General features: G+C 33.8%; 1 long non-coding RNA gene across 1 annotated transcript; it reads right to left on the bottom strand.

Annotated features, from left to right (window-relative positions):
- Window positions 1-7388: 7388 nt before the first annotated feature.
- On the bottom strand, window positions 7389-35637 carry LOC133325050 (uncharacterized). Its single transcript, XR_009754150.1, has 3 exons — window positions 35573-35637; window positions 17644-17754; window positions 7389-7564 (listed from the first exon to the last, which is right to left on the bottom strand). It is a non-coding gene; the product is annotated as an uncharacterized LOC133325050 (long non-coding RNA).
- Between the last annotated feature and the right edge of the window lie 26123 nt (window positions 35638-61760).

Here is a 61760-nt window from a genome sequence, read left to right as displayed (position 1 = left end):
ATTTTTGATAGTTCGCTCTTTTACTAGCTTTACTATCAAAAAGTACGGGAACGAACCTATTATTTTTTTGTACTGAATTCAGGTAATTATTGTTTATTTTATTGCACTAATTATACCCTTCACCACACTGTGGTACAGGGTATTATGTCTTTGTGCATATGTTTGTAACAGGCAAAAATAATCGAGATAGACCCATGGTTCCTTTTGAGAATATGCATAGAATCACTTTCTGAGTCGATTTATGCATGTCCGTCTGTCTGTCCGTCCGTCCGTCGTATTTATGATTTTTGTTAACCAGATTTATGATCCGATTTGATGAAATTTGGCACAGGTCACTTAATTGGCCCAAGGACGAACCCTATTGAAATTGGAGAAAATCGGTCCACGTTTAGGCATAGCTCCCATATAAGGGTACCCCAAAATTTTCGGTATTTTGAGGTTCTTGAGCGCGTTTTTTAACTGAATTCGCTGAAATTTGGTACTTTGAGTTCTTATTGGGTAGCAAATCTCTCTATCAAAAATTATAAATAAAGGTCCATTTTTTCGGATAGCCCCCATATAAGATTACCCCCAATTTTCGGTATTTTGGGGGTTTTGATCGCATTTTTCGACCGAATTCGCTGAAATTTGGTACTTTGTGTTCTTATTGGGTAGCAAATCTCCCTACCAAAAATTATAAATAACGGTCCATTTTTTCGCATAGCCCCCATATAAGGGTACCCCCAAATTTTCGGTATTTTGAGGTCCTTGAGTGCGTTTTTTAACTGAATTCGCTGAAATTTTGTACATTGAGTTCTTATTGGGTAGCAAATCTCCCTACCAAAAATTATAAATAAAGGTCCATTTTTTCGGATAGCCCCCATATAAGATTACCCCCAATTTTCGGTATTTTGGGGGTTTTGATCGCATTTTTCGACCGAATTCACTGAAATTTGGTACTTTGTGTTCTTATTGGGTAGCAAATCTCCCTACCAAACATTACAAATAAAGGTCCATTTTTTCGGAAAGCCCCCATATAAGGGCACCCCCAATTTTCGGTATTTTCGGCTTTTTGGGCTCGTTTTTTTATAACTGAATTTGCTGAAATTTTGTACATTGGGTTCTTATTGGGTACCAAATTACTCCACTAAAAATTATAAATATAGGTCCAGTTTTTCTGGTAGTACCCATATAACGGTACCCCAAAATTTTTGGTATTTTTAAGGGTTCTGATCGGATTTTTCGACCAAATTGACTGTAATTTAGTACGTTGAGTTCTTATTAGGTAGCACATCTCTCCACTATAAATTATAAATATTGGTCAATTTTTTCTGGTAGCCCCCAGGTTGTGAGGTTCTTGAACCAAATTCTTTTTTCTGGTACAGGGTATTATGTTTTTGTGCATATGTTTGTAACATGCAAAAATAATCGAGATAGACCCATGGCTCCTTTTGAGAATATGCATAGAATCACTTTTTGAGTCGATTTAAGCTCGAAATTTGGCACAGCGTAGCAAATTAGGTCTAGAATGATGTGTGTAAAGTTGCCTGAAAATCGGTTCAGATTTATATATAACTCCCACATATACTTTCGTCAGATTTAATATAAATGGTGCACCAAAGTCCCTATATATCTTTCGATTTGCACGAAATTTGGCACAGCGTAGCAAATTAGGTCTAGAATGATGTGTGTTAAGTTTCCTGAAATCGGTTCAGATTTAGATATAGCTTCTATATCTGACCAAATGAACAATTTAGTATCGGTTGCAGAATGACGTGTTTATGGTTCCAATTTCATTTTACTGGTCCTTTAAAAATGCGACTTCTGTTAGGATTCATCTGTTGAATATACTCAAAGTGGTGAAGGGTATCATATAGTCGGCCCCATCCGACTTTACTACTTTCCTTACTGGTTTTAAGTTAAGATTAACATGTACTCATGGTATTTTCATTATAAAGAAAAACCAAGACCATCTGTGGAGAGGTACCAGAAGAGGTTGACCAATAGACCCCATCTTCGGATTTAAAGTAGGTATTGGAAAATGTTACGATGTGCACACACTGAATTAATTCGGTTATTTAAATCTAGAGGCTTGTAAAGTGTTGACACTGGGGGAGGTATGGAATGGGCCGATGGGTCCAATCTTCAAACTTGATGTGGTAAAAATTACGACTATGGGTATAGTTTGGGTCAAATCGGACATTCAAATCGCTTAATATTGGATTTATAAAACTGCGGGGATATATTAGAAGGAATGCGCTTATAAGTTTCATCTTCCTAAAATTCCGAATATAGGATTACTTTTAGAAATCATATGTGATTAGTAATTTTCATAATATTTATCTCACGATCGGCTTATTTTGCATTATCTGAGGTAAATGTATATATGGGAAATTACAAAATTCTTTTAAAATTCCATTAAAAAAAATTGAAAATTTTTCTTGCGAGCACATTCATGTTTTTTGGTAGATACGTTAAGAAAAATATGCAGATTCGAAATCTGTTCGCGTACACAAATTCGGATGCTGCGCACAAAAGTTATAGTGGTTTTAAATGTTGTATTTCAAATGTAAATTAAATGAATTCCTATTTGTTGTAATTCGCGAATTTCTTCACGAATGAATAAACAGATTTGTTTTCTTTGAATACTTGTCAAATCACATTGAAATACGGTTTAATAGTCGCGAAATACGAATAAAAGCATGAAAATATTTGAAAATAAAATAAATTAATTTTTGGCTTTATTTAAATTTTTGATCATTTAGATGATTGTTAAATATCGGTAGATTCATCTGATAAGAGTTTCGACGCGAATTTCTTCATGACTCAATATTTTGCACTTACAATATGGTCAATAAAATGGTCAATATTGAAAAGCATGCAATTCGCGTATTCGTGGAAATCAGTTGTTGCGCATGTGGTTTTCATATAAATCGAATCAATCTCTTCCAATAATTATGAATTTTTCGATGTTTCATTTAGCGGCCAAAGTGTGCCGCTCGATTCACTTTACTATTCAAAAACCCTAAAAATGACGCAACGTGCATAAGATTTTTATGCGCATCAGATTTCAGTAATCTCCAATGAAAATACACAAAAGTACATCAATCTTAAAAGAATTGGTTAAGAACCGCGGATGTGCCACCTCAATCAATTTTGAGGTGTACATCGCGTATCGATGTATTTTTGACATATTTTCACACAGATTCGCGAATATGATAATACCAGCATTAATGCAGGTAAAATCAACTTGAAGAAAAGCGATTATATACGCGAATTAGTCAAAATAAGTTTTTGCAGTTTTTCCTACATTCAAGGTACCTATATCCGCCATTTTATTAGGCGGAATTGAACATGGCTGGTCTCATTAGATTCGGCACGTAAAAAAAACTAAAATTACGCGTGGTTCCACGGCATTTGAGTGTGCCTTTTTAAATGTAGACTCAAAAAATAGGTTTTTTTTATAAAAATTTACGCACCAAATTTTCGCCTTTGGAATCCAAATGGAAATAAGATACATTCATGAGATATACACTAAACGAAGCAAAATCACGAGTTCTACAATTCTATAATCAGTTTAGATAGTGAGCTATTATTTGATTGCGCGTCCTGATTACAAGAAAAATTCAAAAAAGACCGAAAATCCGGCTTCAAAATGTCAGATTATATCGAAAAATAATACATTAGAACCATATTGTCCATGGGGTATTCTGCAACTTATTCACTGGTCACATGTGCGTGCGTTGTTTAGTTTAGCCATAAATCAGGAACACAAAAAAACTCGTTGGCTTCAACACAGCTTCCATCAAACCTATTATTTATTACCAATTTTCTAAGATTTTGACAAGAACACTTCATGTTATAGAAATGAAGTTATATTATATGCAATATGTTCATATTTCGCGATTTATAAGGTAGCAATCTCAGTTTCAAGGAATTTAAAAGACTTTGGAATTTCCCATATTCACATTTTGTACGCAACCATCTGATGCAGGAAATAACCAGTGTGCATTATTTTCGTAAACAATTAAGCAAAAATTAATAAAAGTATGCAGGGATTAAATTAATAAAAGTAAATTTATCACTTATTGGTTGGGCCACTGCACATTCCATTGAAGGTGAGAACGTGCGTAATACGGTATAGGCCAAATGACACATTTTATACGAAACTGAATTTAAATTGAATGCATTGTGGTTTGGGAATAGTCCAAACGCATACCATCAGATACCCATGGTCGCATGCAGGTATGCATGCATCTACTACGTGGATGTGTATGTCGTGAAAATCACTTGCATCGGTTTTCAAACCAAATTGTCGAAATCATTAACTATTCCACTTTTCCCTCGGAATTTCGGGTTTACAAATTTGTCGTGTGCCCACATACCGCACGACTTGTCTCGAATGCCATTGACGTCTTATGCAAATCGCTTTCAACAAAAACAAATCGTAAATATGTCATGTTTGATATCGTCTCAAATAAATATCGATCATCCAAGAATGTTTATTGTCGCACACGCTTGCCGTGATTCACTACTGGCCATAACTGGAGATGGCCATTAACGAAAAAATATATATCTTAAAGCCATTATTAAGTAATAACCAATCAAATCTCTTGCCAGCTAGCCTGCCTGCCAGTCAAAGAATACTTAACAGCCATCTATTTCGTGTTTTGGTTTATTGACCAAGTTGTTGCTGCTGTTGAAATTGAAAATGAAATTAATATGGAAACAGGTTTTATTTTTAGCCAAGTTAAAACTCTTTATTTAGCTGACATGTGAAGGAAAATAGCCAATGCTTCTTAGTTAAGTTCAGTGTGTGTGCGGCAGCTACTACAAGGAAAAAACCCAGCTAAGCCAATAAATTTGGAAAACAACAAACACAGATGCCATATTTTATCTTTGATTTCTTCGAGCTGTCAAGTCAAGTTTAGTGGGTCAAGGAAGTTTGGACAATGTATTAGCGTCGTATCTCTAAAATTGCACAGTGTTTAGATGCAATTAGTTTGCGAAGGCAATAAAATCATGACCTACCGTAATATTTATAAGTTACTGTAATTGTACCGATCAATAGTCCCGTCAGTTGTCACTATCCATATAAAACACATACACATCAAATTTACAATATAATTTCATTGTTTTTCCGAGGTGAATATTTACGACAAAAAATTAAGATTTGGTTACTTTAGGTTTTGGTTGATTAGACCCTCGGAATATTGACCGATCATCATCCATCACATCCATCATCACATCACATCCATCACAATCGTTTTGGTCAGATTCCTTTCACCGTGTAAAACATGTGATGTTTTGCATATAATAATGACATCTAGAGCGACTAGAAAATCTGACAAAAATAAAGTTTTCCTAAATATAATCTCAACATAACCGAAAATTATAAGCGTCGCCCTTGACCATAAGCGGAACTTCATGTAAAATTTCAAAGTGATCAGCGTAACATTTTCGCCCTTAACTAAACAATGTAGTTATACTATAGTATAACAATAGTTATACTAAACATAACACATAGACAGTTTAACTTATTTACGTATACCTCACACATCCGAGGATATGCAACAATATAAAAATGCATCAACCACTCTTCTTGGATATTCTATCAATTTCTCGAGTCTTTGTCCTTTAGGAGTAAATATAGAAGTCTGGGTGCATTTGACCAGTTAAATATTGACCGATCTTCATCAAAACACTCATGCTTATCCTTTACCCAGTTTACCTTCTTGGTGTACAATTTCATGATGCTCGGGTCATAATTGTGGCCTCTAGAGCGAATAGACAAAAAGTGTTTGGTTTATTCCATCCCCTAAATATTAACCAATCCTTACCAAAAATAATAGGGATATTCTTTGACTATAACCCATCATACATGCAAAATTTTTAGAAATTTTAATGGACAGACGGACGGACACAAATGTCTAGATTGACTCAGCTAGTCGAGATATGGCGATCGGTATACATAATGCTGGGTCTAGGATCAAGAATTTGCGGCTATACAAACTCTTGGGGCTGCACAAAGCTATAATACCCTGAAAACATAGTTATGTAGGGTATAATTAAAATTGACTTTTACTAACACAGCATGCTAATGATAAAATAGGAAATTATTACTGGCTGTTATTTGGTATATTGTTTAATCATTATCTGGCAAATCTTCCTACCAAAAATGATAAATTTTGGTTCACTATTTAAGGTAGCCCCCATATAACGGTACTCCACAAATTGAAATTTCAGTACCAATTGTCCATTCAAATGAGTTGATATTTCGCAAGGAAGAACCCTATTGGAGTTTGTGGAAATCGGTTTAAATGTAGATATATTTCAAATATATAATTTTATTCGATTCTATGGTGCACCACAGAACCATCATTTGTCCAATTCGCAAAAAGTCCAAAAAAGTGGCAAATGGGAGTAGCTTTTAAAGTTTGTAATAGCTTCTAAAGTATGTCTAAACATTTTGATTTTGAATTAAGACTAATATTAAGGAAATATTGTGAACAAGGTAATTGAATTAATCGATTTAATAGTACGTTTACATTTAACGGGATTTCGTTAACCCAGTAGGTTTCAATTGTCAATTCCTTTGCATATATGTCAAATAAATCCTCATAAAGTAGGTTAACCCGGTAAAAAGTTCTAATGTATATGCCGTTTAAGGTAACTGAAATATCAGACCCTGATTAATGTGGTGTTTATCATGTGCTAATATTTTCATGAATTTATTACGAATAATTACAATGACTGGTATATATTCACACAAATGATATTATTTGTTTTTTGATATCGAATGTGACTCTTTAATCTCCATTTGTTTCCAATTCATACACTCTCAAACCACTGTGCCTCTCACACCTAATACTGCCATAAGTGAAGAACACCATCTAAGTATGCAAATTGTTTTAAAACATCTAATGTTTTTATTGAGCCGATATATGGCCAAGTCGATCAACGATCGATCGACGAAGGTATAACGAAATTCCCAAAAAAAACTGAACAAATGCCGGAATAACACGTTTTTTGTCTATGCTCACCCGGTCATTTATCACTTCGACTTAATGTCTTCTTCATGGGGGCGACAACGATAATAACGCTCGTTCGACCAGAAGAAGTGGAGAAAGAAGCGTGTTGAAGCGGTTTTCGATGGTAACCAGCCACTGGTACTTTGTTGCCATTTGGCCTCCAATCCATAGATGTGGGAGCTAATGATTTACTTGTCTCCATCAAAGAATTGAATTTATTGTTTTCTGGTTTCAGCGAGAAATATTTCGTTAATAATAGTCTGGTGTCTATTTTTAGATACAATTTAAATCAGACACGTAACGGAGATTACATAACTATTTAAAGAATGTGTAATGGAGCGTGTTTGTTAGTGTTGCTGTCGATGTCGATGTGGTTGTTGGTTGACTTACGTTGGATAGTTGTCGATGTGTTCACAGTAGGTTTTTCCTGGCCGGGCACATGATGGCGTCTGGCCGGGTGGTGCCGGCAGAAACTGGCATGGAGGCGCACCATATAAGCCACAGGGCGGTGTTGAATGCGCTGAGCAAATTGTAAATGTTGTACTGACTAATATCTGGAAATAGAACAGAAAATAAAGAATATTTTATTCGAGTAATGTCACAGTTGAGTTTATTATTTTTTTGTTATTTGCACAAGCAACTTTTTTTTTTAATTTAAAACCAAATTTAAAAAAATTTAAAAAAAGCGTTATTTACGGCCGGGCCGAACATTGGATACACTATTGACAGTTACCATAGGTATACTGAAAGTTCCAATCAGAAATGGGTGGGATCTTTAGAAAACATAAATGAGCATATGTAAACAATGATTTCCAGTGATATCACAGACACTACTGGAGACCAGAAACACTAAATTACAGCAATTTTTAATGGCAAATTTCCGAAATTTTACATAAAATTGTATTGGCATTTATTTGCAATGAAGTTTCCTACCGCGCATGGAACTGTATTATACTGTCAGGTCTATATAGTGTAAATCACTATGTGGTAGGAAACACCAAAAATCGGGAGGTATCATTATGTCAGGGTTGATAACTGCAATTTATGCTGTGTTTACATAATGGTTTACAACATTCATTTCTTTGCATCAGAAATCGCGACAGTATAACACAGTACCTCGTGGATTGATGAACATCAATAGAAATAGATGTCAATATCTTACAGTGCTGATTTTGGCAAAAGTTGCTATTAAAAATTATTGCAATTTAGTATTTCTAGTTGTTTTCATGATATTGTTTGCATAGTTTACCTTATGTTTGATATCCCCTATATAAAGATCCCGCCCGTTTTTGTTACATCGGAGGTGTTAAACACACTTCTAAACCTCATTCGCTGTAGTAGAGTTTCACGTGGTTTTGAAACCTTTATTGCACCTACATGTCAGTATCCTATTAAGGAACTTAACGCCAATAGGGTGTAAAGTTTGCAATTAAAGACCGTTTAATCCAAATCTATTAAATTTGTCTGCCCATATTTTGTTTATACCAAAGTTTTGTAATTTGGGCTATATACATTGTTCATATGACCTTTGGTCCTGTTTTATTTGTTCTGTACTTAAATGACCTCCCATCAGCTATTACAACGTCAAGAGTGCTAATGTTTGCTGATGATGTTAAACTTTTTTCAAATCTTAATTCTTCAAATCAATATATTTATTTACAAAATGATCTGCATTCCCTTGCAAATTGGTGTAGTTTCAACGGCATGTCTCTCAATCTCAAGAAATGCAAAAAACTATCTTTCTTTAGAACACGACATGTTCTTGTAATTACTCAATAGGATCGTACACATTAGAAAATGTAGACTCCTTTGTTGATCTTGGTGTTATTCTAGATAATAGACTTCGTTTCCACTTACATATTGAGGCTTGTGTTAATAAAGCGAAGTCGTTGTTAGGCTTTATAAAACGTTGGTCTAAAGAGTTTGATGATCCCTACGTGACCAAACGTCTCTTTGTAACTCTTGTTCGACCTACCTTGGAATACTGTTGCGTACTTTGGAGTCCTCTCTACAAATGTTATTCTGACAAAATAGAATCCGTTCAAAAACAATTTCTTCTTTTTGCTCTTAGAGGTTTACCATGGAATACTGATTTAGCTCTCCCGCCTTATGAAAATAGATTGAAACTTATAGATCTCCCAACTCTTGAGAGAAGACGTTTAATGCTCCGCGTAATTTTTATTACTAAACTTTTAAGAGGCAATATAGCTTCGAGTTTTTTAATTGGAGAAATAAAATTAAATGTACCTCCACGTAACACGCGTAACTACATTCCACTTAAACTTTCTTTAGCTAAATCTAATTATGAATTAAATGATCCCTTTCGTGCTATATGTGAGGTTTATAATAAGCTTTATAATTGTATACCATTTTACGACTCTGTAGATGCCATAAAAAATGCAATCCTTCGTATGTAGTTCTTTTGTCCTTGTTCGTAGTAAATACATATATGACCGGCTGAAATTGTTTGTAGCCGGTAGTTTTCATACCATCATATCCCTCCATAGTCCGGACTATGGGGTGTACGTGCTCCTCTCGTTATGAGGAGGTGGCCCCCTCGGTCGGCAGGGGCGGGAAAGAGTGGCGTGGGAACGATCGAAAAAAAAAAAAAAATACAAATCTATTGAATTTGTCTGCCCATATTTTGTTTATACCAAAGTTTTGTAATTTGGGCTATATACATTGTTCATATGACCTTTGGTAGTCTGGGTTCTCATTGGGTAGGAAATCTTAATAATGACAAGTAAAAACGATTTTATGTTCGGCCCGGCCGAACTTTTTATTCCCTCCATCCTGAGGATGACAATCAAAATATCTAAAATAATATTGGGACTATCGTTATATGGGGCTATAATAAAATGGATATCAATATTGATTTTTTTTTTTTTTTTTTTTTTGTAGTGAGATTTGGCAGCCAATGAGAACACAAAATACCAAATTACAACAAAATTCGGTTGGAATTCCGATACGGATATGTGACAATCAATGAGAACCAAAAATACTACTAACAATTACAGTCAGTTCCGTTGGAAAACGTCTCCAAAATCCCCAAAATACCGAATATTGGGTGGTACCGTTGTATTGTAGCCCCATATAACGATGTCCGGTAAGTAAATCGTCTAATCGACTTTTTATATTGAAAAGTCTAAAAGTCGAAGTTGTCTTTTGATCATTGAGGAAATCGTAAAGTCGAGTTTTAAGCTCGACTTTCGATCTTCTTCATAAATACTTGATTAATTATCCAAATTATAATAATATAATTATACAAATTACACATTCTAGAACTCTATTTTATCTGTTGACAACAATTAATTAAAATAATCAATTTTTCGGCAAAAGTCGACTTTTAGTCAGAGGATAAAATCGAAAGTCTAAAAATCTAATTTTTTGTCAGCGGCAATATGACGGTGTTTCAATTAAATTGGTGTAATTTTGGATGATCATAGAGTAGAATATTGGTCAAGGTTTCGGTAGCCCCTTATTCGGTCTATTGGAAGTTTTTGCACGTTTTTGACTGGATTGTTTTTAATTTGATTTTTCAGGTTCTCATTTCATTTTAATGTCATTACGCGATATTGGGGATAAAATAAATGTTTGCGAAAAATTTTATATTAAGGTATAAAGATTTGAAATAGCACCTACATACAGATCCAGCCCAGTTTCGGTTTTAATGAGTCTTTGACCCAAATTTCTCATCGAAGAGAATATTATTTGGCATAACCGACTCCTGATAAATAAAAAACTTATGTACTTTATGTTTTCGTTATAACTTTTGCATTTTATTTTATAATTGTCAGTATGCTAAATTTCTTACCCCAATTTTCTAACCTGAGTGTCGGTAAATTTAAGGGACCCCATCCATTCTCTATTTTATTGCTTTTATTCGAACCTAAACTAATTCAAGAATGTCTATTTATTGGTGGGGAATGTGTGGTATTGTTTGCTCTTTAAGATACAGCCGATTTATTGTGTCAGCATCAAGCGATGTCTGAAGTGCTTCTCAAACTTCAAAGGCGTTTTTTTTTCTCGAAACAGGGCTTTTACGAATGGCGGGCGTTAGTATATAGCTATCGTAAGAACGAGGATAAATCTAATCAGTCAGGATCTTTCTTATTTTCCAATTCCATCTTCCTATTTTTCTGTCATTTTCTTAATTTTTGAGCGAAGTCAATAATCCTAGTTCATACGTGAGCCAGACATATACTCGTTGTAACATCATGAGACTCTATGTTATAATAAATATTTTTGACTGAAGTTTTGGTACATATTTTATCAATGGAGAGAAAATCTTCCTAAAAAAGTCGTAAATTGTGGTGCACTTTTTATGGCAGCCACCAAGTAACGGGTACCTCCAAATTTCGATATTTTAGGAGTTCTTTGCGAATTTTTGATCCAAATTGCCTGTAATTTAGTACTTAGGCTTTAAAATATTTAGGTAGGAAAAGTTCGTACAAAAACTATTAATATTGACGTAAATTTCGGCACAAATAATCTGACCACTCATTATTCGGAATGTTGGAGAATTTTGACACGTATTTCAATGACTTGGCTATATTTTAAATATAATTTTGATATCATATGGTGTTATGTCTTAAATACTGCTAAAAATTATATATTCAATTTTTTTATTATGTTTGATCCGCCATTTTGCATTCATTTTATTTGATTTTCAAAATAGTTAAGAAACAACTACATGTGATCCAATAAAAATATCTCGATACAAAAATTGTGAAAATGCAAATATGCTACTTAATAGAAAAAAATAAATCCATTATATTTATATGAACTATAGGACTTTATTCAACATGTTTCGGAATTTCCGAAACAAATATGAACCGATTTGTTGTATGATTTGTTGCCATTTAAAATGTAACTTCATAATGCCTCTCACAGAAGTCCTCCCTCTATTTGCAAAAAAAAAAAAAAAAAAAAAAAACTCTAGTAGTCGATTTTCACAATCCTGCCTAGATACCAATTTTTTGTAATTTAAAAAATTTTGGAATGCAAGAAAACGATGATAATCGCTTGGTGCCAAGTCCGGACTGTATGGCGGTTACATTTAAACTTCCCAGCCAATCTGCCGAAGTTTCTGGAGAGTCACTGTAGATGTGTGAGATGTGTAGCCTAGCATTATCCTGGTGGAACACGACACCTCTCATGTTGGCTGTTCTGGCCGTTTTTGGTCAATTCTAAATGGTTTACAACTGTTTTATGGTCGATTTTTAGCTCCTGGGCAATGTTAGAACTGCTAACATGCCGCTCAACTTCGATCATGTCTCTGCTTTTATTGGCATTTTCGACGACCGTCCTACATGTGCAGGCCCATTTTTAACATCAAAAATTCCTGAACGGAATATACGAAACCAAAATTGCATATAATTGGCTGTTACAGTATCGGAACCATAAACACCATTTACAATTGTAGTTGCGTTTGCCTTCATTGATTATTTTTATGTTTTAACTCTTGAAAACAAATTCAAAAGAAGAGCTTATTTAAAGTATTTGAAAGCCGTTTGTATATGAAATTGTGGTAAGCAGGATTATCTTACCTATCGGTGCTTCTTCTTGGCTTATTGTATTTCGTTTTATGATTTTAACTAAAATTCTGGAATGAATACGAATTAGTTAACATCACCAAGTCTTCATGAAGGAAAAATTTGTTAAAATTCCATAACATAATGTTTAATCAGTTTGATTAGAAGTCCAATGATTTTGGATTGTTGAAGTTTTTTTTTTATCTAATTGTTAACCTGCAGAATATAATCCACACTCAGAACAGAAGATTCGCCCTTCACTGCGTTGACTGCATAGCAGAAAGAGAGATTTTACAGAATAAAACCTTATGCGCTTACCACATCACAATTTTTTTGCGGCCACATGTTTGTCTTATTCACAAAGCGACGTTAGTTCAACCCATACTTTGCACAGGCAACATCAAGTGAAATAAAACTCCAAATAAAAAAATAATGTGTCAGATCGCAGAATAATCGAAATGGAAAGTGGTACATATATTCTTTATACCAAAACCAGAATTGGCCCGTAATGAAACTAATTATGCCGAAACATCCAAGGCAGAAATCTACTGGAGTTTTTTTATAATCATGGTACGATCAAATGTGTATAGAAGTCGTATCACAGTTTATAAGTGTAGAAAAATTTAGATTTTTTTAAATATTCTAAATTAATTGGCAATATTTGCATCTCACAAGTGATTATATATAACTTAAGTCTTAAATGATATTTGTCCGTCTTAAATGATTATTAAAAAGGAATAGAGTTCCATTAATTTATACTTTAAGTGATACCGTTGCGTTTTATCAAAGATCATCATTTACATTGGCTGTTACACATGTTTTTTTGTGCATTAATGATCATTACCAAGACTTTGGCTATTCTTCTTCATTACATGGTGTATGTAATGTAAGAGATAGTCTTTGATGAAACAGAAAAACGCTAGGAATGGATATGTGAGAACAATCCAGAGGCCGCTCTCAATAACAGAATCAAAGCTATATTTTACATTGCTTGATGTTAAGATAATATACCTCTCTCGCTAGCATAACTTCATGGTGTAACATTACAATATTGTGGTCAACCAGCATACTCTGAATTCGCCGAAATTACTTTCTGCGTGGGAGCCGCTAAATGATCAGTGTAAGTTTTTATTATCTTATTTTGTTTTGATCTAATGCTATGATGAATTTTTGGTACCGTGGAGGTATGTTCGAATGAACGCAAAACAACGGAACAATACGATACTATTAGTTATTTGGATTGAAACCATATTGTATTATTCTTTATTTGTTTACTATTTTTTTGATCTGAAATTGAGAATGGTACCATACATGCAAATTTTGTTCATGAATCCGCATTGTAAGACATTAATACAAATATAATAATAGCTTATGAATTTCTTAAATACAATTGCGGTTATAATGTTATTTATATAACTGCTACCTATTTTTACCTTTAGTAATATTATCGCTAATTTTCTTTTAAATGATTTTTGCATGTATTATCGATAGTTTTGTTATTTCAACTTGATTCGAATGCAATTTAAATTTTTTATTGCGAATATGTGTATTCCTTGATCATATTTACCATTAAAGTTTTCCTTATGAGTCAAACCCCATTTAGAATTCTATTACCTTCTTTAAAATGTTATGATGAATCAATTGATCTGAAAATAATCATCATTATGAACTCAGAATAGATCAGTAAATAAATTTTTGATTTCCCCTTGTAACTGCGTTTGCTACCTATGAATCTGGGGATACTAAGAAACTATTATTTTATTCTTTTGGATTCTTTATAAATGTAACCATGGTCGGGAGGGCTTAAGAGCACATAAACAGCTGTAGCTCCAAATCATTTGATATGTTCCCTTTTCGCAAAATCTCCATTATTTTCATCTTTCTCTAATATTTGTTTTTTTAGATCTGAATCTATATTTCTGTAGACTATCATCATAATTTATCGTTTAATTCATCCATATATCGATTCACTCGAAATAAATTGTTAGTGCACGCAAATTCTTATTGAAATATGAATTGTGTACCGTGGAAATACAAACTTGGCAGCTGATGAACCCAACCCCACCGACGAGCCACCTATGGTTTGCTTAACATCATCCACTTTCTTCGAACAGTTGTATGCTACACAATTTTAGCTGCTTGACTTGCATTTTCACCTTTGTCAAAGAAAAACTGTAAAGTGTTGCAAAAGCCACGAAAATAAAAACCAAACCCCATTAGTTTTGACGACCCCCACAAAAGTATAAAGGACCACGAACTGCGAATCTGCACTTGGAATGTGCGAACGTTTTCGCTTTGGTGGATGTACTTAAGGAGTACATTTCCATACAGGAAATGTGATGGAAAGGGAAACGTATGTTAATCAGATGATTATTATAGATGCCAAGAAACGAGCCATGAATTTGGCTGCCGGATTTATGGTTAACTGGAGAGTATCTTAAAGAGTTTAATGTGAGTACCTGCCTATTGGCCTACCTCGCAGTGGCTGAGCCACAGGCGGATATGCGCCCACCAGCACCGAAGTGCTGTACCAATCGGAGAGCAGAAGGCACACTCTCCCCCTTGGTGAGGGGCGAAAGTTAACTCGTCTCCAGATTCACACCAGTAGATAAGAGAATTGCTATTTCGTTGAACGTCCCCACGCCTCACTTTCCCAACCCTGCCGACCGAGGGGGCGACCTCCCCTTTCGTAGGGATCGCGTACAAACCATAATCCGCATCATAATGGAATATGAGAAGGGAATAGAAAACCAGCTATAGAATCTACTTCAACTGCCAATTTATTATGAAGCTTCATTTAAAAATACAATTAAATTAGATTTTATAAGTTCTTCATTCTTGCAAAAATTAAAATCAGTACACATTTTACTGAGTGGATCTCCCATAGAATAATTTGTACGATGAAAATCTACATATAATAGTTGATAATATCTACTAGATCGAAAAGGAACATTTATTCTAATAGATGAAATGAGGAAATCTGAGGGTACATTACTATTTAATATTTTTAGTAAAAACGAAGTTCTTCTACATCAGTCTTATTTGCGTCCATGCTCCGACGGAAGACAAAGCTGAACAAACCAAAAACATTTTTACGAACGCCTAGAAGCAATTAGATCTAGCAACGGGAAATGTAATTGACCATGTTGTGATAGACGGAAGGCATTCGTAAAGAGTTTTAGACGTTCGATCGATACGAGGAGCGAATATCGATTCGGAGCATTACCTTAATGTTTCTGCAAAGGTGCGATCTAATGGTACACGGAAACTTGACGTCGAAAAGCTGAAAACAAAACAGGTAGCAGACGCCTACTCCGCTTAACTTATCCACTTGCACTCCTTGCCTCGATAATAATATAAAGGAACAATGGCAAAGAATTGTCCACTCCCTACAAACTGCAGCAAAAGCAACAATTGGGTACCAAGAAACCCATGGTATGAGTGTGTCGTAATGCTACTGAGTTGAAAAACGCGTATTGGGCAACACTGTAGACAGTAGCAACACGACGCGGTAGAAAAGGAGATACGTATTTTCAGAAAAAATAAGCAGAAATTAAGATGGAAACCTGGTGATAGATATATACAGTATGTTGATGATCTGTAGGCCTATTCTGTAACATTTTAACAACATTCGACATTGTTTATTTTACAAGAATTGCATTTGTTTGTTATGTTGTTTTCACAATAACAAAAAAAACTAAACAATATCGAATGTTGTTAAAAGTTACAGAATAGGCCTACTGCAAGGAGCATTTTGCAAAGCTTCTGTTATCAAATAATAACTGTGAAGAACGTTATAGATTGTGTGCCACCTAGTCATCCTGGAAATACATCGACACATTCCACCTTTTCGTCGATTACAAATCCACATTCGACAGTCCAATATTCTCAGAGGCTTTAAAAACCATGTATGATTTTGGCATTCCTACAAAATTAATACGACTTTAACTGGCACAATGTCTTTCAATAACGAACAACGATTCAGACAAGGTGATGGTTTGTCGTGTGAAGTTTTTAATATCCTGCTGGAAAAGGTCATACGAGATGCAAATGTGAACAGAAAAGGTATTCTGGTCACCAAACAGCCTATGTTACTCGCCTTCGCCGACGACAGCGACATAATGGGTCGAACAGTGCGAGAGGTAACAGCTACATTTGAGAAGGAGTCGTCAGTAAATAGCGAGAATACCAAGGTGATGGTATCAACGCGTAGGACGTCCAGTAGACTCGGACCAACTGTTGAACTTGAAAACTACAGTTTCGAGGTAGTCAAAGTTTTTATATATCTCCATATAGTAATATATATAAAATTAATGACATCAGCTTTGAGAGTTTCAGAGAAAAATTCGCCGAAAGATCTGTGGGCCGATCTGCGTCCACGATGAATATCGCCATTGAATGAACCATAGCAGTAGACGAGCTGTATCGACTAAGTTGTCTAGGTCATGCTGTGAGAATGGATGATGTGGCATATAAAAGCGAGCCAACTGATAGTTCACGCAGAAGGGAAAGGTCACGAATTCGATGGAAAATTAAGTGGAAGACAACATTTCGGAAAATGGCCATTTTTGTTTATTTCAACCAGAAATATAATTAGAATGAGAGAGCTATAATATTGTGCATGTGTACAACAACGTTTTAAATCCACAAAAAAAAAAAACGTGTCCACATTGAATAAATTAAAACGTCAAAAAAATAACATTCGATCTCGTAGATCACAAATTTTAAATCGTCCGGGTTTATGTTACGGGTCCACCAGATGTCAGTCTTATAGACATGCCATACAATCAAAATAATTTAATAGTAAGATTTGTTAATTTTAGACTCATAGGATCACGTCACATTTGCTGTTCTATACAGAATTTATATAAAATGTAAAACTAACTCACGTCATTCTAGAGTTAATACGATAACTGTGGAAAGAATAAGGTAGGCCATTATGCTTGTTACAGTATGTTTGAAATTATTGGAAGAAATTTGACATTTAAATTGACATTGCGAACGGAAGTTGTTAAACTGAGTTAATTAAGACACATTCGCCTTTATTATACATAACTTTTTAATTATACAAGTTTTAAGAACAGCGAATTCATACTTACCACATAAATTAATGTTATTCCATTATAACTAAAAAGATGACGAATAATACTCTTCATTGTTCATACATGTGTCTGTGTATCTGCATTGGTATTTGTTTCGCGCCTAATCACCTGAAAACAAAAGAAAACCAAAAACGAAACATAAAAATTAGGAGGAAAAAAATAAAACAATTAAATAAATGACAATAATTAATTTTACAATACAATGCGAGCGTTTATTGTTATGCAAATACACACTGCGCATAAAATGGGCAACCATCGATCGGATGTGTCGCTGCGACAACGGTAGTTATCAATGGTGGTGATCTGTAAAATAAATTTAAAAAAAAATCAATCAAACGCTCTGGTCACATCCAGACCCATTAAATGAAAGAAAACATTGCCAAAATAAGGTGTTAATTTGTTTGTAGGCAATAAAAGCCATCCCGTCGGGCTAAGGTGTCATTCGATGGATGTCGATAAATAAACAAAATTAAGTTAAATTGGTGTTTAGTTTGGAGTTAAGTGGTTGTGAAAGCGAACGACGACCCATTGGCGTTGATTTTGGATTTTGTCATTTCGAATTTAGCAAATGTTTGCCTGTGAATTATTTTGTAGGCGAAACATGAATTTTGCAATCACAGATAAACCCAAAAACTAAAATACACAGGTTCATGTGATGTAATATGTTGGCACTGTGGACAACACTATATTGGGTGGCGGCCGAATTTTTTATATTCTCCGCCAAAGATGTAATGACAGTTACTAAGTTATATTTCATATGCAATGAAAAATGGAGCTGTATGTTAATGCACCTATAAATCAACATACAACTCGCAGGAAATACTATATTTCAGCAAGAGTTGTAATGAATTTTTCTAAAATCTCAAAAACCCAAATATGTGGACCTATATTGAGAACGTTTGGTGGGTCGAACATCCTCAGAGCAATGCAATGTTAAACTGTTAAATGAGACTGTACCCAAAGATAGATCAATATTGATTATTATTAGTAGGAATATTTGAAATGACAGTAAATACTAAACGTAGTGAGGATTCATTTTCCAACCCTTTAGCTTTGAATCTTAATTCCATCGGAAGAAAGTATGATTACAGCAGATGTACAGACATGGCAAAATCGTTTTCCAATTTCAATTTGTAGAATAGAAAGATACACAAACCACTAGTTTAATATTAGCAATTAACAAGTGAATACTCCCAGCCTATGGCAAAGTTTGGTATCGACCGTTCTCTTCACCTGAATTTCGATTTAAAAATATTGAAAATTTTGATCATATGTGGGGGAGATACCAGAAGGAGTATACCAATGAGTCGCATTTTTCGACTTGCTCTAGGCTTTGTAATGATAATAGGTTGTGCACATTTTGGTTCCAATCGGACATTTCATTTGCCTGATATTAAATTTATAAATATTATAAATTTTTACCCTTTGTGTTGGAGGTACCTGAAGGAGTGGACCAATGGGTCTCATCTTCCTACTTGATCTAGGCTTGGTAAATATAAAAGGTTGTACAAAGTTTGGTTCAAATCGGATTTTTGCACAATTATGACCATTTTGTGGGGGAGGTACCTGAAGGAGTCGACCGATGTTCCCCATCTTCGAACTTAAACTATGTTTAGAAAAAATATTAAGATGTGCAAAGTTTAGATGAAATCGATTACTCCCTTCGAGAGTTGTCGTAAGCAAAATCCGGCCAGAAAAACGGATTTGGCCCAAAGAAACATGAGGTCTTAAAACAATATTTCGATGAAGCACATTTTCACCGTATCAAAGTGTATATACCCTCATTAGCCATAAGGCTGAGGGTATAAAAATGTCATTAAGTTCGGACTGTTGGAACTTTTTAAACCACCACCAATAAGCCGAAAATTAATGGGAGCATTTGTAGGGGGGATACTTAAAAGCTAAAATATCGCAAATATATGGATATATAGAGAGCAATATTTAACGCCTCAAAGAAACTTAAATATCAAATTAGAGCCAATTCAGTTTAAAAACATGCCCAAAATCTTAAAATATTGAATAGTGCGTGGTACTGTTATATGGGGACTAACCAATATTGAATACAAGCGTTTTCCAACCAACTTGGATCTAATTTCACATTTTGGCTTTCCATTGAGGAACCCAAATATCGGTCTTCCTTTGGGATATGTACAATTATAATCCCAGTTTTTGGTATTTTTAGTATAACTGATATTTTAAACAATGGAACTGCCTATTATTTTTATATTATAAGTTCTGTAAACTCATAATTTTCGGTATTTTGAGATTTTTGGACACGTTATTTAATCATTGCGATGGAAATGTTTCTATTCTAAAAATGTCAGCATTTGTCCATCGGTATAGCATCTATATAAACCTCCGCAGTGCATACATACCTTTTAAAGAAATAACTAAAAAAATAGCTGATAGAAGAGATGGCGGAAATATAAACCTTTGCTATTCGAAAACCAGAAATAAAAGAAAACGCCCGTTTGTCTAAACGGTTGCCACCGAACTACTTTGAAAATAAACACAATTTTTGGTTTTAATTCTCAATGAAAAGAAAACCAGAACAGTGTGACATATCTACTTTGTTTTGTATTATATTAATTTGCTGTCATAATATATGGTGACATTCGATATAATCGATTTCGAAATAAGACATAACTACGTTAAATGTTTTGTGTTAATAGCTGTAATTAATAAATCAGATTTAATGCAGATTAAATGACTACTTTCATAAATCCGATAATTGTAAACAGGTGATAATAAATATTTATCGAACGAGAACTATCATTCAATTTAATTGCAGGTTTTCAACACACAGCCACAGCAATTGGTGGCACTTCGAGATGCCAGCTATGAATTATTACTATAGCACCCAGCACGCTTTTCATTAGTTTATCAGCGATGGAAGGCTGTCGAGACACAGCTTGCTAACAGCTTACTAGTATGCACATATAGACACTCAGCAGTCAGTCAGTCAGTTAGCCAGTCAATCAGACTGCTCGGTGTATCATTCAATCGAAGTTCGTGTTGTCGTTTTATTCAATGGAATCAGACAGGTTTTTTTGTTCTCTTTATTCTGATGCTGCACTTTTTTCTAATTTGTTATTAGTTAACATTTAAAATTTAGTCGTCAATTAAATCTTATTTGCGATGTCGATGATTAATGAATGTTGCAGCAAATACTAGTGCAAATAATTTGAAGATGATGCACTCACTCGTCCGACCAACAATGACGAAGTAATCATGTCACTCAAACAAAAACATGGAAGTATTTGAAAATACATATTTAATGGAAAGTGTTTTTCACATTTATGTGTGAAATTGTTGATATGAACTTATCATACAGTCTATGCTGTATAAATTATGGAGGTGATATGTTGAAGCTAAATGTGATGAATGAAATAATTTATAAAAAGAAACAGAGATCAAAGCGTAGACATGCTAATTGTGCGGACATCTGTAAATCGACTCCAAATTGCCTGAAACGGATTTGGTCCAAAAAAACATGGGGTCTAAAACCAATACAGATCAAGTTTCCAAAAAGGGAATTAACTCCTGACCATTTTCGTGTTTGATCTTTCGACCACGATTATCACAAAAAAGTACATCCTTGAAAATGTGTCTTTATATATACGAATAATCGGTTTAGTACGTCCATTGCTGCCAACCATTGTACCTCATAACATTAATTTCGTTCGGTGTACCAAAGTTCCTATATATATATATATATATATATATCGGTTCAGATTTAGATATAGCTCCCATATGTATTTTCTTCCGATTTTATGTAAACTGTGCACTCAAGTCTCGTTGAAATTGGTTTATTTTTAGATAAAGCTCCTAGAATTTTAGATATAACACTAGAATGGCGTAAGTTGCAGATTTAGCATAGGTTGCAGATTGATGTTAGTCGGTTGACTTATAGATAACGTCACATATTGAATTTTTCAGTTTCCCTCGAAGGAACATGAAATTGTTAGGTCACATATTTGGAATATACCCAAAGTGGTGAAGGGTATCAACAGTCGGCCCTGCCTTCTTTACTACTTTACTTACTAGTTATGATTGCCGTAAGAGACAAATTCACTCTGATACATTTATCAAGAATTCTCCTTACTCCTTTCCATTAAAATTTTCACTGATGTGTGTAGTTGCAGTTTATGATTTGTTATAGAAAAAGGCAATTTATGTGCAAAGAAGATGAAGACTTCTACAATCGCTGAAGATTTCAAAGAACTATCTATAGTTCTGAATGACATCTCCAATAAGCTTGATTCGGCTCAAGCAAATGTCGGCCGCTCCTAATTATTCTGTGGCATGACTTGATAACACTTTGTGAAATTCACGTACATATCCAATGCCATGAACTAAAATGTTTCTATATAAACTTGCCACAAAGATAATGATTACTGTGTTCTGAATCCGCCGTTCTCCTTCCTATTTAGCTCTCAATAATTTCGTTAATGGCAGACATATACATACAAACAACATCGAATCCTAGTTTTCTGTATTTTTTATAATAACAGATTTTTCGAAAATAGGTGACAAAATCAGATTGCAAACAATTATCAGATTTTAACATTGTAGAGACAAAACTACTTCACGTACCCATATCAAATTTCATATTTATTCTAAATGAAGTGTTTTCTATCAATCCCCTCCTTGGTTATGACCATTTTTGGACGCGGTCGTAACACTGTCATACTGGAAAACACCAAGTGCGATGATAAATATTCACATTTTCATTATTAGTCTAGAAATATACACAGGAAAACTTTAATAAAAGGGAGTAGCCGACTTGGTCCTACGGTATAATCCTTCCAATCAAAAAGTGTCATCATTTTTAAAATTTGTAAAAGAAGTTGATTGAAAACCATAAATTTCATAATTTTTTTTGTAAGGTACTGTAGCATGGTAAAATAAACATCTGGCAACAAACAGACTTTCATAGTTTATTGTTGTTGTTGTTCCTTTGTGACACGTACTAACTTGGCTGTTAGTGTAATATTTTTAACAGTTTATCATTATTAATAGATTCCGTTGTCTCTCTATTTGTATGTAAGCGGTCTGTGAGTCGTATAGTTGTTTGTAGATTCCTTCTATTTTGTGTTCGAACGATTGCAGATATCGTCGTCGTTTATTTTATTTCCTTGGGCATGGGCATCTGCCGACAGATGACTAGTGCATTGAACTTTATCCATTTCGTTTATTGTTATTTTGTATTTATTTATTTTTATTATTATCTGTGGCCCATCTTGGAGTGAAACTTGTTTATTCGGTGAATTGTTCACGGAGCTGTAGCGTTGAATTTTGGGATTTTCGTTTTTTGTTCATTTGTGTTTCATTATGACATTGGGAACTTCCGAGTTTGCTGTGAAGTGGAGCTGTGCAAAGCTATTTTGATAGTTTGAATGGGATTCTGTTGCATTGTGTGACGGAACAATTTACATTAGATGGGTTTGCGCATTTTCCCATGAGTCAATGCCGCAGGTTGGCTGTTGATGGTTCCGTAAAAAGAAATTGTATTTGTATTTCAAAGCGTATGCCAAGTGCATTTTAGTTATGTATTTAATGTGAAAATTTTAATGAACCCACAATGGAAAATACCAAAGGGTGTTAACTGGGGGCTGTAATATATTTACAAATTTGAATTTTATTAAAATCAATCCCAGCGAAAATCATGAAAGTATTGCAGTTTATAGTGTCAAGAATACAAATATTAGTAAGAATACAAATATTAGTCAAATTCAAAAAATTTCAGGTACCGTTTTGGGACGTCGGTGGGATGACCCACATAGAAATTACGGCTAAACATATTTACTTTTCACCAAATACATCAAAAGACCATGTATTTCAAAATCAACTTCAATATATTCCTCGATTTCCATCAACTTGAAGAACTGTTACTATCCATTTCTTGTTTATTATTCTCATCGTTATTGGGTTAACAACCCATCAAAACAAATTAGATCACATTTAACTTTCGCAAGCATGACAGAGATATTCAATATCAAATAACTTGTTTCAAATTGTGTTTTGAATTTCGAATAACATTTAGGTATGTTTTCAGTGTTTTTTATTTTATTTCGTGTTTTGTTTACAAAATAGTAAATTGTGTTTTCAATGAAACAATGATATTTGCGGAACTACTTTCTTTATAAATATTTTACCAATGGAGGGGGCTCGGCCAATTTCAACAAATTAATTTCATTTTGTTGATAATATCTACATACCAAATGGAATAGTGGTGTGCTTGTTCGCGATTTTAGAGATATGACGGGATATGCCATGGTACTTTTTTTTTGGTAGGAAGATGTGACACTCAATGAGAACCGTTCGGTTAGAAAACGAAACCCTAATCCCCCATATCAACAAAATGGGCAAATATTGATTTTTTGCACAAATATTTCACAAATTCAAAGTCTCCAAAATATTAAATAATGGGGAGTACCGCTGTTTGAGGGATATCACAAAAATAAAAAAAAATTAAAATTGATGGAAAATTCAATTAAACGATATTCTTCTTTATATGTGAACATGAACATCTTAATTTAATTTTTAATTTTAATTTTTAAAATTAATGCAATACAAAAAACAGTATTTATGTGAATTCAATAATACTTAGTAATACTTAATACTTAGTATGATATCTATTGTTATCTGCATACATTTTACCAAGATTTCCGTGTAAGATATATGAATTTTGCCCCATTCTACTTGTAAATTATTTTTCAGAATTGGTATGCTTGAGATAGGGGCTCCAGGGTAAAAACTCATGTTGTGATAGGAGGTTGAAAAGAAAAAAGAAATCCATAATTTTTCGGCAGATGGCTGTACTGATAGATTTCTCGTAAAGTATCGATCAAGCCATTCCAGATTTATGCTCGTTGGAAGGTGACATTTCGCAGTAAAAAAAATATTTTGCTGTTTTTTGTGAGTTACGTTTTACGGGTTTTCTTTGAAAAAGGCGAAAATGCAAACCAAGCGGCTAAAATTGTGAATGGTGTTTATGGTTCCGATAATGCAACAGCCAATTATGTGCAATTAGGCTACATATATTAGAAAGCCTTGTAAATATATTTGGGAATAATTTAATTAAATCCGAGTAATGTAATATTCGACAATATGGGCTCATAATGTTTAACATAGAGGGTCCATAATAGTACGTTTCGTTAATGGCACCGGTTATCCTTCAAATTACATATTATGCATTATTTATATTTCTGGTATAATGTTAGTTGTTCTCATTCTAGTTCAATAGTAGTATTTTGTAATGAAATGGAATGTAAGATAAAAATTTCGATTCTTCCGTCATACATATTTTGGTTTCGGATATATGTGAGGTTTTGTGTTTATAAGTTCAAAGATATTGACAAAAAATTAGGCATATAACCGTCATATAATAATCATATAATAGTACCATCTGATTTGATATTTCTCGTGAAATAGCAACATTTTAGGTACTTTACCAACTGTTAAATAATCTAGGGAATGGATCTTAGAATTAGAATTCAATGAATGAACACAAAATCGTCAGAATGTCTTCTAACATATTTTTTGTATCCAATCGAAAAAAAATAAAATATTTTGAAAATTTTTCACTACTAATTTTCGCCCAAAGTATCTCACAATAACAACTACGACGTGGTGCGTTCAAAATAGCTCGCAACTAAATTCGTAGAAATGCAAATATTCGTTATATTTTCTGAAAATTGTTAGTGGTTATCGAATTTTGTCACCTTTTTAACCTTCCCTAGACCTCCACGAATATTTTAAGGCAAAGAATCCGTTCAGCCGATCTCGAGTTTTAGCGAGACTAACAAACAGCAATTCATTTTTATGTATATAGAATGGAATGTGCTATACAATGAGAACCGAAAATACTGAATTACAGTAAATGCGGCTAAAAAACGTGTAAAAATCCCCAAAATACCGAATAAGGGGGGGGTAGCGTTATATAGGGGCTAGCCTGAAACTTCGGTCGTCTTTTATATTTATATACAATGAAAACCCAAAATACAAAACTACAGTCAATTGGGTTGAATTATGTGTCCAAAATACCGAATATTGAGGGTAACGTTATATTGGGAATACAAAACAACGTAGACCGATATATTCCATTTGTAATTCCAAAATTGCCTTCATCAGCAAAAAAAAAAAAAAAAAAAAAAAACAGTAAGGAAAGTAGTAAAGTCGGACTGGGCCGACTATATGATACCCTTCACCGCTTTGGGGATATTCTACATATGTATCTTTACAGATGTCGTCTTTTCGAAGGAATATTGACATGAAATTAAACGAACTTAAAAATGCGATCTTTATCTATAAGTAAACCGACTAACATAAATACTTACACATACCACTCTGCAATCTATTCCATACTTTGTAAATAGACTTTAAACAAACTTTACGCGCGCTATTTGGTATGCTTCACTGTTTAAAGTGTAATATCAATCAGACACCCATTGATTATTTGGTTTACAATCAACATGAATAGGTCGAAATTATATATGGAAGCTATGATATATCTAAATCCTAACCGATTTCAAGGAAACTTGCCCGAGATTAATTTATATTAATTTCAGTACGTTTTGTCAATCGGAATAGTTATGGGTCTTTAATACACCACTTACTTAAAATCGGACGAAGGTATATGGGCACTTCCGCAAAAAGATAAACCAAACTCGAAGAATTTGTTTCTTTATTTGTGCTTAAACTCGTAAAGTAAAGGCAAAAAATACAAAAAAAGACCAAATTTGTCATTTTTTCTTCTTGTTCTTAGCATAAATACTAATTTAAAGTCTATAAACGCAGAGACTGCAGAAATAAAAACTGCAAAAAAACTGCGGAAGTGCCCATATATAGGAGCTATATATAAATCTGAACCAATTTCAAGAAAACTTGACACACGAAAGGTTTTCGTAACTTCAGTACATTGTACAAAATTGTGTGCGGGTCGGCCAATCTTTGGTTCTTTAGTGCACAATTTAGGTTAAATCGGACGAAAATATATATTGGAGCTATATCTAAATCTGACTCGATTTTCACAAAACATAGCACACATCATTCTGGACCCAATTCAGTACCCTACGCCAATTTTCGTGCAAATAGAAAGATATATAGGGACTTTGGAGTCCTATTTACCTTAATTCGAACGAAAATATATATGGGAGCTATATAAAAATCTGACCCAATTTTCTCGAAACTTCGCACACGTCATTTTTGACATAATTCAGTACCCTACGCCAATTTTCGTGCAAATCGAAAGATATATAGGGACTTTGGAGACCCATTTACCTTAAATACGACGAACATATATATGGGATCTATATAAAAATATGACCCAATTTTCTCGAAACTTGGTGCACATCATTTTGCACATAATTCAGTACTCTATGTCAAATTTCATGCAAATACGTAGGGACATTGGCGCACCATTTTTTCTTAAAATTTTTTTTCATAAAAACCTTCCCTCTACAATTCTCTACTCTACTCTATTGCAGGCAACTGAAAGAAATTTATTATTTGTATTGTATCATCAAATTTGAGTGATCCTAATTTCATTATATTAGTCCATTACCTTCAAAAATTTTAAATAGGCCTATTAAAATCAATAATTATATTATTGCATGCCCACATATATTGTTTTTTTTTTAAATACAAGCATATGTGTGTATATTTTTCGAATGGCATGTGCACTGTAACAAGTGCTGTCGCGATAAGAGTTCCACAATTGAGGTGGGCATGCAATTAAAACATTATTAAAGTCGAATGTAAACATGTAAATTTAATTACCCATTGCCGCTGATCGAAATGTGGCCATAATTCAAGCGAAACCGGATGCAAATTCTGAGTACCATGAGAAACTGTAACACGGAACAATTCTAATTGTCTCCAGTCAACTTGATGTGGTTGATTAGTCGCTATGTGTTCGGTGTGTCCAAGCGTACTCGCTCAAAGACTTTTCTTAAATAAGACATTTTTGCCATATGCAGCAGTTGGCGATCAAGTAGCCAAGTCGTAGGTTAAAAAAATATTGCACCAAATACATTATTTATAACACATGTGGACAGACGAACGGACGGACAGACAGAGAATTATAGTAACAACCATTTTACTCGACTCGAATGCGATGCAGTAGATGTGATAAATATTGTCGCAATTTTACAATTACAAGTTCGACTACCTGCTGACATTTTTTGTTCTTGTTTTTAATCTGAAACATAAATTGAAATGTACAGCAACAAAAAAGGCGAACAATCTCCAATACAAATCTAAGTTTCACGCTTAAAAATGTTCTATAACAGACAATAAAACTTAATGATCACTTTTTTCATTGTTGACCAGTTTGACGGACAGCCAACGAATGGAGAGCTGTTGTACGGAAACATTTTATGTGAAAAATACAACAGCAACAACAACAACTACAAATTTTACTCAAAGTGGTTGTTCTTGATCCCGGATCAAACGATTTGAGTAACGCCCTAAACGTTGCCATTCCGACACATTTGGACAATTGACAGCTTTGATAGCGACAACAGGTTGCCCGAAGCTATTTCGCTGAAAAATATTCATTTATTCATCAATCAATCATCGGAATTGGCTACAATTGTGCTCTGGTTTTAATGACAACATTAATGGTAATGCGGGGTGTATGATTTTATTTATTACTTTTTTTTTGTTACAACTAATCCCCTAGTATTTGACAACAATTGTTCGGACAAGTCAAGGTAGAATTGATGGTAATGTTAAAAAGAATGTTGTTAACAAAAAATGTTGATTGCTATATGGACATGATATAGTTTTTGTAATTTTATAAAAATCATTGTCAAGTGGTTAGGTTACGTCATTAGAATCTATTGGAAGTGAATTGAAATAAACATGAAAATTCTAATTAAAGTAATGAATATTGAAAATAATTGTATTGTAGTTTATGTTATATAAAAACTTCAAATTTTATAACTTTATAGAGAAGTAAAACGTCTCTAAAATGGGACGGAACGTTATTATTCTCCACACAATTTTTGAAAAATATAGGGTTAACCATATCTTTTCATAAGAAGATTGTTTGTTCGGTTGTAGAGGTGTCGGGCATAATGAGTTCTTGCGAAACTCTTGTACAATGAAACCCGAAGTTTAAGGTAATTTCGCCGTTTTGCAAATGTTCGTCCGCCTGACTTGTGTTCACGATAAATGTGGAAGAGAGTTACCAAATTCAACCAAATTTTGCACGTCGTGCAATATTAGAGCACTCACAACTCCCCATAAAATGGTTAAAAATGAGACCTAGGAATGAGACCTTTTTTGTATTCTTTCTTGATTTGTGGTTAAACTACACAACGCACGCACATGTGATCAGTGACTAAGTTGAAGAATACCCCATAGAAAATAGGGTTTTAATGCATTATTTTCCGATATAATCGCCCAAAAAGGATGCTGACATTTTGAAGCCGGATTTTCGGTTTTTTATATAATCAGAACGCGCAACCAAATAATGGACTAAACTTATTATAGGATTGTATTGATTGTGCCGGCACATCCGCGGTTCTTAACCAATTCTTTTAAAATAGGTGTACTTTTGTGTATTTCATAGGAGATTAGCCATTTGTGGGTTTTTTGCATAGAAAAGTGCATCGAGCGGCACACATTGGCCGCCTGATGAAACATCGAAAAATTCATAATTAAAATTCATATTGATTCGGTTTGTACGACGAATACCCGAATTGCATGCTTTTTAATATTGATCATTTTTATGTATTGTTAGTGCAATATATTTGGTCATTTTTATCATATTTAACAATCATCTAAAAGAATTTGAAGAAGAGAGCGTCGCATATTTTAGAAGATTATGGCAAAACCCTATTGCCTTTAACATACTAACGAAATCGAAACATCGAAAACGTTGTGTTTTAATTAAAAAATTAATTTTATTTTCGGATTCTTCATGCCTCTATTTGGTTATCGTGACCAATAAGCCGTATTTCAATGTGATTTGATAAGTATGCACAGAAAACAAATGGGTTTTAACCATTTGTGAAAAATTCGCGAATTACAACAAATAGGAATTGTTTCAATTCGTATTTAAAACCGCTATAACTTAAGCGCATCATACGAATTTGTGAACGCGAACAGGTTTCGAATCAGCATATTTTCCTTAACCTATGTAACAAAAATCATGAATGTGCTCGCAAAAAAATTTTTTTATGGAATTTTAAAAGAATTTTGTAATTTTAATAATAAGCTTCTTCCCTTTTCATACCGATTTGCATATCCCATCTTGATTAAATTCTTATGTACCGTTGACTTGGAAATGTTAGTGTCATCGCGCACACTATATCGCGGGTTTTCATCGAGCAGAGTCTTTATAAGGTCCGCATCCGTCGTTGTTGGGCGGCCGCTGCGGTCTTCATCTTGCAAATCAAAATTGCCGGCTCTACATTTCTTAAACCAATTGCGGACGTTCCTAATGGCAAATCTCGTCTGCAGTGTCCTTTGCACTATTGCCTTTTTCAAAGCAATGAAGCATACCATGCCGTAAATGCTTCTTTTGGTTTTCCATACTGAACGGGGCAGCAATAATTTAAAAAAAAGGCTTTGTCACCAACGAAACGTACTTTGAAAGTGCTCAGGGGCGACTGAAACCGATGCCATAAACGGCTAAGAGATAAGCCTGCATGTTTATATAAGCATAGCCAGTCAGACTCATTCATAGCTTGGCGCGGAAGAAATTTATGGGACAACCTAATACTTCCATGTATATGGACTTTTCCGGAAAAATGTAAACCAAAGTCGAAGAATTTGTGTTAAAATACGTGAAGTAACTGCAAAAAAAAAAACATGTATTTCATAAAAACGTAAACGGAGTTTTCAATTCTTCATGTGGGTAATGTGAACATATGTTTAGTTATTAAAATATTGTGATTGTGTTGGCATCTTTGACCATTGTGGTTAAAGCTTGAAAACAAATATAAACCGCATCTTTCAAAATTACTTCTGTCGCACCCTATTAAAAATTAAAAAGATGCTATATCGAGAATGAAAGATGTTCCAAAAAGTATAGACCATGTTATGGTCACACAAGCTTACGATACTTGAAGGAACAAAAGTGTAAAGTTAAAGTGGTCACTGAGACAATTTTTTTGGAAGGTATAATATCGCCTTGAGGGGAAGTAAAGACTCCGGAATACTGTCGATAGTCGTGGATAATCCGAATGAATTAGCGCAGTTGCGATATAGAGCGGATGGTAATGAAAAACTTTAAAAAAATTTGGAGAGTACACCCAAAAAAGCAACATACCTGAGTCCCAGATTACAGAACGAGTTAATATAAATAATTGGAGACGTCTATTGTTGAATATGTGAAAATTGTTGAATTTTTCGGTTTTAGCGGATAAAACTATATATGTATAAGATTTTTGACAAGGAAACTAAAAAAGCTAAGAATGTTTCCTTTTCGACCGTCATAATAAACACTGCAATCGGTTTGGGTTTGGATCCAACATTTTTGAGAGGTCAAGGATATAACGGCGTGTCTAACATGTCAGACAATTTTAATGGAGTGCACACCATTACACTGTGCGACATGAAAATTATTCAGGTGTTCTAATGTACCAATTCTGTTTAGTTGGAGTCCCTATGTATGTTTAGTTGGAGTCCTAAATACCTATGGTTTTTCTGGGTCACTTCGAAAATTAGTTTTATAACGGTAAATGTAGAGAAAAACGTGGTCTCATAGATTTTCAATATGAAACGCGAATAACTTATTTACTTTATTAAATTATCCTTTTTTCGAATTGGTACATTAGAACTCCTGAATAATTTTTTGTCTTTTTTTTTCTTTTTTCTTTTTTTTGTTTTGTAGCACAGTGTTATTAAATCTAAATTTCCTTCTGCAGTATAAATTCATTGTTCCTCTCACATTTTCAATTTAAGTTTAATGCAGCATTCGAAGTATATTTTCTACAATTTTGGAAATTAGCTCATTCTGTCGTAATTCTCCAAAAAGGTCTGCTACTTTATTTAGAATAGTTCGAGAAACAAATAAATCTTTCAAACGACTACATTCATATTGTGAAGCACTTTAGGTGGAGCGACATAATTGTTTTCAAATATTTAACGAATCTATGGAAGAGATAATAGAATCGTTGGAAGAAGTATGGAAAAATGACCAGATTTAATTTGGATGTATCTATATTAATAAAAGAGTAAAGAAATTGACTGACTTACTTACTGATTAAATGGCTGACTTAACGATTCATCAACTCCCAGGGGAAACGGCTGAGTGTAGAGTTTTTTGGGTGAGGGCTACTCTTGGTATTTGGAAATTCGTGCTTGAACGATACGAAAAGTACTAAATGTGATACCATTTGTATTTGGCGAACCGGTAGAACTCCTCAATTTTAAAATAGGGTGGATTGTAGAATGGATAAATCAAAGGGTTTTTTGAACATTCAAACTGTAAGTATGCGAAAAGTACTAAATTTCGTAGCATGTGAATGCATAGAGCTAAAAAGTAAAATTTGGAATACGCATTAGGGTTGAGATGTAGGGTCTATTTAAGGAGATGGTTTTGAAAACGTGTACTAATGTGTACGAAAAGTACTATATGGTACACATTTAATTTGAAGGTACAAATCGAGTCGAAGTGTATAATTGGGATATGTGCGTAGTTTTGGAAATTGTTTACTTATGTGTACGAAAAGTACTAAATCGTACTACAATTGGTACAATTTGGATTTGGGTGAACCGATGGAGCTGGAACGATGAGATTTTGAGTCAGGATCACTGTAGATCTGTAGGATTGGGGTCAGGATTCAAGAAATTAATACTTATGGGTATTACATTTAGCACAATTTGAATATTGGGTACGCCAATAGAGCTGGAATCGTGAAATTTGGAGTCGGGTTCACTGTTGGCATTTAAGATTGAGATATGTAGGAAGTTTAAGAAATTTGTACTAATGTGTACTAAATGTGGAACAATTAAAATTGTGGGTGAAGCGATAGAGTTGAAATCCTGAAATTTTTATTTAGGATCACTGTGGATGTGTAGGTTTGGGTTAAGTAGGAAGTTTTGGAAATTGGTACTACTGTGCACTAAATTTGGTACAATTTAAATTGTAAGGGAACCAATGGAGTTGGAATCCTGAAACTTGAATTTGGAATCATTGGGGGGTGTAGGATCGGGGTATGCAGGAAGTTTTGTTAGATGCTTGGGATGGGTTCTTATGGAAATAATGTGTGCTATACACCTTTATGGCTCGAATCATGAAATTTGGTACTAACTGGTACTCAAATTTAATTTATGGTCGATATTAGTTTTTCTGGCATGTGTCGTAACTCGACACATATACACATATTAGGTATTTTATAAATTAATATTAACATATAAAATTATACATCTGATGCAGTAAATTTTAATTACAGAATTGTTAACATTTTTGTTTATTAGGTGTAGCAGTAACATCAGACTTACTTGAGTAGAAGTTTCAGTGTCAAGAAGGGTAGGTATGTAGATGTATAGGTCAAATGTAATGAGTTCGAATCTGAAATATTTTACTGAAATGTATACGCAAAAAAATAAAAGTAATGAACTTATATATTTTTGGTGATCTCGATGAATATTGTCATCAGCTTAAATGCATTTTCACGGTTATTTTTGTCTTTCCATAGAAATATTATTTATTTTAATAAACATATACGAATTTAACATGTTTATTTAAGGAAGGAAAATTTTTAAATTTTCAGTGGGCAACGGAATAACATAATCCCCGTATAAAGTTTATAATCGATTGAAGAAATTTTCAATGCACATCACGCTGGATAAAAAGGTTAGTCGTGTTTTGTTGTGCTCTTCGATTTTTTACTATTCGAAAAAATAAATAAGATGCGTAAGGACATTGGAAATTTTCACTGTTTGACAAATTCAATTGTGGAAAACCTTATTTTTCATGTTGCACCATGAAAACAAACTGTCATGTTACAACCGCCGTATTCATCGGACATGACACCTGTTGACTTTTTCCTCTTTCCATAACTGTTCCTATCCCATTGTACCATGCCGAAACATTCATCGCCTTTAAATATTCCTTATATTACGGATGGAAATATATCGCGGGATCACTCATACGGTAATCATAACACTGTGCAACATAAAAAATAATTACCGGGAAATTCCAACAAATTATGAAGGAGGGGTTAAAAAAGAAGACACGTGTATCGGCGTTTTGAAAGTTTACGTGGGAGGTAACATTTAAAGGCGGTCATTATTCCCCCTTTTCAAGAATTTTGATAATTTTCGGATTATGGTTTCATGAAATCCGTGCATTTTAGGTATATAGTGTCTTCGGCAATATTACTGATAAAATACCGAGGAATATTTTGGTATACAACTTTAACCCTAAACCGACATTTTGAAGGGGTCTTTTCGGTCCTCTTTTCTAGAAGTGATTGAAAACTCATTCAAAACGGGGTTAAGGAGCTCAGAATATTCTACAGAAATGTTCGCCATAAAGTTTTACTATAAGTCTCAGAATAGACTAAAACTCAAAAATCAACCTAAACGTTAAAATCCTTAAAACAAAAAACAAAAACTCATTTTGGGGTTAAAATCGCACTTATTACTAGTTTTTACCCATTTTTCCCAAAAGATACCATTTTATCATGCCCATCAATTCAAATATATAGTTTGTTTTGAAACTTGCAGTGGAATTTGGCGTAGAATTTTTTATTCTTCGAAAGAATATTAACACTAAATTGCCGAAGGCAGTCATTTTGACCGTTTTTCAATTTCAAGTACAAAAACAATTTTGTATATTATGATCCAGCTTCTTAAAATTTGGTGACTTTTTGTACCACATAGAACTACGTTTATTAACCATAGTAGCTGCTTCCTCCCCTCTTTCATTCCCCGTATTCACATGTGCTATACCTATATTGCCTAAAAGCGGTCATTTTGACCTTTTGTGAAATATTAAATAATCAAACTACTTTTATTATTGTATAAAGTAAATTTCTTATATGACCAGATCAGTACAACAACATCGAAACCCGTTTGTTGCTCTAGAAACACAAACTAACATACAAATCGGGAAAAATAAATGTTATATTTCCAGTCGATTTCACTCTTAGAGTAAAGACTTCCTCTTTTTCGAGCATTTTGTCCGCGCTCTTATTTTTCAAAAGGGGAAACTCGAGAGCCCTACCACCGAAAACAAATAATAACAACGTTTTGTATGATTGTAAATAATGTAAAAAATATTAAAAAATTAGTTAAAAAAATGTTGTTTACACAATAAAAATTCTTTCAGAATGAGGTCATTTTGACCGATTTTAGGCAATATAGGTATATAGATATATCCCGTCTTTCTAGTGTTAATACGATATTGTCTTATCATTTTGTGAAGCATTAATAGGATCCATATTGCATTTATAAAGTGCTAATATACAATAATTATATTTAGAAATGATAACCAAAACTACAAGCACAGTGAATTAAGCTCTAAAAAATACTCATAAATTACCCCCTACTGTGCCAAACATAATAACTAGCCCCTAAAATTTGAAATATCTGCAAAATGATCAATGCAAGGGCAGCGGCAATACCCCTGAGTCACTCGAAAATGTTTGGTTTAAAACTGGTTAATTAATCTTCATCTTCGTTTGTTTTAATCGTATGTTTTGTTGGGGGGTTTTCTCTTCTTCTTCCTCTACTGTTGCCAAACATCAGTTCAAAATAAATATATTGCGCTGCATTCATCAGTGGGTCATTTCCTGAAGCTGTTAGCGATTTTGTCTGCAAGCATAACAAGCTAACCGAATAATAATACCCGGTTCGTCAGATATGAAAGTGATATAAAAAATCTGATATTTTTCTCAACTAAATAACTCACTTATTTCACCAATTACAAATTCTGTGTGAATGAATTATTTTTACTCACCTTGTTTTCAGCGCAAAATAACAGTAAAATTTAATTCATTGAATGCTAATGAAACGTGGGGGAATTGAATTTTCTGTTTTCTGTTGATATCGTTATCTCTGCTTTAATTTAAATTAAACAAGCTTCGGCTTTAACTGATTGGTGGTATTTCTCGACGATAAAAATAAATCCAGCACGTTTTAAGATTTTTGATGATTTTTGTTTCTGGTTTGTTTGGAATTTCGGGACAATTTATTACCCTTTTCCTAATCTCAATTGAACAAGCATACACTTTTTGTTGTTGTTTTTTTTTGATATTTCACTTTGTATGTTGGTATCTTTCTAAATAAATGTTGGAAAAAATGATAAAATAAATTCGTTGATGGATAAGAAGCACAATGTGCAATTTTATAGTCCGGACACGTTAACTTTCGAAAACCGTAACACCGCCAAACCGACGCGTACTCGGAGCTAAGTATAAAACATATTAACAATGCTGAGAGACTTTACCTACCTACCTATCGACCAACTAGAAGCGACAAATTCGTAAAATCATAAAACAAAAGAAATAATCACCAAGAAAGCAGAGACAATCAAAACAATAAAAGATAACACACAAAAATGCAAATTTATCGTAATTTACGTTAACGAAAATAGACAATTATTTTCCGTGTCGTTGTACCGCACCGTACCGAACTTAAATCAAAACTGAATGCGTCAGAGTTTAAGCCATGGCTCAAACGTTTTCTCTAGCAAATCACATAACAATCTACAACCGACTAACCAACCAACCATTACTTTGGCCGACGACGCCGAGACAGAGACCCGTGAAACGTGAAAACTCTCACACAGTGCTCCGAATACAGGTTTCGTGCTGCCTCAAACCTAGACTCAGTACAAGCTCAGCTCTATGAACCCATGTATCTATGAAGTACATACCTGCATTCCTCTCGCACGTCAATTGTCTACGGCTCTCGTACTAACAACAACGATCACAACGAGTATGACTAGCTTAGCATCTAACACGCTTTGCCACTCGGCGACACAACTCCGCTTCACTTGTTTGCTGGCGTTCACATTGGAAATAATTGGCGTTTGATTTGGTTGTTCGGTTGTTAGCCTAAGCATAAATGCCGGTTTTTGATTTGTTTGTGTTTTGCTTTGGTGTTGTTGTTATTGTTAATGGCACCACGAGTCAGCTGTTTCGATTGGTGTCTAATAGCAAAACGATTGAAATACAGTGGGAGATTTTTTTTCCATAGGTTGTACATTAAATTTTAAATTTAAGCAAACGTGTAAACCTCCACCATTGGCTGCTACACATCCTGTGGATATAGCATTCATTGTTTAAAAGACTGATTTTAGAACATTTTAGGAACTTTTGATTTGTTTCCACTCGGAATTCGTCCATACAGCAAATTTTCATTTAAGGCTCTCCATATTGTGTGACAATAAAACTCATACCGCATCATTCAGATATCAAAGCAAAGCTAAAATTTTATACAATTGCTCCATATTTGACCTACAGTGTCAACAAAAAAGGCATTCCTCCATTTATCCCTTGCGATAATTGTAATAACATTTTAGACATATTCAGTAACTCGCTGACAACTTCTCCGAACTATATAATTTCGGAGTGAATATATTCCCTATATATAACTATCAATTCCAATTTCCATCGGAATTCATTTCTGGGACATGCCTGTATATCTGAGGGGGATTAAAATAAAATAACGGCACAGCGATTTTATTCTGGATTTAGTGGCATTTCTTCAATTCCTTGAGGATAAGGTGGAGTGCAGATTAAATTTGTCATTCCGTTTGCAACGCATCAAAATATTCACATGAGACCCCGTAAAGTATATACAGATGTGTTCATTAAAATAGTAGCGCAGTTAAGTTGTAAGTTCTAAACTGTTCAGAAAAAACTTAATTTTTTCCAATTAAATTGCGCAAATAAATAGTTTTATCTTGCATCGCTGTTTTGTTATTTAGGCCCATGCTTCTTGAACTACATCGACTTTTATTGTGGGTTTTGCATTGGCCACACATCGTTTTACATCTGTAATAGATTTTTTTTTTTTGATATTTAAATGCACTGTTCTCACCATTATATCATTAATCATATGGATTTGCCATATGCCAAATTATAGGAAAAACAAACTGTTTCGCCATATAAGACAACCTATATGAAATTTTGCAAAACTATTTTCGATAAAATTCCGCAGCACAGTCACATCACTGATTTGTGGGTTTAAATTCGTTTTTATCTTTTAAGAGGAAGCAGAATTATTCATCCTATTGTACCGTACTAGGCACATATCCTTCAAATTTCTAGTGCGTTAAATACCATTGTAGCACTGCATCCAACGACTTTTTAAATTTCTTTGTACGTTTTCTCAGCCTTTTCAGCCATGCAAGGTTTTCCTAATTAATTAAAATATCAAACTACAATATAGCTCTGGTTTATAAAACTCTTACTTTTGCTTATTTTTTTACTATTGGGGAAAGTATGACATTGTCCGCCAAGGGGTAAGGCAGGGAAGACTATAGTTTCGGATCTCGCCACTGATCCTTGTTAGTTTCCTTACATTTTTTGTATTGTAGCTCATTGTGGAGGAAACAAAAGTCCAGCCTGCACGAAAAGTCACTGTTTCTAATTTTTTGAAATTAGATGTCAGATAAATTAATTCTGTGTTAGGTTGAGGAAGGTAATTGCAAATTATGACATTGAGAAGCCAAAAAGTAGTAATAACTAAATTCTTTGTTATTCAACCTATTAACAAACTTTTTTGAGTACTCATATATTCTACTATCTTAAATCTGAATACACTGTTAGTCCCAACAGTAAGTATACATGTGTATACATATCCTGTAAAAAATGTATATAGTAAATCCATACTGACTTACTACTGACATTGACACCAATACTATTGACCGACTATTCCCAACACAATGCATTTTCATATTGACATTTAACATATGCTTGTCCTTGAGAATGACATGGTCAGTAGTAAGTCAGTAGTTTGTAGCTATAGGCCAGTGATGAACAGAACTAATGTGAGATTAAGTGTGTGAGAACGTAACTGAGAGATCATCATCAAAAATGACTGACCACAAGAGAAAAAAGAGAATATAACCCAGTGGGAAAAAAGTAATCGATGGTAACGAACGGGTAATGTACAGCCACAATGATTTATTCCGACTGACGGCGCGACAGCTGGCGCGCTATATCTCTTCGTTGCGTTTTGCCTGATTAGAGATTGGGTGCTTATTGACGTTAAGTATTCCGACACCAATTCATACATAACTTGTTTTTGGGAATAGCGCGTGGGAGTGAAACGAAGAGAATAATAACTTATCAAATTGAAGTAAAATTAATTATACCCTACACAACTATGTTGTCAGGGTATTATAGCTTTGTGCAGCCCCAAACGTTTGTAACGCCGCGAAATATTGCTCCTAGACCCACCTTTAAGTATACCGATCATCATATCTCGACTAGCTGAGTCGATCTAGACATGTGTGTTCGTCCATCTCTCCATTATAATTTGTAAACACGATACAGGCCACAGTTATGGACCAATCTTCACGAAATTTTGCATGTAGGATGTGTTCTAGCCAACGAAACCCCCTATTGTTTTTGGGAAAGATCGGTTAATATTCAGGGGATGAAATGGACCAAATACTAAATTTTTGTCGGTTTTTCTGGTCGCTCCAGAGGCCGCAGTAATGGCCCGAACATCGTGAAATGGGTGGTGAAGGGGGTCAGGCCAATGAATAAGCATGCCTGTTTTCATAAAGATCGGTCAACATTTAGCGGGTCAATTGGACCCTGACTTTTGTGTGAAAAATGACAAAAATTGTATTCTGGGGCGTATATATTTACCCCTGAAGGACAAAGACCCGAGAAGTTTATATTATATCCAAGAGGTTGTATGTGCTCGGATGTGGGAGTTACACATAAAAATTTACAGGTATCTCCGTATTCGTATATTATTTAGTAACCCGTTATCACTCTTGAGAGCGGAACTATAGCGCTGATCGCTTCGAAATGTTCCATGAGGTTCCAGTTATGGTCAAGGACAACGCCTATAATTTTCGGTGCTGATAAGATAATTTTGGAATAAAGTGGAATAATTTTTTGTGTCATTTTCGAGTCGATCTATAGACCACAAATGCCGGACAACACAACACAACCCTTGGTGAAGGGAATCTGGACAATAGCTGTACTGAATACTCGTAATATTCGGAAAATATGTCAGTGTGAGGAAGAGATGCTGTTTACCTCTAATCGGTCAAGAGGGTGCAAATATCACGAAATATTGCCCAGGCTCGGAATATACATCCGCAGAAATTTGAGTTCCGTGGTAGTTGTGTAGGGTATCGTATGGTCGGTCCCGTCCGACTATACTGCTCCGCTCACTGGTTTAAATCTACTTATAACCAGTGAGCGGCCATACGATACCCTACACAACTTCCATGAAAATCTAACTTTCTGTGGTTTTATATTCTGAGATTGGGCAATATTTCGCGATATTTGCACACTTTTGACTGGCTAGAGGTCAGCAAATGTTACTAATAATCAGTACAGCACCTCTAATTACTTGTCCAGATTCCCTTTACCGTGGGTTGTGTTGTGATGTTCGGCTTTCGACTCGAAAAGTACAAATAATTAAGTTTTCGGTCCACTTCACCCGAAAAATATTATCTGATCATCACCTAACATTTTAGGCGTTGTCCTTGACCAGACTGCAACCTCATGGAACATATCAAAGCGATCAGCGCTATATTTCCGCCCTCCAGTGTGGTAATAGGTTACTAAATATAATATAAATACATAAGCACCTGTAAATATTTAAGTGTAACTCTCACATCTGAGTGTACACGACCATATAATTGGTATCAGTTCAAAGGTCAACCACGCCTCTTGGATATACTATCAACTTCTCGGGTCTATGTCCTTCAGTGGTAAATATAAACGCTATAGAATACAAATTTTGTAATTTTTCACACAAAAGTTAGGGTCCATTTGACCCGCTAATTATTGACCGATCTTTATCAAAACAGGCATGCTTATTCTTTGGCCCGATCCCCTTCTCCATGCAAAAATTCGCGGTGTTTGGGAAATAATTGCGGCCTCTGTAGCGACCAGAAAAACCGACAAAAATAAAGTTTTTGGTCCATTTCATCCCCTAAACATTAACCGATCTTTTCCAAAAACAATAGTGGTCTTCATTGGCCAGAACCCATCCTACATGCAAAATTTCGTGAAGATTGGTCCATAACTGTGGCCTGTATCACACATGTCCAGATCGACTCAGCTAGTTGAGATATGACGATCGGTATACTTAAAGGTGGGTCTAGGACCAATATTTCGCGGCGTTACAAACTTTTAGGGTATAAAAATTATGCAAGAAACGTATCGATTTGAGAACGGCGTGACCGATTTGGCTAAAATTTGCTTTCAGTTATCTGTGCATGAAGTAGGGAGGTTTTTATTAAAAAAAAATTTTTTGAGAAAAATACGCACAAATCTTTAAAAAAACAGAATTTACAGAGAAGTTTCATGCCCTACATGAAATACCGAATTAAAGCCAATTTATAGGGTATTTGTTACAACTTTCAAAGTACCTAAAATCAAACTATGGAAAATATGGACCTTCCATAGCTAGCTAAATTGTTGACGTATTTGTAATCTTTGTAGCAATTATTGAAAATTTTAAATGGACATTTTAATATATATTAAACATAACAACGTGTGTATATGTATTGACATTTTTCACAAATATAGCTGGTTTCGATTCCTATTTAGAATACGTTAAAGTTTCAGCCAATGATTCAGATATCGTGTGGGGTATATACCATGTGTTGGTTTTATAACATAGAAAAAATTGGATCGCCATTATTGTGCGTTTTTAAGTCTCCTTTTCTTTGGTCCATATTTTGCATAGTCTGAGTTTAGGTACTTTGAAAGAAGTAACCAATACCCTATAAATTGCATTTAATGCGGTATTTCATGTAGGGTAAGGAACTTCTCTGTAAATTGTCGGTATAGTATATGTCCCACATAATGGTACGCATATCGGTCCTGCCGTTCTTTCAAAATATGTTTTTTCAAGATTTTCGCGTATTTTTCTTAAAAATTTCCTTCATAAAAATCTTCCCACTTCAATTACAAAAATACATTTTTAGTCAAATCGGTTCCGCGGTTCTCAATTGATGAGCTGCTATACAGTGTATATATCATTTTAATATATTTTTTTTCGTTTGACTCCCACGCGCTTTTCACGAAAACAGGTTATATATGAATCGGTGCCGAAAAACGTATCGTCGATTAAGCACCCAATCTTTTGTGCTTAGCGATCACGAACATACACGTAATTCCATAGCTAGCTAAATTGTAGAGGTATTTGTAATCATTTGTAGTTTATTTTATTGAACATTTTAAATGGACATCTTGCTATATCCTAAACATAACAACGTATGTATATGTATTGAAAATTTTTTCACAAATATAGCTGGTTTCGATTCCTATTTAGAATACGTTCATGTTTCAGTCAATGATTCAGATATCGTGTGGGGTATATGTCATGTGTTGGTTTCTCCTTTTCTTTGGTCCTGATTTTAGGTACATTAAAAGTAGTAACAAATACCCTATAAATTGCCTTTAATTCGCTATTAAATTAAATATTGCGCCATCTGATGAACTTAAAACTACACAGAAACACCCCTCACGCCCCATGGCGCCGGTACATACAATTTGGTCAAAATCGGTGCAGTAGTTTTTGAGTTCAGCGATCACGAACATACACGTAATTTATATATATATATATATATATAGAGATTTATATGATTTGTTCCGTGTTTGTGTTTAAGACTCTGTGTAATTTCATCTGCGGAAGATACGAAAAAACTAGAACTAGAAAAGGTTCGATAATTAACCTCATATATATTCATATTTATGAACTGTAACCCGCATTTAGGCCTAGCCCCTGTGTGGGAGGTACCAGAAGGAGTGGACCGATATTCCCCATGTTCGAACTTGAACTAATTTTGGAAGATATAATAAGGTGGACAAAGTTTGGATGAAATCAAAATTTTTTGAAACAAATTTGGTCCAAAGAAACATGGGGTCTATGACCATCATTTAGAACCATAATCGGTTTGTTGAAATGTCAGTATAGGTAAAATTTTTGGTATGTTCCCTATATTTTTATTTCAAGTACCTGTCAGTATATCACTTGTTATTATCTGTAATTGCGTTAAATACCATTGCAGCACGAAATTTTAAATTTCTTTGTACGTTTTCTCAGTCATGCAAGATTTTCCTAATTAATTAAAATATCAATTACAATATAACTCTTGATTATAAAACTCTTATTTTTGCTTATTTTTTATATCCTTCACCACTCTGTGGTACAGGGTATTATGTCTCTGTGCATATGTTTGTAACAGGCAAAAGGAAACGAGATAGACACATGGTTCCTTTTGAGAATATGCATAGAATCACTTTTTAAGACGATCTATGCATGTCCGTCCGTCCGTCTGTCTGTCCATGTTAAATTGTGAACAAAGTACAGGTCGCATTTATGATCCGAATTGGATGAAATTTGGCACAGCTTATTTGTTTGGCCCAAGGGCGAACCCTATTGAAATAGGGAAAAATCGGTTCAGATTTAGATATAGCTCCCATATATATTTTCGTCCGATTTTATGTAAATGGTATACCAAAGTCCCTATATATCTTTCGATTTGCACGAAATTTGGCATAGCTTAATGAATTAGCTCTAGAATGATGTGTGTTAAGTTTCCTGAGAATCGGTCCAGATTTAGATCTAGCCCCCATATATATTTTCGTCCGATTTTATGTAAATGGTGTACCAACGTCCCTATATATATTTCGATTTGCACGAAATTTGGCACAGCGTATTGAATTAGCTCTAGAATGATGTGTGTTAAGTTTCTTGAAAATCGGTCCAGATTTAGATATAGCTCCCATATATATTTTCGTCCGATTTAATGTATATGGTGTACCGAAGTCCCTATATATCTTTCGATTTGAACGAAATTTGGCACAGTGCACTAAATTAGGTTTAGAATGATGTGTGTTAAGTTTTCTGAAAATCGGTCCAGATTTAGATATAGCTTCCATATATATTTTCGTCCGATTTTATGTAAATGGTGTACAAAGTCCCTATATATCTTTCGATTTGCACGAAATTTGGCATAGCGTATTGAATTAAGTCAAGAATGATGTATGTTAAGTTTCCTGAAAATCGTTCCAGTTTTAGATATAGCTCCCATATATATTTTCGTCCGATTTAATGCAAATGGTGTAGTCCGATTTTACACAAAACTGACACAAACTTTTCACAACGTACTGGAGTTAGAATAACCTAGAAGTTGGTCTTAAAAAAAAATTCGACGTCTTTTAGGTTTCACATGTTGGATATACCGAAAGTGGTGAAGGGTATCATATAGTCGGCCCCGCCTGACTTTACTACTTTCCGAAAGTGGAGAAGGGTATCATATAGTCGGCCCCGACTGACTTTACTACTTGCCTTACTGGGTTTTTATTAGCATTCACTATTTTAATGAACAGTAATTTTTTCATGAATTTCACCAAACTAGAGAAATTTAGGAAAGTGACAGCAAATCTCGCTTTTTCAAAAGTTGTACACCATATCTTGCCACCACAAATTATCAAGTGTGTTGTTTTTATAAAAATTGGGGAAATTATTGGGGAAAGTATGAAATTGTCCGGGGTAAGACAGGGAAGACTATGGTTTCGGATCTCGCCACTGATCCTTGTTAGTTCCCTTAGTTTTTTTTTTTTTGTTTTTTGATACTCCAGAAGCTATTTAAAGATTCTTTACAAAAAAAACCTTTCATACCCAAATGTCTCTTGTAACAAATCGAAGAACTTACGTTACCAGCGATACCGCCTCAAGGAAAGTTCGTTAGAGCCTGACTTCGTGGTTAACAGGAACTGAATAACCCTTTATTGTAATTGTATATGTAATAATGTAGGTTCAATTGGTATTGGAAATTTGTTTAGCACAATTGATTGATATACAGAATATCATTTAGTCGCCGCCGTTCGACCTTGGTGTATATTATGTTAAGAGAAATAAAAAAATCGGTTAAAAAATTGACGACTTATACACATTTTTGTATTGATTCTATGCATATTCTCTAAAGGAACTATGGGTCTATACCGTTTCCTCGTTTCCATATTATGTTTGTAACAGACAAAAGGCAACGAAATAGACCCGTATTTCCTTTAGAGAATATGCATAGAATCAATACAAAAAGTGTATAAGTCGTCCATTTTTTAACCGATTTTATTGATTTTTCTCATTTTCCACCCAATTTTGAAAACTACGTCTTTATTGGTGCATGACATATACAAAACTGATAAATTTATACACCAACATGAGGGCGTTGGCAGATAACGGAAATTCGAAAATAAAAATCAAGTAAAGAGAAAAACATGTCATTACCTTATCGTATCCTTTGAGAAACGAGTAGGTTAATTTTTCTTTCAATTGAAATTACCCTCTCGTTACCTTTTGGATATATTATGTAATGTATCTCTTATAATGCCTTTAATAATTTAACTTTTTGTTCAATTATATTAATTTCTCGATTATTATGGATACATTATAGAATGTAATGATTATAAAGTATTACTAAATCGATTCTAAATTTAATACGTGCTCACTTTGTTATAGATGTATGTGTATTGGTGCGACCTCTACATCTACCAAGGTGATATTGGCATTCATATATGTTGGCTCCGGCTAAAGCTCTATCGGCGAGGAGGTGCAATGGGCAGCATACAATTAAACAATATTATGTTGATTGTTGTACTTAAGTTTGTTGTTGTCATAAATTGGTACCCCTAGCTGGTATTTGGGTACCCTTGGATTTCTATCCGAAACCCCATATGGGCTTCACGGTAGATAAATACCCCCAACGTTAATATTGCTTACATTACCTTATTCCTTTTCTGGATTATTCGAACTTAAACAAAACATTTATTAAGGAATGTTTATGAAACAATTCAGGTCTATATCTTATATTACTTAATACTAGTTACTTATGCATAATAAACACTAAGTTAACGTTTTATTTCTAATTTTTATGAAATATAATTGTCAAAAAGAATACTGAAATATCTTGGAAACACCATCTGGTGATTTCCCCATTATTTTACGTTACTATGCATAAAAAAACAATTCAAATACCAAAATCAAAATCCCTCACCCCTTCGAGCTCGAATCGGCGTAGATTCTATATTCATGGATTTCCATGGCTCAATATATAAATGTCTGAATTTAATATAGGGATATCACGATGATGTATCTTACAAAAATAATAGCAAAAGTAAAAAAAGAAAATATATGTTTATACAGTTCTCCATATAAAACTGTAGATCAATATAAATAAAAAATACACTTATGTATAAGTAATTAGAGTTTTATTTCATTGAATATACATACGTATATATAATTTGGAATAAAAAAATTAATTAAACCCGCAGAATCATAACTATGTAAATAATTATAATTGATTGTATAAATTCAGAAATAATTAATAATTTTAACCACCATTTCATTCATACTAAATTATAATCACATAAGATTAAGATTAAGATTACATTTAAGCCTTTGAAACAAACAGTAAATTTTTACAGAGTTGTCATAATATTTAGAAATACTTAAGATTGTAATGTATGATTTTACAATAATTATGTGTACAGCACCATGCTTAAGAGTAAGATAGACACAAAAATAAATTTAGAGTGTTAATGTTAAACAAAAATTCCTTGCTCCCGGGAATGCACTTATCTGGAGTGTTAATTCAATTAAACTTATAATCTAAAAACAAAATAAAAACCAAAGGAAATCAAAAAATAATTAAAAAAAACAAAAAAACACAACAAACACGTATATTACCCCCTATGCGTACCAGGATAAGCTTTTCCGTAAAATGAACACCGGATAATTACAATTAAGCGCCTGAATGGAATGACCTTCGGTTGGGTCGAATTAATTTTCGATTTATTTAAAGATATAAAAGAATGATATTGTATGTACACTCAAAAAAAAAATACAAATTATTAAATAATTGTTAATTGTTAAAAAATTGTTAAAAATTTAAAGAAGGACATTTAAATTAAGGCACAATTTTATAAGCCACACTGTAACACCTTACATGTGCGTTCAACTATAATTAATCGAATATAATTAAGCCCAAACACACATGGGTTACAGAAAAAAATCAAAGAGAAAACACGAGGCTGATTCATTGCTTCTGGAGTCAGGTTAGTTCGTCTATGCGGCTACTAATTTCTACTTACAGTACATCCGGAAATTGCTTGGTTATGAGGATATGGGTTCTTGAAAATGGATGAAATAATGCGATGTATCTGGCTTACTGGAACTTATTATCCGGTCTATTGAAAGTGAGGTTGGAGCGGGCAAAATATGATGAGAGACATTATGAGTTGATATTGCTTTATGATTATGAATTTATTGATGTATCTTGTTATAGGTTTTTGCAATCAGGATTCAAATGGTTGTAATGACGGAGGCTATTGATGAGAATGTTGGGGCATGCAAAAATGATGTGAGGCACTTCAATGTGGAATTGGTCTATGGCGATGATGAATTTAATGATGCTCCGAATTCTATTGTGGAAACTGTTAGGGCAATTATTGAGAATTAGTAGGAGTTTGGCGTCACATGGCAGAATAGAAGGCGTTCGTGTCATCGATCGAATTGTTGGTAATATTTGGTGTCATACTGCAGTCTTCAATGGTGTTGCAAGAAAAACGGTGGCGGTGGTTGGTGTAAACTCCACAAAAATTCCTTCAAACGAATAATTAGATGATGTACTCCTCTTTCTGGTAGCTGCGTTGTGGAAAGTGAGACTGTTTCTCGGTCGGAGTTTTTTGGGACCGCAGTAACGATACGGTGTACCGTTATTCCACAACGTGCTTGTCCAAGCGTGGTGTATAGTCTCACCCACGTGTTCTATAAAAAATGCAAAAGGAAAGGCTTCATTTCCAAATTCGGAGACACATCACTTCACTGACTTAACTCACCTATTATTTTTGCTACACCACGATTTGACTGCAGTTCCCAGTTGTAATTGGATGCGTTCCTTAACATGCACTTTTTGTGTATACTATTTATTTCACAACTGTCTGCTAACTATTTCACTATTCTGCTTCTGCCAATTTGATATGAACACGACGGCTGCTACTTTTGCAAATGACGCGAAAAATCGAAATTGCATTTTCTTACTGGGTGTGCATGGGTTATATAGACACAGCGTCACAGTAGGAAGCCAATAGTTTGTAGATATAGACAGAAGGTCTCATATGTCACTTACAAATCTTTTATAATTTATTTTGCTAATTTTTCTTTCCATCAAAAAAAATTCTATCTACTGCCGCCAAAATTATTTCTAATAAAAGCAAAATAAGTGGAAGCACAACAATGATCAGTTTGCTGTTAACATAATGTTGAAAATATGGAGACATGTTGCCAGAATAGTAGACAAAACCGATACAACACCCCACATTTATTTCAGGGCATATTCTGTGTTTAATTTAAAAGTTGTTTCTTCGTACATAAATTCTTGAAAAACAAAATATAATTTTTGGAAAATCTTAAAAAATAATTTGAATATCATTTGTTCTAAAGGCGAATGCCTTTAAGCTGTTTTGCAAATGGCAAAAGCTAATAACTGCGATGATAAAAGTTTTTTTTAACAATTTTAATTCTTTATATACACAAGAGATATAAAACGCAGATTTACACAATCGAAACCGAATACAACAAGGACAATATGTCTTGTCGAAACAAATATCGAAAAAGTTATTGTTTGTTGTTCTGAAGTTACGTCAGCTGTTCGAGTATACTTACTTTAGTGATTTACTGTATATAGGGGAGACTGGGGCACCTTCGGCATTCGCGTTTTCGATATGAAGATCTCACCGTACATCACTAGTTTTGATACATAGGTATCGAATATTGAAATAAATAACTGTCGCAAATCTCTAGCTAATAAGTATACTTATATGCATGGTTTTTGGTATTTTTACAGAGGTTTTTGTAATATATCCATTCCATTTCGTAAGTATTTCGTGTACAAAACTTTTCAAATTTTTAGGCAGTATTATTAAAAAGTAGTGAATTACAATGTGCATTCTTTAAAAATAAATAAAATTATAATGTTTTTAGAAGATTGATAGAAAAAAATTAAAAAGAAAAAACTATAAAAAAGTACATTCGGGGTAGATTCGGCATTTTAAAGTGGGGCACATTCGGCCATATACCAGTTTGTCTTCAAAAAAAAAAAAAAAAAAAATATTTTATATGGTTTTTTGCGATAGGGAAAAGCTATTTCTGATGGTGTGTGTGTGAACGAGATGTCAACGTCCGTCGCTAGAAAATATAGCCCTAAAAGTCAAACTTTGAGTCGCCTTGAGGATCTGAGGTCGAAATTGAGGATCTGAATTTCAACCAGACTGATAGCGGTGATAATTATGACTATGGTACCGAATGTGCCCCATCAAATGCCGAAGCTACCCTGGGTAGAGGCACATTTGGCAAATTTGACTTTTTTACATTTTACATTTTTATATATGTTGAATAAATACTGAGATATAAAGCTCTAAACAAAAAGTGCCGAAGGTGACCCAGTCTTCCCTACCCACTATATACATACATCCACAAATACAAATATACACCGCTAAAGTGGCCAATGTAATTTTCAGTATAGAATATGATGGGTTCTTTCTGGTCCTTTTTTGAGACATTCCACAGAATTCTACGTTTTCTACACATAAATTTATATTAGTTGCGTCTGGTTACTTTTCCAGTAGCATTTACTCAGTAAGCGCTATTTCAGAGAGTAAGCCGTTTTATTATTTTTTACAATAATATGTACTGAGAAAAGTATCCAAACAACAACCAGTAATATTTTGCAAAAATTTCCGTAATAGCACTTAAAATGTTTGAAATGTTCTTTTTAGACTTATTAAGGAATAAATTAAAATAAATAAAAATATGTTTTTTGATTTTGGTCAAAATATAAAATTGGCGACTAATTGAAATACATCGAAATGTGGTGGGTAAATTTTACTAGAAGAAATTTATCCAGTTCGTATAACTTTTATACTAGCTCTCTATTTGCGCTATATTTTGCTTGACGTTGGAGTAAACAGACAACATTCAGTAAAATTTGGTATCAAAATCGAGTAAACAGACACAGCTATAATAATTACCTATATGTATATGTCACAAACACCCTAACAATAAATTACTACCCAGTTGTTCAAAAAATATCAATTGTCTGTTTTTATATAGTTATATAGCTAGTTACTTAGTGATCTAGTTACTTTATACTCCAACCAGTAAGGAAAGTAGTAAAGTCGGACGGGGCCGACTATATAATACCCTTCACCACTTTGAGTATATTCAACAGATGAATCCTAACAGACGTCGCATTTTTAAAGGACCAGCAAAATGAAATTGGAACCATAAACACGTCATTCTGCAACCGATACTAAATTGTTCATTTGGTCAGATATAGAAGCTATATCTAAATCTGAACCGATTTCAGGAAACTTAACACACATCTAGACCTAATTCATTACGCTGAGCCAAATGAAGTGCAAATCGAGAGATATATAGGGACTTTGGTGCACCATTTACATTAAATCGGACGAAAATATATATGAGATCTATTTTCAGGCAACTTAGCACACATAATTTTAGACCTAATTTGTTACGCTGTGCCAAATTTCGTGCTTATATCATGGTTCAAAAGGAACCATGTATCTATCTCGTTTCATTATGCCTGTTACAAACATATGCACAAAGATATAATACTTGTACCACAGTGTGGTGAAGGGTATAAAAAGAATTTGGTTCAATAACCTCAAAATACCGAAAATTGGGGGGTACCCTTATATGGGGGCTACCAAAAAAAATTTGACCAATATTTATAATTTATAGTGGAGAAATTTGTTACCTTATAAGAACTCGACGTACTAAATTACAGTCAATTCGGTCGAAAAATACGATCAAAACCCCCAAAATACCAAAAATTTGGGGGTACCGTTGTATGGGGACTACCAGAAAAATTGAACCTATATTTATAATTTTTAGTGGAGTAATTTGGTACCCAATAAGAACCCAATGTACAAAATTTCAGAGAATTCAGTTATAAAACGAGCCCAAGAACCCGAAAATACCGAAAATTGGGGGTACTCTTATATGGGGGCTATCCGAAAAAATTGACCTTTATTTATAATTTTTGGTTGGGAGATTTGTTACCCAATAAGAACTCAAAGTACCAAATTTCAGCGAATTCAGTTAAAAAACGCGTCCAAGAACCTCAAAATACCGACAATTTGGGGGTACCCTTATATGGGAGCTATGTCTAAACGTGGACCGATTTTCTCCAATTTCAATAGGCTTCGTCCTTGGGCCAATTAAGTGATCTGTGCCAAATTTCATCCAAATCGGATCATAAATGCGACATGTACTTTGTTAACAAAAATACATGGACGGACAGACGGACATGCATAAATCGACTCAGAAAGTGATTCTATGAATATTCTCAAATGAAACCATGGGTCTATCTCATATGCACAAAGACATAATACCCTGTACCACAGTGTGGTGAAGGGTATAAAAAGGAACACAAAATAGACTGTTGGATTCATTTGTCGATTGTCTAGGCATAACATACCAATTTGGTAGTTACTGGTAATCCAGAGGGTAATGAATTGGCTATTTTATAAATTACCGGTGGAAATATTAATAATCAATATTCCTCTCTTCAAAATAATTCCTAGACTTTTTTGTAATTTTTGGAATTTTAAAACGAATGTCGATAAGAAATGTGTTTTCTTTAAAAATGAATAAAAACCAATATTCGAACGAAATACAGATGATATATCTGAGGTAAGTTTTGATATTGTAACACATTACAGACCAATGTAATCCTTGAACAGGCTTCATTTCCAGATTTTTGTCTTTCAGAAAGCCCCACAGATTAAGAGCATACATAAAGGGTTAGATACAAATTATGTAAACATTTAACAGCAAAACAGGAAGAGGTATCGCTCAATAGAGTTCCTCAACGCATCATTAAATGTCCAAGAAGTATACTACCGATGTTCTCTAGGTAAGTTTTCGATAACAAAAAAGGACATTATGTAGGACTTCTATCTTCAGTTATTTCTAAATTGTCTATTTCAGATACATCTATATCAACAGGGAGACATATTTGAAAAGCACTAGACAGAAAAAAGAAGCGCGTACTGAGACTTTCAGATGGATCAATAAATATTCGTATACAATACTCTATTTTCATAAATATCTTTGTAGAGAATAAATTTTATAAAATATTTCAAATTTTCGAAACTGCTATACAATCTAATTTGCTATATATACGTAACTAGGCATTTAGATTATACTTTTTATCTACCCAAGTAGCTGACTATAAGACACTAGTCAAATGTACTACCATTTTGTACTACCGAAATAACTGTATACTGGTAACGCAGGCACCAATGACATACCCATGTTAAATTCACCAGTCTAGGGCATGATGTGGTAACTAGTGGTAGTTACAGGTATTTAGTAAAATAACTAGTTCATAACCAGTTACTCGAACTACTGGGTAATGATAAACCAGTTGTTCGAGTTACTGGCGATAAACTAGATATGTTACTAATTACCTGTAAGTACCACTAGTTACCACTTCATGCCCTAGACTGGTGAATTGAACATTGGGATGTCGTTGGGGAAGTCAATTGTCCCCTGCTTGCGTTGCTACCGAATTAGTATGATGTGCCAAGACAACTTTTTCAATCGACAAATGAATCCAACAGTCTATTTTGTGATCATTTTTGGCGTATGAAGTATGAAGTAACTAGATCGCCAAGTAACTATCTATATAACTATATAATGGCAGACAGTTGATATTTTTTGAACAACTGGGAATAGTCCTATACTAAAAACTGTTTACACATTTATAATTTTACTATTTCGTATAGTATACAGAATTTTGTACTTTATATGTACAGATGTATAAACAACATTTATTTATTATACTAGAAATTATTAAAAAAAAAGTACATTGAGTAACAATAAAGTGTATCTGGCATCTTAAAACGATTTCGCAATTAATTATTCATTTATTCGTTATTATTCGGTATGAGACGATGAAATAACAATCGAGTGAAAATAAAAGTAAATCAAATTCCCTTAGAATGTTTTATTTAAAATATGCGTGAAATTAATAAATAAATGGTAGCGTTATCGTTCATTAAACAATTTCTTAATGTGAACATCCAAATGATTACATCGCTTTTGAAAGGGGAACCAATTGATACGAATTAGTTTTTGGGAAATTTATTTCCGCTTATTAAGTTCATGGGAAATATCCGTGACATTGGGAAATCTAAAAAGTAATTTCCAACCAATTAAAGCTTGCAAAAATATTTACTTCCTATGACGTTATCATTTTTGCATCAGAAATTTAGAAACCATAAATTGATTCAACCTGATGACAATTACAAAAAAAAAAAAAAAATAAAAGAGAAGAGAAGTAATAAAATAATAAAAATAGAATAGAAATAATAAAAATAACCAGTAAGGAAAGTCCAAAAGTCGGACGTGGCCGACTATATTATACCCTTCACCATACATGATTTATTAATATGTACAACAACCTGTAGATAGAACGTACATATCATCTTTGGGGGACCATGGAAATAAAATCGGGGAAATTAAATTTTATGATATACATAAATATTTGAACCAATAAAAAAACATGCACATACCATTCTGATATCTATGAAAAATTGCATGTAAATCGGACAGACTTTGATTCTTCGGTGTACCATTTGTATGAAATCGAGCAAAATTATGTATGAGAGCTATATGTAAATCTGGACCCTACGAGAAACTTTTATTATTTGATGCACAATTGCATGGACATAGACGAATATATATATATATATATATATATATATTATCCGTAATTTTCCAATTATTCTTCACATTGGGCTTGAAACTTTATCTATAATCGAATTAGTCTGATTTATTACAATCCTAAATTAGCGTACATAAATAAACTATCATAAAATAACGTTTTAAAGTATTAAATAATGTTAAAAATGAGCCAATCACAATCTCTAAACTCATAAAATGTGAATAATTGGCAATAATAATTGTTTTAGTCCCTGTATACCAAAGGAAAACCAAGGTAGTTTCTGACTTCCACGAGTCGCCCTGATGGTCCCATGTTGTCTAGGGTAACCAAAATTTGCAGAGGGGTTGGGGAACACCTAAATAAGATCCCAATAAAAAATAACTTTATCCTAGTTCATACGATAGCTATACACTCACAGAGAAACGTGTAGCCGTCACTTGATGCTGACACAATAAATCGGCTATATCTTCAAGAGTTCTTGAGATTTTCACTTGAAATTTTGTAGAGACATTCTTGAATTAGTGTAGAATCGAATTGTATCAACAAAATATTTATTATTTAAAATTTAAATTTAATCGGATAAAAAATAAAAATTTGGCAATCTAAAAAACAAATGGGTATACCACATTTGCATCACCTCCTATACATGTGACCTGTACTGTCTTCTGAGGAATAAAAACCTGATTATTTTGGCATCAACAATATAAAACAATAGCTCATTTATTCGGAACTGTTAATGTGAATCATTATTATACATATATATGTATTTTTTTAGAATATACATTAAATCATATGAAAAGCATCAAATTAGAATATTTCAAATACCTATAAAATTGTTCGGAACATGATTTTAAAATATCCATGAAAATACCTTTTAGACATCTAAATCATTAAGACGGTAATAACATAGATATTGAAATAGTGGATAAAAGTTAAGTGCTAATGCGGGTCTGTCAACAGAAAAACGCACAATAACTCAAGATATAAGGATGTCATATTTTACGAAAGCATTCCTCATTCGATTTGACTGATGATATCTCTTCTTCAAAATAACCTCCATTAGCCGCAAACAAAGGTATGCAATGTTTACTTCTTGTATTTTAGAGTTACCAACAACAAATTTATCATACCATAACACAGCCTTAAACTTTACCTATGGTGAATTTGTCATTCTGGGTTCTTCATATTTTCCCCAAAAGTTTTCATCCACATAAGAAATTTTGGACTACTCCAGACCATGCTCCCAATTTAATTGCATAATGTAATTAAAACAAATAAAAGCAAATAATACCCTTTATATGGGGACTATTTTATTGCATTATGTGGTAGTAGGTTGTTCGCATTTTTTTACAACCGAATTGTCAGGACTACAGAGTGTGGCTTCATATTGGTTAAGTTTACAAATTCCGCGATGACGAGGAGTTATAGTATCAACCTTAATCATACCTCTGAACTAATATTCATTTTCTATGCACATATCTCGAATATCTGGAATATATAAGAGAATGTATGATACTCCGATAAGTACACATACAAGTACACATTGTGATATTATCAAATGATATTTGTTCAGTACTTACGCTAACGTCTACTGTGTTTCATCTCTCCGTTATCAACACATATGGGAATAAAATTTGTGCACAAAATTAAAAATTATTGACATTATAATTTTTACATTAAGGGAAAAAAAATTTTGAGATTTGGACCTTTCTTTAATTTAAATAATTCTAACACCATTAAAAAATCGAATATTAATTTAATAAAAGTATGCATCAGCAATAATTGGAAGATATTCAGAAGCGAAATGTAGTGGGTTATCATCATAGCTGGCCTAAAAACAAAATGTGTCCATTACTTGACAAATTAAGTTTAGTTGATCCAACGGGAAAAATACTAAAACTATTATTTCGAGGATACGTAGAGGAAACGACTAACTCAATTGCAAAAAATTCTATCTTTGATGCATTAAAACTTCCCAACCGAGCTCCCGAAGTTTCTGGCGAGTCACTGTAGACGTTTGTGGCCTAGCATTGTCCTGGTGGAACACGACACCTCTCCTGTTTGCCAGTTCTGGTCGTTTCTGGTCAATTGTAAATGCTTTAACACAGTTTTATGATCGATTTTTATCTCCTGGGCGATATTGCGACTACTAACATGTCGGTCAACTTCGATAATTTCTCCGATTTTGTCGACGATCGGCCTACCTGTGCCAGGTGCATCTTTAACATCAAAAATTCCTGAACGGAATTACAGTATAGGAACCATAAACACCATTCACAATTCTAGCCGAAAAACTATAAAATGTACCGAATTTTCCCACTTCTCACTTCCATTTTGAACACCTGAATGCACCAAACAAAAAACAGCAAAATAATTTTTTACTGCGAAATATCACCCTTCCAACGAGCATAAATCAGAAATTGTTTGATCGATACTTTACGAGAAATCTATCAGTACAGCCATCTGCCGAAAAATAATAGATTTCTCTTTCCCCAACCTAATATCTGAAATGCATATACATATTTCAAGCACAAAATATTTCATTCCGATAGACCCCTTTTTTATTCTATTTATTCTATACATAACGCTAGTAATCAATTCACCGTTTGTTACAGCTCCAAATATTCACCTAAGATCCCATAGCGGTTTAAATTCACATAGAAATAAAAGTACTGCCAATAAATATTTCAACAAGAGTGATTTGTCAAAGAAATTTGTTGATCGTATTGGATATTTTCGTTTCGTTTGTCGTAACATCTCTCCCATTGGCTTTAATTGTGGGTGACAAACCAACAACCACAACAGCGTTTGTTTTGTCATCGCTATTAGTCAGCGATTAACACAATGGTTTAGTTGGGGGAGAAACCATAATCAAGACCGGAAGTCTTCCAATAACAAATTCGAGTTCGAACTGGAAACGTCATTTAACCATTCGGAAATTATTTATTTGCCGATTGTCCCATTGTTGCCATTATTTACATTGTTTTTGTTCCATTATTCAGATTGTAATAAAACCCATATATTTTATTGGTGTTTCTTTGTTTGGTTTGACACTTATTACCTGTCTTGGCTTGACTAGATCTGCCAGTGAAGGTCACCGTGCAGCTTTTGTATCCACTATTGTTGTGATCGTTTGTTGGTTTGTTTTTATCTGCGGAGTATCGATGTTTGTCACTGCGACTGGCCATATTTGTCACTCTTTTCTTTGCCACAAAAAGACACAAAGAAATCTATCGTTCGAAATGTTTTTGGCTGCTCGGAATCATCGTCGAGTTTGCTTTGGTTTTGCATTAATTAGCCGTTTTTGCAAGCGCCGAATTGATACAAACAAAACAGAGCCTAAACGCACCAAGTATTCAATCTTATCGGCGAGAAATAAAACAAATGTGCCTGCAGAAGATTTTTGGTTATATATTTTAGTTTCAAAGCCAATACCGTAGCGATGGGGCTTATTTTAGTAGTGGGGTAGTCTCTGGGTTTCTCCCAGTATATATCAACAACCGACATGTTGACAATTACGTAGTCGGGAAGAAGTGAACAAATTTTGAGTTTGAAACAGATACACAAACAATAACAAAAATATTTGACAAAGTGCTTTTTCGAATGTCATCATTAATTAGTTCAAATCGAATTTTAACTGTGATTAAAATTCAAACCTTTCCACATCGCGTAAAATTTGTTCAAATGTCATATTTGTTGGGATATTCCACATGTTCCCAATGCTATGCTACTTCTAATGTTTACATTTTGATGTTGTAAATTAACAAAAAATGATTTTATTATAGTAATATGTTTGTAATGCCAAAAATTTTAATCTAAGATCCACCCAAGTCCGACTTGGAGTAAGTGGAGGAGTTATAGTATCAACCTTAATCATACCTCTGAACTAATATTCATTTTCTATGCACATATCTCGAATATCTGGAATATATAAGAGAATGTATGATACTCCGATAAGTACACATACAAGTACACATTGTGATATTATCAAATAATATTTGTTCAGTACTTACGCTAACGTCTACTGTGTTTCATCTCTCCGTTATCAACACATATGGGAATAAAATTTGTGCACAAAATTAAAAATTATTGACATTATAATTTTTACATTAAGGGAAAAAAAATTTTGAGATTTGGACCTTTCTTTAATTTAAATAATTCTAACACCATTAAAAAATCGAATATTAATTTAATAAAAGTATGCATCAGCAATAATTGGAAGATATTCAGAAGCGAAATGTAGTGGGTTATCATCATAGCTGGCCTAAAAACAAAATGTGTCCATTACTTGACAAATTAAGTTTAGTTGATCCAACGGGAAAAATACTAAAACTATTATTTCGAGGATACGTAGAGGAAACGACTAACTCAATTGCAAAAAATTCTATCTTTGATGCATTAAAACTTCCCAACCGAGCTCCCGAAGTTTCTGGCGAGTCACTGTAGACGTTTGTGGCCTAGCATTGTCCTGGTGGAACACGACACCTCTCCTGTTTGCCAGTTCTGGTCGTTTCTGGTCAATTGTAAATGCTTTAACACAGTTTTATGATCGATTTTTATCTCCTGGGCGATATTGCGACTACTAACATGTCGGTCAACTTCGATAATTTCTCCGATTTTGTCGACGATCGGCCTACCTGTGCCAGGTGCATCTTTAACATCAAAAATTCCTGAACGGAATTACAGTATAGGAACCATAAACACCATTCACAATTCTAGCCGAAAAACTATAAAATGTACCGAATTTTCCCACTTCTCACTTCCATTTTGAACACCTGAATGCACCAAACAAAAAACAGCAAAATAATTTTTTACTGCGAAATATCACCCTTCCAACGAGCATAAATCAGAAATTGTTTGATCGATACTTTACGAGAAATCTATCAGTACAGCCATCTGCCGAAAAATAATAGATTTCTCTTTCCCCAACCTAATATCTGAAATGCATATACATATTTCAAGCACAAAATATTTCATTCCGATAGACCCCTTTTTTATTCTATTTATTCTATACATAACGCTAGTAATCAATTCACCGTTTGTTACAGCTCCAAATATTCACCTAAGATCCCATAGAGGTTTAAATTCACATAGTAATAAAAGTACTGCCAATAAATATTTCAACAAGAGTGATTTGTCAAAGAAATTTGTTGATCGTATTGGATATTTTCGTTTCGTTTGTCGTAACATCTCTCCCATTGGCTTTAATTGTGGGTGACAAACCAACAACCACAACAGCGTTTGTTTTGTCATCGCTATTAGTCAGCGATTAACACAATGGTTTAGTTGGGGGAGAAACCATAATCAAGACCGGAAGTCTTCCAATAACAAATTCGAGTTCGAACTGGAAACGTCATTTAACCATTCGGAAATTATTTATTTGCCGATTGTCCCATTGTTGCCATTATTTACATTGTTTTTGTTCCATTATTCAGATTGTAATAAAACCCATATATTTTATTGGTGTTTCTTTGTTTGGTTTGACACTTATTACCTGTCTTGGCTTGACTAGATCTGCCAGTGAAGGTCACCGTGCAGCTTTTGTATCCACTATTGTTGTGATCGTTTGTTGGTTTGTTTTTATCTGCGGAGTATCGATGTTTGTCACTGCGACTGGCCATATTTGTCACTCTTTTCTTTGCCACAAAAAGACACAAAGAAATCTATCGTTCGAAATGTTTTTGGCTGCTCGGAATCATCGTCGAGTTTGCTTTGGTTTTGCATTAATTAGCCGTTTTTGCAAGCGCCGAATTGATACAAACAAAACAGAGCCTAAACGCACCAAGTATTCAATCTTATCGGCGAGAAATAAAACAAATGTGCCTGCAGAAGATTTTTGGTTATATATTTTAGTTTCAAAGCCAATACCGTAGCGATGGGGCTTATTTTAGTAGTGGGGTAGTCTCTGGGTTTCTCCCAGTATATATCAACAACCGACATGTTGACAATTACGTAGTCGGGAAGAAGTGAACAAATTTTGAGTTTGAAACAGATACACAAACAATAACAAAAATATTTGACAAAGTGCTTTTTCGAATGTCATCATTAATTAGTTCAAATCGAATTTTAACTGTGATTAAAATTCAAACCTTTCCACATCGCGTAAAATTTGTTCAAATGTCATATTTGTTGGGATATTCCACATGTTCCCAATGCTATGCTACTTCTAATGTTTACATTTTGATGTTGTAAATTAACAAAAAATGATTTTATTATAGTAATATGTTTGTAATGCCAAAAATTTTAATCTAAGATCCACCCAAGTCCGACTTGGAGTAAGTGTATGGGAATTTGGGTATATTTAACTGTTATATCCTGTCAGATGTCGACATTTCGAAGGAGCATTGCCATGAAATTTAATGAAATTAAATATTTAATCTGTATATATATATATATATGTGTGTGTGTGTGAACCGACTAACATCAGTATTTAGTGCACCATTTACTTAAAATCGGACGAAAATATATATGTGAGCTATATGTAAATCTGAATCGATTTTTACGAAAGTAAGCAAACATCGTTTTAGACTCAATTCATTACGCTATGCAAAATTTCGTGCATATCGAAAGAAACATAGAGACGTTGATACATTATTTACTTGAAATCGGATTATATATGGGACTTTAACACACATTTTCACGAAACTTAGCACCCTATGCGAAATTTCGTGCAATTCTATAGAAATATAGATGCTTTGGTGCACCATTTACATGAAATCGGAAGAAAATATATATGGGAGCTTTATCTAAATCTGAAGTGATTTTTATGAAACTTTACACACATCATTCCAGACTCAATTCAGTACTATAGCCAAACTTCGTACAGATCGATATATAGGGGCTTTGGTGCACCATTTACATAAAATCGGATAAAAATATATATGGGAGCTATATCTACATCTGATCCGATTTTCCCAAAACTTAGTACACATTACTCTATACTCCATTCAGTACACAATGCAAAATATCGTGCAAATTGAAAGATATTAGGGACCTTGGTGCACAATCTACATTAAATCGGACAGAAATATATATAGGAGCTATATCTAAATCTGAACAGATTTTCTCCAATTTTAATAGGGTTCGTCCTTGGGCCTAATAAATGAGCAGTACTAAATTTCATCAACATCGGATTATAAATGCGACCTGTACATGTTTACAATTTAACATCAACAGACGGATGGACATATATAAATCGACTCAGAAAGTGATTCTAAGCATATTCTCAAAAGGAAGCATAGGTCTATCTCGATTCCTTTGCTGTTACAACATATGCACAAAGCCATGATACTCAGATTTTTGTGTGAAAAATGGCAAAATTGTTATAGTACGGAGTATTAGTTAATATTAGAGATAGGTAGACCGGATTAGTTGACAGTATATCCAAGAAGAGTGAGTGACCTTTAAAATGATACCTATTACACTGTGCAGTACTAAAATCTTGAAACAATCGGGACCGCCAAAACCTGAAAGCTTATGATAGTACAAGAAACCCTACATGGGTTTTGAAATATTAGCTAAGAATTTATCTTTGTCGATTTGGGGTGCATTTTCGAATAATAGGTACGCTTATCACGTGAACTAAACGACATATTTTTTTTTCACACTTTAGCAACTTTGAGATAAAATCCAAAAAAAAAAAATCTTTCCCAAAATGACACATCTGACACAAAAATATACATTTCAAAGCTTTTTTCTTGGTTTTTCGCAATGGACTTAGAATTTTCTATTAATACGACCAACAATATATAACGGAAAGATAGTCAAAGAGAAAACAAATAACTCTTCTTAAAACCCCGTTTGCCTTTTTCACATGGTTAGCCTAGGCTTATATCCAAAATGTTTTTGGAAGTGAAAGATCTACAAGCGAATTCAAACTACATAATTCAATTTGTCTGACTGACTAATTTCTAGGAAACGATGATTTCGTGTGAACAATGCTTGTGAGGCAACTGAAGAAAATATATTCGGTAATTATTTAATTAATTTGCAACGGATTAGCCTATGTTAATTGTCTTATAACCATTAATGTTTCTATTGGCCTCGTTATTATCGTACACTGAATATTATATACATTTTATGAAACATTAAAGAGTTTTCTCATCATCTTAAAATAGATGAATTCAGGAACGTGTGAGTAATTATTAATTTAGCAATATAGTTTTCGATAAACGCCCGT

The sequence above is a fragment of the Musca vetustissima genome, unplaced genomic scaffold, assembly GCF_032173495.1.
Source record: "Musca vetustissima isolate MV318-11 ecotype Yass unplaced genomic scaffold, APGP_CSIRO_Mvet_v1 utg7613, whole genome shotgun sequence".
NCBI lineage: Eukaryota > Metazoa > Arthropoda > Insecta > Diptera > Muscidae > Musca > Musca vetustissima.
Note: the sequence above shows the minus strand (reverse complement) of the source record. Positions and strands in the feature narration are given on the sequence as shown.